A 72,089-nucleotide genomic window follows, 5' to 3' on the forward strand; every position below is an offset into this window, starting at 1 on the left:
ACGCCAAAACGCGTTATACGAAGATAGAGAAACTTTCTCTTGCTCTCCTTGTAGCGAACAGGACACCCCATCGGTAAAGCTCTTCAAAAGGGAACATCGACTCGCATGGCGATCTGGTCCCAAGAATTGAGCAAGTACGGAATCGAGTTCCACCCGAGACCGGCAATAAAGGCTCACGCCTGAGCTGATTTCGTGGCAGAATTCTCCTATACTCCAGACATGGGAAGAGCGGAAGAGTACTCAACCAAAGACTTGTCGGCTCGAAAGAGAAAGGTTGACCCTACAGGTCCCATATGGGAATTACACGTAGATGTAGCGTCCAACGCTCAAGGGGCCGGTACCGGCGTAATTCTGACCAATCCCGATCGGGAAAAGTTACGCTACGCCCTCCACTATGGATTCCAAGCCTCCAACAATGAGGCCGAGTATGAAGCCCTCATTGTGGGATTAGAGCTCGCTCAAAAGCTCAACGTACAAAATTTACGAATACACTGTGACTCGCAATTGATCGTAAATCAGGTCAAGGGCGATTACATCGCCAAAGAGCCTAACATGGTTGCCTACCTGGAAAAAACAAATGCCAATCTTGATGCCTTCTCCTGGTTTGAGATCATAGAGATCCCAAGAAAAGAGAACGTTGAGGCTAATGCTCTTGCCCGCCTAGGTTCTGGCATCTCCGAAGACGGGCTAGGAACTATCCCGGTCGAGTATCTCTCGTGACCATCCGTCTCACGAGTCGAGGTTGGAACGATCGAGATCACTGTTCATCCAACTTGGATGACCCCAGTTGCAAACTTCTTGCGAGGAGGGGTACACCCCGAAGACCGCAAGGAAGCAAAAAACTAAAGGCCTTGCATCTATGTGTTAAGAGGCCAAGTCCTATACAGGTGCGGGTGCTCGACTGCGCTGCTACGATGCCTCAATAGTGTTGAGTCGACTAAGGTCCTCCGTGAAATTCATGAGGGCATCTGTGGGAACCACTCCGCTGGGAGATCCCTCACGCTCAAAGCGCTCCGAAAAGGCTATTTCTGGCCCACGATGAAGAAAGACGCCTGCAACTGGGCGAGAAAGTACGATAAGTGTCAACGTTTCTCTAACGTTCCATGGCAACCTCCATCTCTCCTGGGCAGCATCGTCGTGCCACGTCGTCGTTATCGACTACTTCACTAAGTGGGTCGAAGCCGAGCCTCTAGCTAGAATCACCGAGGCCAATACAACAAACTTCATCTCGAAGTCTATCATATGCCGCCACAGTATCCCAGCGTCAATTGTGACCAACAATGGTGCACAATTCGACAATGCCCGGGTTAGAGAAATCTGCACCATGCACCCAACTAGGGATCACCAAGACATTCTCATCCCCGCGACATCCATAGGCGAATGGCCAAATGGAAGCTTTCAACAAGAAAATCAACAGCAACCTAAAAAAAAAGCTCGAAGCCAAGAAGGGCGCCTGGGCTGAAGAAATACTATTCATCCTATGGGCCTACTAGACAACTGTCCAAAAAGCCACCGGAGAGACCCCATTCTCCCTAGCTTATGGGATGGAGGCGGTGGTCCCCGTGGAAACCGAGGTCCCCAGTTACCGAGTCGACACTTTAGACGAGGAAGAAAACAACGAGGCCATGCGCCTTGAGCTGGATCTAATTGACGAGAAAAGATCTGAAGCTCTCACTCGGCTTGCCGCACAAAAGCACAAAGTCGAGAAATACTACAACACCAAAGTCAAAAGATGAATCTTCACCGTCGGCAGTCTTTTACTCAGACGCGTGTTCCGAAACAGCCAGGTGCAAGGCGCCGGTGTCCTTGGCCCGAATTGGGAAGGAACGTATAGAGTTCGCCATGTCATAGAGACGGAACCTATTACATCAAACACACGGACGGGATCCCGATCCGACATCCTTGGAACGCCAAACACTTGAGGCAGTACTACCATTGACAAACACTTCCCCCATTTATTGCTTTAATTTCCCTAATTCAATAAGGCCCACGCGCCAATGATTGAGGATGTTATTTCTTTGCAATAATAATAAAGTTTGAGGTTTTTCTCTTTTTTCAAAAACCCACTTTATCAAGTTTTTAGTCATCGAAGGCACGACCTGTACACTGAAAACTTGGGGGGCTAGTGATTCATACAACATACATTAAAAAATATATGGCCCAAGGAACAAAATTTTAAGTCCCCCGCACACAAACGGGAATAAGGACTTAAAAGAGCCAAAATCAGCATTCAAAAGCGTCGGGCCACTCCCGACGCAACGGCCAAATTTGAGCCACGCCTTCGGTCTGTTGTCAATGGTGCCCACAAGAAGAGTTGTAGTCTTTATTTTGTACATTTGATGTAATAAAGTCTCATGACGACTCTTGCTTGTAATTGCTTATTCATTAATAAAAAGTTGAAACGTTCATTCAATCTTCTTTGTTTGAAGCTTTATGATAAAACCTTAGTCTTTTAGTCCATAAACAAACTTAACAACTTACGAAGAGACAAATGTAGATTTGCATGAACAAACTCTTCGTAGTTTGCTTAAAACGATATATTCGCAATCTTAGGGTCAAAGGACTATTGACCTCAGTATGATTGTTAGAAGAATCTATGATGTCTGGTTATGAGGCATTGAGAGTTGGAGACTCTATAGTTCTTCTAGGTATCTTCCGAAGGTACTGAATTGACCAGTGTACTTCTAGAGACAATATAAGAACAAACCATTTAACCTCTTACCTTAATCCTGAAATGAGACATGCCATTTCACACCTTAGTATTCTCATTTGAGAAAGTCAAAGTTCGGACTCACTATGTGATTCCGAACAAGGCCTATTGGTGAAGTACTAAGTTGTGAGTCTGTCATGAGTAACTTTGTGAAGTTCTCATAGATATGGAATTCATGTACAAGATTGCTGAAATGCAATGTATGTCACCTCATGCTTTGTTCCTTGGAGTGTGAATAAATGAACTGGCCAGTGTCCAAATTGAGTCCTGACTCTTTTGGATGAAAGAATGTGACTTGTTAGCTCCTCGTCAATACATTGTTTCTAACTTATTCACAAGCGACAAAGGAGTTGAGGAAATAACAGCTAGAAGGGTAAAATGGTAATTTAGTAAATCCCGACTAGCTGATGACATTCATGAAGGGTAAACATAGATAATATTCAGTGGATCCGCTCATCATAATTAGGTCGAATTCTTGAGTAGAAAACAAATTCATTTGAACCGAGAGATTTTCAGTGTCAGCTCTTTAGTGGAGTCAGTTGGCATTAAGCTAAACTTGGAAAAGGTTTGTGAACTTTTGAGTCCAAGTGTTTAGCTCAAGCTTTGTTCATTTGGGTCCATGAGGTCATTGTCACGAATCACATCGATAGGAATAGTTAAACTAGAAGCTAAGTCAAAACAAGAACGAGACAGTTTTACGAAAATTGTCAAAAGGGTATTTTTGTCTTTTTGGACATAGGACGAAAAGAATGTCAATAATTTTTTTTTTTTACATTGTCATATGATGACAAATGAAATAAATATTACTCAGCCATATTAGTGTAATTGGGCCTTGAGGATTAATTTCATTTCATAGAATTTTACTTGAAAATTCTTAATGGGCTTTTCTTATGTTGTCATGAACAAATGAAGAAACATCTAGAAGCTCCTTCTAGAAGCTCAAATTTCGTCCAACCCAAGGAAAATAAGGCTGAATTTCGTTCATGCCATAGTGGGAAAGAGAGTTTATTTTGTGCATTGATGTATGAAGATACTTGCCAAAAGAAAAAGGGGAAACAAATTTCCTTAAGAAGGAAAGTGCATTTTCGGCCAACTAAGAGGAAATCAAATGAGGAAACAAATCCTAAGCCTTCATGAGGCATGTTGGACGTGCAAGGCAATAGGAAAAGAGGAAACTACCTTTTGAAGGTAATCCTCCTCCTATAAATAGGAGCCTCATTCCTCACATTTCAATCATCCAAGTTTAAGAGATTTGAGAGACTCTCTCTCTAGAACTTTGGCCGAACTCCTCTCTCTCTCTCTAGTTTATTTTCAATTTTGTTTTGGCACCTAGGTCCTCATTTGACCTAGAGTTTAGCTCTGCGACTTCAAGACTCGTTCTTAAGTCGTAGTGTTTAAAAGTGCCCACTCACTAATTCCTTTTCTCTCGAGTGATTTAGTGATAGAAACTTTCGTGGTTGCTCGAGGTGCCAAGGAAAGAAAGAGGGACGTGCTGCGAGGGGAGACGAGCGTTGCAACTTTTTAAAAGCTTCTTCAAAGTTCAAGCTTCAAGAAAGGTTAGTAAACTTCTAGCTCATATTGGTTTTAATTACATGTACTTGCACTTGTCTAGGTTAGTAAAAACTGTTTTACTTGTAAAAGAAAATTTTTAAAATTCCGCCGCTTATCGAAGCGTTAATTATTTTCTCAAACCCTAGATCGATTCCAACATGGTCGCCAATGGCACAAAGCAAAATCGCCACAACACTTAAGTCCCCTGCGCACACACGGGAATACGGGCTTAAAAAGCTCAAACCCCGACGGCCCTTCAAGCATACGGGTTTGACTAAAATCGTCGGCCTAACCCGGTGTGCCGTAAGTCGCATAAAGGCGTGGGTAAAAGTCGTTGGACCACTCCCGACGCATGTAAGTCACGTAAAGGCGCTGCCTCAAACCCCAACGGCCAAATCTGAGTCATACACATTCGGTCGCCAATGGCACGAAATACACGGGTTTGAGTAAAATCGTCGGCCTAACCCGGCATGCCGTAAGTCGCGTAAAGGTGTAGGTAAAGATGGCTAGGCCACTCCCACCGTCACAGCCAAATCTGAGCCACACCTTCAGTCGCCAATGGCACGAAGCAAAAGTCGTTGGGCCATACCCAACGCAACACATTCGGTCGCCAATGGCACGAAACAAAAGTCGCTGGGCCATACCCGGCGCAACACGTTCGGTCGCCAATGGCACGAAGCAAAAGTCGCTAGGCCATACCCAGCGCAACACATTCGGTCGCCAATGGCACAAAACAAAAGTTATTGGGCCATACCCGGCGCAACACCTTCGGTCGCCAAATGACACGAAGCAAAGTCGTTGGGCCACTCCCAATGCAATAGCCAAAATTTGGCACGTAAAACCGTCAGCCTAACCCGACGTACCGATATCGCCATTCAAAATGAGTCGGTTGACCACAAGTTGCCCCTAGCAACGAAAGCTAAGCAATGCCTAACCCGGCACGAAAGTTGCCCACCTCGAACGCTAAATGACGACGAGTCATAATGCTAAACGAGTGGAGATTGAATCCCGACTAGGGACACAAACTTGTCAAAACCATTGGCAAGGGTACAAGTCCTTTGTGTCATGCTATAGCAGCTCGCACAAGAGGCACGTACGAGCAAAATCGCTCAAACAATCAACAAAGAGATAGCATTCAACTTGAAGACAATAAATATCTCGTAAATAAAAGAGCGACCGCTCTAAACAAGTCTCACAAATATGCGTTAAATGCAAATGCGTTAAAAAGAGAAATCCTAAAGAAAGAAAATGCGCTAAACATACGTGCTATATAAATGAAAAAGCCATTGGGCTCACGACTCACCCTCATCAAGAGGGGGAACCAAAGTATCGAAAAAGTCGAAGGTAACCCCCCGAGCCTCGTTCTCGGCTGTGGTTGCCTCTCGGTGGGCCTCCTCGGTCTCGATGTCGTAGTCGTCCTACAAATCGGATGCTCGCCGCTCCGCCTCAGCTAGCGGAGAGGAAAGGCGGGCATTCTCCTCCGACAAAGAGTCGCGCTCGCGCTCTGCCCGAACACGCGCTGCTTCGCTCAAAGTAAGCTAGCTGTTGGAGGTCTCCATGGCATCTGACCGGGTGTCCAGCTGTCGGCAGAGTTCGGCAACCTCGGTCCGGAAAATCTCTGTCAATTGGGATGCCACCTCACAAGCACGATGTTCCTCAGTCAGCTCTCCCACCATCTTGGCTACCGACATCTGGGCTCTGTCGCAATGATCCCGAACGATCTGGAGCTCCACTTGAGCCTCTCGAAGTTGGTCCCGAAGCGTCTCGAGTTCCGCCCCCGAGTATGAATCGTGATCGACCTGGGCCAGCCTAGACTTCGCCCGAGCAAGCTCTTCTTGAGCGATTCCCAAGCGTCGGATGAAGTCGTGCCGGATCTTGTCGCTCCGTACGACTCTCGTATACGCCTATGGCAACAGGCAAAGGCAAAAGTCAAAAAACAAACCTACGCATATAGAAAGGTAAAGAAAGGTACTAACCCTCTGAGCGTCGGTAACCCTAGCCTGGAAGAAAGCAATGTCGCCCTTCAACACCACGGCCTTCCACCAAGATAATGGAGATTCCTCAAGATGTCGAAAGCATTCGGCTCGAGACTCCTTCGCCTCCAGTTCCACTGTGGAATTCACCATCTTGGACTCGGTACGCTCGATAGGGAGCACCAAGGCGGAGGCCTTCTTCAGCGAGGCACGGGGCTCTTGCTCGACAGAGTAGGTAGCTTCAGCACGATCCTCTCTCGTCTTGCGGTCAGCAACCCTGGAACGGATCTTCGCCATCCTCTCGGGGTTCCGGGAAGCAAAAGCCAGCCTCCGAGCCCTCTTTCTAGCAGCTTCACCTGCTAAACGACAAAGGTTAGGTTTCAACTAATAAATAAATCTTAAATAACAAGGGTACCTCGAGAAGCAAGGATAGCTGGCTGGGCCTCGGGACTAGGCGGCCTGACCGCCGGAGCGCCTCCTCAGAGCCTGGGGTAAAGGACGGGAACCACCCGGTTACCGCCATCAGCTCAGGAGAGCGGAATCGCTCGCCCACCTTACGAGCCTTAGACATTCCCGATATCTCCTTCACAAATTGGAGCTCCGTCGCCCCCTCATCTGTCGGAAAATCCACCATACGACCAAAGCGAAGGGGTGCCTCACCGAAAGCGTCTGTCGAGACCCACACCCATAACCTGCGACTAGGTGGGTCATTATCGTCGATCAACCTCATGTTGCCCCGAGCGCGGGCCATGTGAAATCCCGATTGCCCCCGCACCGGGAATACGGCAACCAAGTTACGGAAGTCGTCCACAGTCATGGCATGTTTAGTCTGGCAGTGCCACTCCATAAAACTCATCGACAGCAGGCGGTAGAATGCCGGACTCATCTGGCAGGCATGGACTCCTAGTCGAGCCAGAATCCGCTGAACGATAGGTGGAAAAGAGAGGCGTAACCCACAAGCAAGACTCCCTATCGTGACAACAGCAAACCCATTCCTCAGGCGGGATGACCGGTCCTCGAGGGCAGGTCGAAGTAGCCCCACTGAGGGAGGGATGCTGTACGTCTCCCGAAGCGTGCTGAAAACTCGGGTGGTGAGCGTGCTCGCAGCATCAACCCTCTTATAGTCTAATCCATTAGGGGCGACAGAATCGCCCACTTCGTACCAAAGGGTCCTCTCCAATGACTTCCCAAAAGCGTAGTCCGAGGACTCTACTGACATAAAGGCCGCCCTGGCCATCTCCAACACTTTCCCGCTACGCTCCACTCTCCCCACCTCCAGGGAAGCCTCCAGGTCCTCCCCAGGACCTTTCCGAGTCCGACCCAATGGGGTCATCGGAGTGAGTTTCGTCCAAGAAAGATTCAGACGGTACCATAGCAAGTTCCGCGCCCGAGGCTTCTAAGTCAGACGCCTGGGGAAGCTCTGCAGACTTGGCCACCTCCTCTCGCCGCTTGGGCGAGGGGGCGTCATAGAACGCTTCACGCGAGACCAAGTTTATCACCAAGCGCGACGTGCGCGTGTCACCAGGCCCCTCTTCCCCCCCTTCGGGGCCGTACCTAGTTGATGAGCCACTCCCAGGCTCCGCCAGCTCGGCTAGCGCCACGGGGTTAGTCTCCAATTCAGCGAGACATAGGTCCGCCACGCGAGAATCTTCCTCGACATAAATCGGAATCCCGTCGAGTTCCGCCAAGGGACTTTTTGCCGCCCTCCCAGAATCCTGAGAAGAGCAGGAAAGGTCGACCTCGGGACCGTCGACTTGGAAAAAGAATCCACTCCCCATCAAAGGGTGGAAAAAATAGGCAAGCCCCGAAAATTTCAACTCAAAAGAAGAATTATTCAATTCTTAAGGCTGCCAGGTGTGAAGAATGGGGGGAAGGACGTCTCCATTTATAGGAGAGGAAGGAGTACGAAACCTACTCCTACCCCCCCCCCCCCCCCCCCCCCCGCCCCTCCCATGCGCGCACGCAAGGCCCGGCCCGTGCGCCTGGCATGCCGCGCGCGGGTCTTGTGGTCCAACCGGTCGGCTGGGACCCGACCCGGTGTTGTCAATGGTACCCACAAGAAGAGTTGTAGTGTGTATTTATGTACATTTGATGTCATATAGTCTTACGAAGACTCTTGCTTGTAATTGCTTATTCATTAATTAAAAGTTGAAACGTTCATTCATTCTTCCATGTCTGTTTGAAGCTTTATGATAAAACATTGGTCTTTAGTCCATAACAAAACTAAACAACTTACGAAGAGACAAATGTAGATTTGCATGAACAAACTCTTCGTAGTTTGCTTAAAATGATATATTCGCAATCTAAGGGTCAAAGGACTATTGACCTCAGTACGATTGTTCGGAGAATCTATGATGTCTGGTTATGGGGCATTGAGAGTTGGAGACTCTATAGTTCTTCTAGGTATCTTCCGAATGTACTGAATTGACCAGTGCACTTCTAGAGACAAGATAAGAACAAACCATTTAACCTCTTATGTCTCGAAGTCACTACGTATGAATTGCATCGTGCTTACCTTAATCCTGAAATGAGACATGTCATTTCACACCTTAGTATTCTCATTTGAGAAAGTCAGAGTTCGGGCTCACCATGTGATTCCGAACAAGGCCTATTGGTGAAGTACTAAGTTGTGAGAATGTCATGAGTAACTTTGTGAAGTTCTCATAGATATGGAATTCATGTACAAGATTGCTGAAATGCAATATATATCACCTCATGCTTTGTTCCTTGGAGTGTGAATAAATGAACGGGCCAGTATCCAAATTGAGTCCTGACTCTTTTGGATGAAACAATGTGACTTGTTAGCTCCTCGTCAATACATTGTTTCTAACTTATTCACAAGCGACAAAGGAGTTGAGGGAATAACAGCTAGATGGGTAAAATGGTAATTTTGTAAATCCCGACTAGCTAATGATATTCATGAAGGGTAAACACTGATAATATTCTTTTGATCCACTCATTACAATTAGGGTTAATTCTTGAGTAGAAAATAAATTCATTTGAACCGAGAGATTTTCAGTGTCAACTCTTTAGTGGAGTCAGTTGACATTACGCTAAACTTGGAAAAGGTTTGTGAACTTTTGAGTTCAAGTATTTTAGCTCAATCTTTGTTCATTTGGATCCATGAGGTCACTGTCACGAATCACATCGAATAGGAATAGTTAAACTGGAAGCTAAGTCAAAACAAGAACGAAAATTGTCAAAAGGGTATTTTTGTCTTTTGAGACATAGCATGAAATGAATGTCAATAAATTTTTTGACAAGGTCATTTGATGACTTGGTAATACTCGGCCATGACTTGATCATTGGGCCTTGTGGATTAATTTCATTTCATAAGAATTTTATAGAAAATTCTTAATGGGCATTTTTCATGTTGTCATGAACAAATGAAGAAGCTTCTAGAAGCTCCTTCTAGAATTGAAATGGGCGCCTACTACCCAAGAGATAGAGAGAATATTTTGTGCATAAATATATCAAGATACTTGCCAAAAGAAAAAGAGGAAACAAATTTCCTCTATGAGGAAACAAGGAGAATCGGCCAAGGCAACCAAGAAGGGAACCAAAAGAGGAAACTAATCCCTTGGGGATTAGCATGAGGTGGGCGCATATTTGGATGGGAATGAGTAATAAAAGATTGCTCATAAAGGCTTGAAAAATAAGAGGAAACTACTTCTTTCCAAGGCCAACCCTTCTCCTATAAATAGGACCCTCATTCCTCTCATTCTATTCATTCCACATAAGTTAGAGATTGAGAGCCTCTCTCTCTAGAACTTGTGTTTGCCGCCCCTTCCTCTCTCTCTCTAGTTTATTTTCGATTTTTGTTTTGGCACCTAGGTCCTCATTTGACCTAGTGTTTAGCTCTGCGACTTCAAGACTCGTTCTTAAGTCGTAGTGTTTAAAAGTGTCCACTCACTAATTCCTTTTATTTCGAGTGATTTAGTGATAGAAACTTTCGTGGTTGCTCGAGGTGCCAAGAAAAGAAAGAGAGACGTGCTGCGAGGGAGACGAGCGTTGCAACTTTCCAAAAGCTTCTCAAAGTTCAAGCTTCAAGAAAGGTTAGTAAACTTCTTTGCTCATAATAGTTTTTATTTACATGTGCTTGCTCTTTGTCTAGGCTAGTAAAAACCGTTTTACTTGAAAAATAAAATTTTTAAAATTCCGCCGCTTAACGAAGCGTTAAACTATTTCTTAAACCCTAGATCAATTCCAACACCCGGTCCCGGTGGCCCGACCGCCATGGGTCCGGCCCATGCTAAAAAAAAGAGACCTCAAATGCCCATGGAAATTAAATTTCACGACTCGCGACCCACGAGCCATGAACTTGGGGGGCTAATGTTATCGGTCGTTTTCGGGAAACCGAAAAAACAAAAACACACGGCGCCGGCCGGATCGCTTGCTAGGCCCCGGCCCATGCACGTGTCGGCCCGTGCGCGCGCGACATTGCCGGGAGCACCTAGCGCCCCCTGCCCTCTGGCCCGCACGCGCCCTTCTCCCCGATCGCGCGCGCCCTGCACCCTCGCCCACGCACGATCGCCTGCGCGCGCCCTGCTCCCTCGTCCGCGCACGACCGGTCACGCACGGCGCTCCCTCAGCCATGCGCCCTACTCCCCTGACCGCCTACTCGCTCACGCCCCGTGCGCTCCAGTGCCGGCCGGACCTCCCTCCACGAGCGCCGGCGCATCCCTGCCGGGGTGACGGCCAGATCGCTTGCCAGGCCCCATGCCCGTGCACGCCCCGCGCTCAGCAGGGTCTCACGCCCAAGCGCGTCCCGCGCCTAGCCGGGCTTCATGCCCCACGTCCGACCATCCAATGGGCCCCTAAGGGGCCGGCACATGGCCTCCTCAAACTCTATAAATACCACCCCCCCTCTTCACTTGAGGGGGACCTTGAATTTTCTCTTTTTTTGAGAATTCTCTCTACTCTCACCACTCTCTTGTGACATTCCAAGAGTTCTCTCTCCGATCTTGGCTCAGAAATCCGAGAAACCCCCTTGACAACAGGGAGCGCGTTCTAATTCTGAGACTCGAGTTTTCATAACGCACAAGCTGCGCTCCCACTTCTTGACCCTTGAGTTAGAACACTGAGCTACGAGCCGAGCGGCTCCTCTAAAGCCTTCGATAGAAGCTACGGGCAGGGTACTCCTCTAAAGCGTCAGGTTCTCAACCTCCGAGTCCAAGATAGCAACAACCGCCATATTGTACTACGTTCTGACTTGATCCCGAACCACGGGTATGTAGGCAGCCAACATTTGGTACGGTCACACCCTCCAATACACACCTCCGGGTCAGGAGGGTGCAACTCAGCCTTCGAATTCCCACTTTGGCTCGGGCGCGATCACTTGGTCTGGCCTTGGATCGAACCGTCCGTAGTTTTAAATCGTTGTTCATTTTCATGCGACAACATCTATTTGTGTTTGTTGTGTGTCTAATGTGTTCGTGTGATGCATATGTGAAAGTGTGTGTATTTGTATTGTGAGGGTGTATGTGTGTGAATCCATGTATATGAGTGTATGACGGTGAGTACATTTGTTTAATTTTTTTTAATTCGTTTTCAGTGACGCCCGAGTCCGTCCTGCTGCACGACCCAACTGCGCGGGCACGACAAACTGCTTGTCCCGCGCTGCTCCTGCCAAGCTGCTGTCTCAGGTCTGTGTGTATGTGTTTGTGGTGATAGTAATGGATGCAGCAACAGGGCAGCCAACTGGGTATGTGAGATTATTAATAGATATCATTATTGAAAGAGACCAGTTACATTGTGTTCAGTGTTTGGCATTGACAGTGCGTTTAAAACAACACAACAGGTCTGCTTATGATGATTTCACGCGCAAAAAGGCGGCATATAATGCTTTATCTCTCGATGGTACCTCCTTCATGTCCCGCTTCCTCAAGGTTTGCTTATATTGTATTTGTAATTGTATGTATGATTATATATAAATACAAAAATAAAACAAAATTTGATTCTTATTAATGTGTCAATTAAACAGGTATTTGTATTATAGAAATGCTTATGTATTCGTTTGAGCGGTGGGGGATGTGTTTCACCTGGCATAGAAAGTCATTTAAATTACAAATAATTGGCCAAATAAGCCTTACAAACAGTGGCAATTGCGTTTTAGCCAACATTTGGTTAATTTTTTGTAAATAGTCATTGCGCTTACGTGGCAGGATATTAACTATTTTTTTGTTACTAATTTGCCCTTATTTACTCGTCGCGACTTATTATTTATTAGGCAGTTTTTTAAATTTTAAAAATAAACTTAATAGGAAGGTGGTTATTTTGGACGTGTGTGCTTTAATCTATTTAAGTCGCATTAATAAGTCACGACGGTTTTTAAAATTTGGTATAAACTGAATTGGATAGTAGTTATTATACTCCCGAAATATTTGGATCTTGTTTGAGAAAATTGTGCGATTAGTTATTGAGATTTAGTTTCTAAATCTGGCGGTTTAATATATGTGGCCGAGTAGAATATACACAATATCTGCAAAATTGTACTCATTTATTGATGATCTCAAATGGCCGCCTATTCCAATTCAAATATTAGAATACTCTGATGATTTTCGAACTGGTTTTTTTCAGAATTTTTCCAGTTTTATTTACATATTTACAGAATTTTTTCCAGTTTTATTTACAAGACTATAAATATGATTTACATTTACAATGAATATACTGTAAATATGCTTTGTATTTACACGAAGATTCTGTAAATCAGTTTTGTAATACACGAATAAATTGTAAATATGCTTTGTTTTTCACGCATATACTGTAAATCATTTTTGTTTTTACACGAAGATACTGAAAATCATCTTTGTTTTTACAATGCTTTAAGCTGAGTATACTGTAAATAACTGTTAATCAACATCATGCTGAATATACTGTAAATAACTGTTAATCAACATATACTGTAAATAACTGTTAATGAACATCGTATTAACAATTATTTTTGAAAAAAATAACCAGAGCCAAAATCTCAACAAATTCACAATAACTCTGCAAATCTCATACACCCAAAACCACCATCATTTTCGATGATGAAGAAGAAGAAGAAGAGAAAAAAAAAAAAAAAAAAAAAAAAAAAGATCATGATAATCCAAGAATTCCTCTAATCCCAATTCTTCATCTCTCTCGTCGAGCATGACCACGGTGGAGAACAACATGGCCGACATCATCAGAGTGGACAAATGAATATTTTCCTCATTTACACGAATTGTTTCTTCTTATGTCATCTTCTTTCTTCTCGTTGCCTCCCCGGAGAAGAATGAAGATGACAGAAGAAGAAAAGATTCGTGGTGGGCTTGTCGGCGAGGGTTCATCTCTGAGATTCTGTGGTGCGTTGTTTTGAAGGATTTTGTGGTGTTGGTCTTTTAATTTCGATTGTTAATTGATGGTCCCTTGATTTGTGCTAGTAATTATTGACCGTATATTTGGTTTATTTTTTTTTTTTTGGTGTGTATATGGGTGGGAATTATGTGGGGACATTTTGGTATTTTATTAGACCGTAAATAGATAGTTGTGGCTATTTACAGAAAATTAACAAAACGTTGGCCAAATCCAAAATCTCTATAGCCGCGTGGCTTATATAGCTACATAACCCTTTAAATTATTACTTTTCAATGCCTTGATCGCCTCTTCTACGTCTATATAATCTGGTTCATGTTTTTCTCAGCTATTTGATTGCATCGATGGGACTTCAAGTGTTGTGGAGCCTAGGACTCGCTTGTCTTGATACTTACGTTTTGAAGAGTACGACAGACTGTTAGCAATATTGTATTAATATTGATGGAAAAATAAGACAATTTGCATGGAAGGAAAAATACACATAAAAACAATTACATATAAACCGACTAAACCTTAGAACCGGAAAAACAAATCGGAAAAAATAGAGCTCCATAATGCTCAATAATTCGTGATAAAGGAGAGGTTACAAACCGTCCTTAATGCAGTCCATAATTCGTCAGCCTTTAATGCACGGTTACTCAACCATAATGCACATATTCAAACCGGCCATGTGTAATGCGCGGTTACAAGTTTTAATTTCCAAAATAAAACTTCCAGAAGTGAAATTCGTAGTAAAAAGAAAGCCCGAGACCGAGACAATTCCCGAAACCCGAACCCGGTCCGGCCCGGATCGGCTCGGCGGCGGCGCGCGCGTGTGTGTGTGTGCGCGCGCGCGAGGGGTTAAGAGATAACCCACCCACACTCTCCTCTTTGCACTTGCTTGACCACTAAAGAAAGAGGATAGTATTTAAAACTACCACACCACACATTCCCAACCAATGTGGGACTCTTGGTATTCACTTCCACAACACAACAACAAATGTGTTTCTTTAGCCTACTTTGAGCATCAATTTCTCATTCATCCTTGGTCCGATTTTTGGCAATAAATATTCAATTTTATAGCCCTCGTTACAAGGAATCCGAATCACTTGGAATTATTCAATTCCGATGAGTGGAACCCACTCAAATTGTTGCCACAAATCAGCCATCCACATGTTAATAAATAATATTTATTAACTTTATTCCAACAATCCCCCACATGAATGAAATTAAGACGAAAATTATAAAGACACGACTCGATGTGGTGATAGATTCTACGGTCAATACCAGTATAGGATAGGTAGGCAGAGCCTTTGAACCTTCCCTCGGAAAGATATGCCATCTTTACTGACTACTCAGTAGACACGTTGTCCTTGAACTGTTAGACGTTTTGCATAAACGATAAACATATCCCCCACTGATATCGCCCTGACACAGGTTCAGTTCTCATGGTTATGTTCATTTTGGCCCTGAACATCTGCCTGGTTCTGCAAGAGTTTCTAAAGAATTAAGCCCAATTAATTCTCTTTTCGAAACGGCCCCACTTCTCTCTCACATAGGTGATTCTTTTATCACGAGTAATCCCTCATTACTCATTCGGAATCTCAACAATCGTACGGGGGTCACTGTTTTAATATAGGAATAGGACTAGGGATTTCCCCCCACAGTGACCTCACATAGCCTTTGACAATTAGGTTGTCCCTTTGAACCAAGATCTTGGGATCTCCAGTCATCATGGTTGGGTTTCCTTTGCCTTGGCTTTATTTGCCATGGGATTTAGTCTCATTCCTTTAGATGCCTTCTCTACTTGGTCCCTATTTAACCCTTTGGTTAGCGGATCCGCAATATTTTCTTTGGACCTAACATAGTCAACACTAATGACTCCAGATGAGAGAAGTTGTCTAATGGTATTATGTCGTCGACGGATATGTCTAGACTTACCATTATACATAAAATTATGTGCCCTACCAATAGCAGATTGGTTATCACAATATACACATATTGCAGGCATAGGTTTTGTCCAATTAGGAATATCCTCCACAAAGTTCCTTAGCCATTCAGCTTCTTCTCCACATTTATCCAATGCAACAAACTCAGATTCCATCGTGGATCTCGTTATCACAGTTTTTTTTGGAGGATTTCCAAGATATGGCCTCACCTCCCAGAGTGAATACATATCCACTCGTCGCTTTCAAATCTTGAATATCAGATATCCAACTTGCATCAGTGTACCCTTCAATTACTTCAGGATATCTCGTGTAGTGTAGACCATAATCACGAGTGAATCGTAGATACCTCATTACTCTTACGATTGCTTTCCAGTGTTCAGCACTTGGATTACTCGTATATCGTGCTAGTCTACTCACGGTGTAGGCTAAATCCGGTCTCGTGCAACTCATCAAGTACATGAGACTGCCTATCCCTCTAGCATATTCAATTTGAGAAATGCTTTCACCTTTATTCTTAGACAAGTGTTGACTAATGTCTATGGGAGTTCTCGAGACTCCAGAATTGTCCTTTCCAAACTTGTCTAGAATTTTATCAACGAAGTGTGTTTGATCCAGTACAATCCCATTGGGTGTTCGGGTAATCTTGATCCCCAGAATTACATCAGCAATTCCCAGATCTTTCATATCGAACCTTGAGTTCAATATATCTTTTGTGGATTGGACCATACGATCATTACTCCCCACTATGAGCATGTCATCTACATATAAACACAAAATCACATATCCATGTTCAGTGGTTTTAATGTACACACATTTGTCACACTCGTTGATCTTAAATCCATTTGACATCATAACGTTGTCGAATTTCTCATGCCATTGCTTTGGGGCTTGTTTAAGGCCATAAAGCGACTTGACTAGTTTACAGACTTTCTTTTCTTGTCCAGGTGCAATACAACCCTCAGGTTGATTCATATAGATCTCTTCTTCGAGATCTCCATTAAGAAAGGCTGTTTTTACATCCATTTGATGAATTTCAAGATTGCGTAATGCAGCAACTGCAATTATCAATCTAATAGAAGTTATTCTCGTCACGGGAGAATAAGTATCAAAGTAATCAACACCCTCTTATTGTTTATACCTTTTGATTACTAGTCGTGCCTTATATTTATCAATTGAGCCATCGACTTTCATCTTCCTCGTAAAGATCCACTTAGATCCAAGTGTTTTACTTCCAGGAGGAAGATCAACCAACTCCCACGTGTGGTTTTGCATGATAGAGTCTATTTCACTTCTTATGGCTTCTTTCCATAAGTGACCCTCAACAGAGTTCACTGCCTCTTTATAATTTAGAGGTGGAGCCTCCAACATATAGGTGAAAAAATCAGAACCAAAAGATTTTTCTACCCTCGCTCGCTTGCTTCGTCTAAGTCTCTCAGACTATATTTCTTCTTCGGACTCTTCATCATTATCTTGAGATATTTCCTCAATATCCTCAAGAAATTGATTTGATGAACTCGGTTCGACTTCCTTAGACTTATAAGGAAATACATGTTCAAAGAACGAAGCATTTTTAGATTCCATAATCGAATCATTGTGTATATCGGGGTTTTTCGAGTCATACACAAGGAATCTATATGCATTACTATGGTGTGAGTACCCAATGAAGATACAATCTACAGTTTTTGGTCTTATCTTCATTTTCTTTGGAGCGGGAGCCATTACTTTGGCCAATCACCCCCACATTCGCAAGTATTTATAGGAAGGTCTATTTCCTATAAATAGCTCAGACGGAGACTTATCCTCCTTTTTTCGGGGTATCTTGTTCAGAAGGTAATTTGCAGACAAGATCGCTTCCCCCCACATTTCTTGGGGTAACCCAGAACTTAACAACATCGCATTCATCATCTCCTTGAGAGTGCGATTCTTACGTTCGGCAACGCCGTTTGATTGAGGAGAATAAGGTGGAGTGACTTCGTGAATAATTCCATGTTGTGCACAAAAGGCACCAAATGGTTCAACATATTCACCTCCTCGATCACTTCGCACTTTCTTAATCTTCTTGTTAAGTTGATTCTCAACTTCCAATTTGTATATGGCAAATTTCTCAATTGCTTCATCTTTGCTTTTAAGCAAATATACGTAACAATATTTTGTACAATCGTCAATAAAAGTCACAAAATATTTATTACCACCTCTCGTGGGCATGAACTTTAAATCACATAAATCGGTATGATTAAGTCGAGAGATTCATTACTTCTTTCAACACTATGAAAGGATGTTCTCGTTAATTTTGCTTCAACACAAATTTCACATTTATGATTTGAGTCAATATTAAACTTTGGAATACACTCCAAATTAATCAATTTTCTCAGTGTGTCATAATTTACATGACCTAGTCTACCATGCCATAAATTAGACGACTCAATCATATAAGCGGAAGAAGAAGTTTTATTCATTTCTTTTGCCTTGATGGCCATTACATTCATTTTGACCATGTCATTCTTGACATAGCCCTTGCCCACACACATACCGTTTTTAGACAATACAAGTTTTTGAGACTCTAAAACCATCCTAAATCCATGGTTATCCAGCACAGTCCCAGAGATAGGATTCTTCCGCATATCAGGCACGTAGAGAACTTTGGTGAGCTTCATCTCCTTCCCAAGGGTCATCTTCAAGAAGACTTCACCTTCCCCCTTGACTTCAGAGGTAGCAGAGTTGCCCATGAACAACTTTTCTCCATCTCCTAGTAACTCGAGGGTGGAGAAGGAGTTCTTGTCAGCGCAGATGTGGCGGGTTGCTCCAGTGTCCAGCCACCACTCCTTCGGGTTCGAGTCAATCATGTTGACCTCGGAGACCACAGCGACGAGGAGGTCATTATCATCCTCCACGACATTGGCCTCCTTCTTCTTCTTTAGCTTTCTACAATCAGCAGCTCGGTGACCAACTTTGTCGCAATTGTAGCATTTACCAACAATCTTTTGTTGGTACTTCTTCTTGAACGTCCCTCCCTTGACTCCAAGCTTGTGGGCGTGCTTCTTCCCCTTCGAGTTCTCGCCATGTTCGACGACATTGACTCGCTCGGAGACGGTTCTTAGTCTTTTATCGGAGTCACAGTTGTCTTCCTCGATTCGGAGGCGAACAACCAAGTCTTCAAGACTCATCTCCTTTCGCTTGTGCTTGAGGTAGTTCTTGAACTCCTTCCACCCCGGTGGCAATTTCTCAATTACGGAGGCAACTTGGAAAGACTCGCTAATGGTCATTCCCTCGGCTTGAACCTCATGGAAAATGAGTTGAATCTCTTGCACTTGACTCACAACGGTCTTCGTGTCCACCATTTTGTACTCTAGGAAGCGACCCACAATGTACTTCTTAGAGCCCGCATCCTCGGTTTTGTACTTTCGATCCAACGAATCCCAAAGCTCTTTAGACGAGGCTTTTGAGCTATACACGTTGTATAAAGAGTCGGCGAGACAATTTAACACGTGATTTCGACATAGGTAGTCAGATTCGTTCCACCCCACATAGGCCCGAAGCACTTGTGGGTCGGCTTCACCCTCTCGAGGAGTGGCCGGAGGATCTTTGGTCAAAAACCGAGCAAGTCCTATGGTCGTCAAGAAGAAGACCATCTTTTGTTGCCAACGTTTGAAGTTGAGCCCGTCAAACTTCCCCGGTCTCTCGGCCGGCATCACCGTGGGAGGCCCTCGAGCCACACCCATGTTTGGAGCATCTAGGCCCAAACCCGCCATCGGTTGAACGAGACCCGCGGGTCCGTTCCCGGCCGTAGCCGCCATCGAGCCTTGTCCCAAAGCCACGGGGATTTGGCCAACGTTGATCAAGTTCGTCGGGATGTTCACCAAGGAGGGATTTTCATTGACGTTCCCTTCAATATTCATGTTCATCGAGTCGTTCATGTTAGTCATATTTCTACAAAAAAATCCACAAATCAGTAATCTTCAAAAACAAATCCGGAAAAATAATGAAAAATCAATTATTTTTTCCTTCCTTGCAACCTGTCTAAAACTGGGTAAAAAGCTTCAAGATTGTCAGCAATATTGTATTAATATTGATGGAAAAATAAGACAATTTGCATGGAAGGAAAAATACACGCAAAAACAATTACATATAAACCGGCTAAACCTTATAATCGGAAAAACAAATCGGAAAAAATAGTCGAGGCCCGTTGGACGGTTTCCTTGAAGCTTTTTATCGCCCTCCCACGGATGCTGGACTAATTGAGCGAAAGCCTCCCAGGATACAACGACTACAGAGGCAAGCTTAGCACCAATAGGCTTGACTCTCGGCGAACTAGAACCTGTTCGAAAACTATCACCACGACAAAACAAAGAGAAAAATTTCTGGGAATGAGGGAGCTCGGGAACAGTGGGGAAACAATGGAATTCGTATTTTTGAAATGAGAGAGAGCTCAGCCTTTTATAGGCGCGGAAGCATTCTCTGAGCAACAGCTCTCAACGGATGAAATAAAGCTCCATAATGCTCAATAATTCGTGATAAAGGAGAGGTTACAAACCGTCCTTAATGCAGTCCATAACTCGTCAGCCTTAAATGCACGGTTACTCAACCATAATGCACATATTCAAACCGACCAGGTGTAATGCGCGGTTACAAGTTTTAATTTCCAAAATAAAACTTCCAGAAGTGAAATTCGTAGTAAAAAGAAAACCCGAGACCGAGACAATTCCCGAACCCGAGCCCGGCCCGGCCCGGCCCGGCGGCGGCGCGCGTGTGTGTGTGTGCGCGCGCGCGTGAGGGGTTAAGAGATAACCCACCCACACTCTCCTCTCTTGCACTTGCTTGACCACTAAAGAAAGAGGATAGTATTTAAACACTACCACACCACACATTCCCAACCAATGTGGGACTCTTGGTATTCACTTCCACAACACAACAACAAATGTGTTTCTTTAGCCTACTTTGAGCATCAATTTCTCATTCATCCTAGATCCGATTTTGGCAAATAAATATTCAATTTTATAGCCCTCGTTACGACGAATCCGAATCACTCGGAATTATTCAATTCCGATGAGTGGAACCCACTCAAATTGTTGCCACAAATCAGCCATCCACATGTTAATAAATAATATTTATTAACTTTATTCCAACACAGACATTCAAAACTCAGTCTTTGTTAGCATGTTTGTTGTTGGAGATTGGGTATCTTACTTGCTTCTTAAATCTTATTGCTTTTCTTTGACATAAAAATATATTTTGACCAGGGGATGTGACTTAAAAAAATATTTTCTTTGGTTATGAAACTGTTAAGATGTGAGTTCTAAACAGGGGAGCTTTGCCGGTCTTGTTCGAATTGAAGATCGATGTAAAACTTTTCATGAGTAGGACCGAAGCGTCCGCTCAAATGCTCGTCAACTATTTCATCCATAACTGACTTGTTTTTATTCTTTTGAATAGTTTCTGCGTTTTCATCTCATCTCGTACTTATGTAGGAAAACTCGGACATTTCTTGACATTTTTCTTCGAATCGTTTCCACTTAAGTGAAACTTCATCAGCGTGATTCCTCCGCACCTCGTTACATGTCCACAATAATTGCATCGAAAATGGTTCGAATTTGTTTCAGTCGGTATACAATGCTTACGAACTCCTTCGTCACTCATACTTTCATATACCTACATATTCATTTAAATATTTCAATCAATTTCATTTCAATTAATTTTAATTCCAACAATTTCATTTATAATAATTTCAATTCCCAACTATTTCAATTTCAAGTTTTCAATTGTATAAATTCCAACAAGTACTACTCAAATAATCATATAAACATAAACTTATTTAAGAAAAACACAATTTCTTGGTTTATAATCTATTTTTTGAGTCGCCGAAAAAGGTGGTAATTTGCCGAAAAAAGTAGTGGTTCGCCGGAAGTCTACAAAAAATCTAAAAAAAAAGTAAAATATAGATCGTTACATTATAAACAATATTAATGAATGGCATTATATAATAAACAAAATCAAATTACTCAGCAAAATCAATAAATAAAATTCTGGGTTTAGGTTAACAAAACGAAACCTGAAATCGGGAGGGATTTCGCCGATTGCCGCCGATTTTTTTGCTGATTTTGCACTCCGCCATGTCGAAACGGAAGGAAAAAGACCGATTTTCGCCGAAACTCTACGAGATTTAATTAATTTTGTTAATTAAAATGAACGAAAAGTGGCTGTCGTTTTTTGTTCAAACGGCGTGTCATTTTGTCAATATTTGAACAACATAATATGAAAAAAAAACCGACAAATATAGTCTTTTCCAGCCGTTTTTACTTCAGCAGTGGCGGCGTCGCCGAATTTTGCCGACTTTCGACGGCATATAGAATATTGGTGTCAACAATGTGTCATTTTTCAATTGGGACCTTGTTTATACTCTAGATCTATTGATGTTTGGTTAGTCAAAATATTTGATCATAGGTAATCGATTAAAGCTATGATCCTTAAGGTTAAATATATATAGCTCCATCTAATTGAACTTATTTTTACGGTTAATATTTGATTTATTGAAATTTATTAATTATTTAATTAAATAATAAATTATAACGGTTTCTTTTACATGATACATAAGTTTCATTTGTTATTTGTATAAGTAAAAGAAATAAATATTATAATTGTAACAAAAAATTAAAAAATAATTATAAATAATTTATTAATCGTTTTCACATCAATTCTCTCTTTATTTTTTATTATGCAATTCTTTTTAGTTTCTCTGTCTCTTCCTATAATTTGTAGTTGTGTGCGAAGTTGATTCTTAAAAATAATATTTTTAACAAAAAATTTCATTCAAACTTGCATTTAATTCAAATTTATAGGTTGGATGTAATTATAGTGTGAAAATAGTGCGTCGTAGAAGATGCTAGATATGATGTGATGTGTATACGATAAATGAGAAAAACACTACGAAGAGTTACAAATGTCGCGGAGTTATGACTAGTTCAAGAGTGTAGATGATTGTCGTCATGAATCCTATATATGTTTAGGATAGCTGCAAAAATAGGCTTGGTCCAATCACAAAGAGGCTCTACCCATGAAAGTCTATTTGGCGGCTCATCTCGAGTCGACCGATGGCTAAAGTGCATGTTTCGTGGAGGCCTGCTTGGGGGAAGGCCAACGCCACTATTCGAAATGGGCCTGTTTCGGGAAAGGCCCGAACAAACCTGGACGCTAGTATGGCAACAAGCCCAGACTCGGTTGACTCCGATCGTCCGTCTTTGTTATGGTTTATGTTAGTCGTACATTTTTTTTAAGTTTTAGCTGTCTTTAATTTTATAGGATGCCAAAAATTCATGTTTCTTTTGATCCATTTATTTTGAATCCAATAAAAAGGAAACTTAATAGCACACACAATCAAATCAGTACAAAGTTTATGATAAGTCAAACTCAATTATTAAGTTCTTGATATTCATTTCGATATTGTTGACGTAAGAAATCACACCAAAGCAATCCCGACAAATTTTATGAAAGAAAATGGGTCGATTTAGATCTATAAATGGGCCTCAATTCTCCGTACCAAGACCAAATAGAAACGCTAGACGAATTAAACAATGAACAAGAAGAAGAAAGAAAACGTAATGTAAGCTCGGGGCTGTTCGTATTATGATCGCTCAAAATAGTATAGAGATGTTAACTTGAAGACAAGAATCACAAGATTGCAGAGTAAAAATGAAAAGTAACGTGCCCGATATGGGCTTGATTGTCCTATATATATACTACGAGAGACGAGGCTGCGAGCTCCGGATTACAGGTGACATGTCGTTTGTCGGTTGGAACTCACTACTACGTCTTGAGACACTTGTCATTAGAGATCTATTCGTATGAGGGGTAGTTACGGATCGATCGGGCTGACGGACTTCACATATGCATGTCTTTGGGGAGCGATTATCTCGAGCTGGTGTTTGAATATTTTATCGGGCCGACGTAATTCCTGAACCTGTTAGAAACAAATACGTGGGTTTGGGCTCAACTACACCAAATCCCTCTCTTATTAGATTGAGGACGAAGTCCAAATATCTTTGGAGGTATTAGCTACCGAATATTTCATATTTATTTATAATATCATATTCATTTTACTAATCATACTTTACAAAGATACTGGTTACTGACCAGTATTTCCTAATATAATTTAATTAAAAATAATATTTATCAATATTCAATTAAAATTTATGCATTGATTATTAACTTTAACCAAAATCTAAATACAAATAGATATAGAAGAACTTATCAAGAGTCAAGGCCTATATTATTTTTTCTAACAAAATTAAAAATTAAAATTGAATATTGCTGACTTCGTTACAAAAATTAGTCTTCCGTTTTTCCTTTTACGGATTATAAGCGACGGACACGTTTCATGATATTATATGAGTCATCCTACGGCACACGGTAAGCAGAGGAGAGGGCGTGGACACGGTAACACTTTTCCCTTTCCCTCGTAACGCGTAATCTTAAAAATGACATCAAAACAAGGCAGACAGACAAACACAATCTAATTAGTCCTAAGATAACAAACAGCAAGAATAATAATAATAAAAAAAAAGATTCTATAGCTTAGTTGTTAGTTTCGATGTCGAGTCGTGTGATCACGGTGGCGAAGGACGGGTCCGGAGAGTACTGTACCGTACAGGAGGCAATCGACGCCGTACCGCTCTCCAACACGTGTCGCACTGTGATTCGTCTATCTCCGGGCATATACCGACAGCCCGTCTACGTCCCCAAGACCAAGAACTTCATCACCCTCGCCGGAATCTCCCCGGAAGACACCGTGCTTACCTGGAACAACACAGCCACAAAGATCGATCATCACCAGGTACGGCTTTTACTTCATGTATTTATTTATCTCTTCATTTATTAAAATATTTATTAATGTTTTGGTTGGGGTTTTTTTTTTGGAGTTTTTCAGGCGACACGGGTGATTGGGACCGGGACGTTTGGGTGTGGGACTGCGATTGTGGAAGGAGAGGATTTCATTGCTGAGAATATCACTTTTGAGAACTCTTCTCCTGAGGTAACCCAAAACAAAATTATAATTTATTTATGTTGCTTAGTTTGTCTGAGTGACTAAGAAGATTTTCTATCAGTTTGAAACTTGTAATGGGTGACTAGATTTTTTCATGACCGCCTTGATAATTTATTTGGGATTTTTTGCATTTTTATGGCTAATAAGATTGTGATATTGTCTTTGGTTTTATGGTATTTTCAAAGTGAAATGAGCTCTTTTTTTCTAAACAAATTTGGTATCTGAAATGTAGTGCAAAACACATGGATATAGCCATTTGTAGATTTTGAATTAAGATTAAAGAAGTTGAGAAAATACTTTTTTTTTTCTTCTGGAAAGGGTTCAGGCCAAGCTGTGGCAATTAGAGTAACAGCCGACCGGTGTGCCTTCTACAGTTGTAGGTTCCTCGGATGGCAGGTTCGTGAAATAAACTTGTGGGTTGGTCACACTGAATAACTTATTAGCATTTTTGTAATTAAATACTATTTGCTTTTTGCAGGACACTTTATACTTGCACTATGGGAAGCAGTATCTTAAAGATTGTTACATTGAAGGAAGTGTGGATTTCATATTTGGAAACAGCACAGCTGTTATGGAGCACTGCCATATCCACTGCAAGTCTTCCGGTTATATTACAGCGCAGAGTAGAAAATCTTCTCAGGAGACTACCGGCTATGTCTTCTTAAGGTATTTCTTTCTCCATAAATTGATATTTGCAGGTCATTACTGGCGTCTCCAGAAGAATATATCAATTGCGAATTTTAGCTATCGGTTGATTTTTTTTCTCTCTTCGATTAAGTACTTGTTAAGTGTATCGGTCAAGTATATCTCGAAGTCGTGAGTGAGGCTCTTCCTTATCCTCTTTTTGTCTTAGATTGGTGCCAATAAGATTGTTCAATGAGTGTTTTGTGTTCAATTAGTTTGATGTTATTATATGCTAGGCAATATTCACCACAATTTGGTCGGTGGTGCTTTGAATGTCAGAACACAAATATTCACCCAAGAGTCTTGGGAAGTTCCGGAAGGAAAATGGAATGGGGTCAAAAATGGATATTATTTTTTTTTCTTTCTTTCTTAAACGTGATCACAATGAGACCATGCCAAGTAGCGCATGCTCATTGGTTCCATATGTTTGAAGTTGCTCTTTAGGGCTCTTTCTTTAGATTGATGGCATTACAGTTGGATGAGTTTTTTTATCTTCAGTCAATTGTTGTTGATGGTGGAACATACAGGGACGAAGCTAGGAATTGAATTCTAATTTTCAAATGATGTATAACAATAAAGCAATAATTTTTTATTTTTAATTCATAATCTTTAATAATATTTAAAGAAAAAAGATAAATCAAGGTTTTGCATTGATTGGGTGAGTTTAATTTTTTTTAAAAATAGGGTTTTTAGTCAATTAAATATCTTATTTATCAAGAAATAGTCTTACAATTACATTTCAACTTCCCCCACGTAGGGTTTTTTTTTTTTTTTTTTTTCCCATTCATTTTAGCCCCCTTCGCCAGTACATGGTCTCTTGCCTGAACATATCAACATTGACAAGTCAGTTAACAGAAGTCCTTGAGCAGTCAACTTAAAGCATGCTCATCAGTTCATTATGATTGATTATTTTTCCGTCTCTGATTGTATATCTCGATTTAAACCGTTTTTCCTAGAGTATCGGTGACCATAATGGGCTTAGTGAGGCGTGCAGTCCGGAAATATTTTTTGATATTCAAAGGACCTTTACACCCTTTGGTACTTTCCCAAATTTAACCTTGGGTGTTGGTCTTTACGTGGATTTCTCTCCTCTGCTCTCTTGGGTTACAACGTATATTCGATTGTTCTTGATTTTTTTTATTCGCATTTTAACCGATGTTTGATTCTTTAACGATCGTAGATGCGTGATCACTGGCAATGGAGGGAGTGGGTACGCCTATCTGGGAAGGCCGTGGGGCCCGTTCGGAAGAGTGGTGTTTGCTTACACATACCTCGACGCCTGCATCAGGCACGTCGGGTGGCACAACTGGGGCAAACCCGAGAACGAAAGAAGTGCATGCTTTTATGAATACAGGTATAAATAAATTCAAACGATGATGATGACAATGACAAATAGTTTATTCATTTGAATTATAAATGATTTATTTGAATTGAATTGAAATGGGTAGGTGTTTTGGGCCCGGAAGTTGCCCCTCGAAACGAGTGACATGGTGCCGAGAGTTGATGGACGAAGAAGCGGAGCAGTTTCTGATGCACTCGTTCATCGACCCGAATGAGGACAGGCCTTGGCTTTCTCAGAGGATGGCTCTGAAGATACCTTTCTCTGCTTAACTACTTACTACCAAAAATAATGTTCCCTCTCTGCTATCTTTCGGGTAATAGATGTTTGCTACCAAAACCATCTTGGAATGTTGTTTGTTTTCAGTGTGTTTGAGGGTTATGTTGGTTGTTTCAGTGATAAAATTATAATTTATGTGTTGTGTTCTGGCAGCGTGCTTTTTTATGTTTTGAGCTCGATAATTAGTATGAAATAAATTAAAATTAAAACGTGGAGATGCGGGGGATCGAACCCCGTGCCTCTCGCATGCAAAGCGAGCGCTCTACCATTTGAGCTACATCCCCTTTGATTACGAGCTCTAATTAAGTATAAAGTACAACTTAAGATATGCTGACTAATTAAAAGACTTAAAAGCGCGGAAAAGAATAAAAATATGGAGAGGGAAAAAGTTGGAGATGCGGGGGATCGAACCCCGTGCCTCTCGCATGCAAAGCGAGCGCTCTACCATTTGAGCTACATCCCCGTATTTTGTTAAGTCATAAATATTTAATTAGTTAGCTCATAATATTCTGTTATTAATTATAAAAATAATGTAACATTTCAAAATATTCAGAACAGAATAAAATAAAATAATACTAAAATTCAATATTAAATCTATATATAAAATAAAATATCAAAGTACATATAACAGTTTTATGGGTAATGGTCACCAATAGGCATACGTTGAGCAAATAATCTAACCAAAACGTTTCTTAAGCAATGGACCTATAAATATTTAAAACTATAAACATGACTTATCGGCAATTCAAACATATACTAAGATTTTGGAAGATATTAGAGAGTTCTTTCTTTGGAATTCTTAATGTAAAAGATATATCTTATTATCTCAAGATGTTCTATGACGATAAATGATGCCAGAGCTTATCACCATCTCATTGATGACATGCATGACTAATGCTGAATAATGAATTCTTAACCTATCCTGAAAGAGAGAATCACAATTTCGGAAAATGTTTGTGTTAGTTAGTTAAGCCATCACATCCTCTTCTATACGTGGCAAGCATTTGAAGCGTCTGAAGCACAACCAAGAGGTAGATGGGACCGTTGGATCTTCAGTCTAGGTTGCTTAGCTGGCAAGCTTCTTAGGCGGGTATATGTCTAGGATAGCTTTTGGTTTTCTAATGTTGCTGTGATCATCTGTACTCTTTACTTTTAGGGAAAACACTGAAATTCTTGAGAGAGAAAGTTATGGGATTAGAACCTAGGTCAAGAAGGGTGTTTTCAGAGAATTGTATCGGGTGAGATATTGAGAGTTTTCTTCTTTGATAATTGATTGAGTTTGAATGCTGGATGTAAGTCTCTAGACCGAACCAGGATAAAAAAAATATTGTGCCTCCTTTTCTTTTCTTGCTCGAATTCACAAACAAAGATTGGTCGTAGAGATTACTTGCACAAGAAGCTATCGTGCGCGGAGTGAAAATTCAATTCAAATCGGGCATTTTCATAACAGCTTAGATTTTTTTTTTGGCATTTTAAGAGTTACATGTCATTTTTATTCCCTCCCTCTCTTATGTTGACATGACTGCATATTAATTCTACAAAAAATGATACATGGCCCATCTTTCTTTTCTCCTCTCCCTTACCTCTTTAGCGTAAAGAGGGAACCACAATTTCAAGAAACGTTTCGTAGGTTTTCTTTGGCATTTTGAGAGTAACTTGTCGTTTTCTTATCTCTTATGTTGACATGACATCATATTAATTCCACAAAAAAATGATACATGGTCCACCTTTATTTCTCCTCTCGCTTACCTCTTACGCGTAAAGAGAGAATCACAATTTCAGAAAACATTTCGTAAGGTTTTTTTTTTTCATTTTGAGAGCAACGTGTCATTTCTCTTCTCTCTCTTACGTAGATATGACAACATATTAATTCCGCACAAATATACACATGATCCACCTTTCTTTTCTCCTCCCTTTTACCTCTTACGTCTGGGTCTCACATTTTCTCTTTGAATGATTTTTCCATTTTCGTCTAATATATGTGTGAGACTCATTTCCCTCTCTCTGGTGTCGCATATGTGTGTGTCTATATATATATATATATATATATATATATATATATATATATATATATATATATTTTGTTGAAATTTGGTTTATATGTTTCACACTAACATATGTATATATATAATATTATATATAGACCATACTTTGTATGTATTTAATTCAATAGTGGAACACATGTTTTTAACTAATTTCAATGATATAACTAATGTAGTAAATTATTTTTGTTGTGCTGTGTTGATATAACAGGAAGATCGACGACGAAGATCAAGCCGTGAGGATCTTGAACGCTCTACCCAAATCTCACGCCAACTTCATTGAAACAATGAAGTACACTCAAAGAAGTTCAAGTAGCGCTCAAGTCAAAGGTGTTGGAGTCGAGATCGGAGAAGAAGACAATTAGAGAAGGTCTCAATGTCTGAGGAAGATCCAACAACCTGGAAAAACAAGTCCAAAGACACGCCAAAGTCTCAGAATGAAGAAGTTCAAGATTTCCCTTACAATTGCTATCATTGTCACAAGGAATGACACATGAAGAATGATTTTCCAGACAAAGACAAACAGTTCGATCGTCCAAAGAAAAACGGCATAGCAGCCATTGTAGAAGAAGACTACGACAACGCTGGAGCCCTTAACGTGACTGATGAAAGGTCTGAGAAAGAATGGGTCATGTGTTGGAATCGATCTAGGGTTTAAGAAAATAATTAACGCTTCGGTAAGCGGCGGAATTTTAAAAATTTTCTTTTACAAGTAAAACCAGTTTTTACTAACCTAGACAAAAGAGCAAGTACACGTAATTAAAAACTATTATGAGCTAAGAAGTTTACTAACCTTTCTTGAAGCTTGAACTTTGAGAAGCTTTTGGAAAGTTGCAACGCTCGTCTCCCCTCGCAGCACGTCTCTCTTCCTTCCTCGGCAACTCGAGCAACCACGATAGTTTCTATCACTAAATCACTCGAAATAAAAGGAATCAGTGAGTGGGCACTTTTAAACACTACGACTTAAGAACGAGTCTTGAAGTCACATAGCTAAACTCTAGGCCAAATGAGGACCTAGGTGCCAAAACAATAAAACGAAATTGAAGAGAGAGGGAGAGAGAGGATCGGCCAAGTCTAGAGAGAGAAGCTCTCAATCTCTAAAACTTTTGAATGAATAGAATGAGAGGAATGAGGGTCCTATTTATAGGAGAAGGGTTGGCCTTGGAAAGAAGTAGTTTCCTCTTATTTTCCAAGCCTTTTTTAGCAATCTTTTATTGCCCAAATCTCCTAAATGGGCGCCTACATCAAACACATCCCCAAGGGATTAGTTTCCTCTTTTATTCCATGCCTTGCCTTTGACTCTCTCTTGGCCGAAATTCTACTTTCCTCATAGAGGAAATTTGTTTCCTCTTTTTCTTTTGGCAAGTATCTACATACATTTATGCACAAAATAATCTCTCTTTCTCTTTGGGTGTGGGCGCCTATCACCTTCTAGAATGGGCTTCTAGAAGCTTTTCCATTTTTCATGACAACATGAAAAAGGCCCATTAAGAATTTTCAATAAAATTCTTATGAAATGTAATTAATCCACAAGGCCCAATTAATCATATTCTGGCCGAGTGTTACTTGTCATCAAATGACCTTGTCAAAAATTTTATTGACATTCATTTCATCATATGTCTCAAAAGACAAAAATACCCTTTTGACAATTTTCGTTCTTGTTTTGACTTAGCTTCCAGTTTAACTATTCCTACTCGATGTGATTCGTGACAGTGATCTCATGGACCCAAATGAACAAAGCTTGAGCTAAACACTTGGACTCAAAAGTTCACAAACCTTTTCCAAGTTTAGCTTAATGCCAACTGACTCCACTAAAGAGTTGACACTGAAAATCTCTCGGTTCAAATGAATTTATTTTCTACTCAAGAATTCAACCTAATTATGATGAGCGGATCCACTGAATATTATCTATGTTTACCCTTCATGAATGTCATCAGCTAGTCAGGATTTACTAAATTACCATTTTACCCTTCTAGCTGTTATTTCCTCAACTCCTTTGTCGCTTGTGAATAAGTTAGAAACAATGTATTGACGAGGAGCTAACAAGTCACATTGTTTCATCCAAAAGAGTCAGGACTCAATTTGGACACTGGCCAGTTCATTTATTCACACTCCAAGGAACAAAGCATGAGGTGACATACATTGCATTTCAGCAATCTTGTACATGAATTCCATATCTATGAGAACTTCACAAAGTTACTCATGACATTCTCACAACTTAGTACTTCACCAATAGGCCCTGTTCGGGATCACATAGTGAGTCCGAACTCTGACTTTCTCAAATGAGAATACGTAAGCTGTGAAATGGCATGTCTCATTTCAGGATTAAGGTAAGCATGATGCAATTCATACATAGTGACTTCGAGACATAAGAGGTTAAATGATTTGTTCTTATCTTGTCTCTAGAAGTGCACTGGTCAATTCAGTACCTTCGGAAGATACCTAGAAGAACTATAGAGTCTCCAACTCTCAATGCCTCATAACCAGACATCATAGATTCTTCTAACAATCGTACTGAGGTCAATAGTCCTTTGACCCTTAGATTGCGAATATATCGTTTTAAGCAAACTACGAAGAGTTTGTTCATGCAAATCTACATTTGTCTCTTCGTAAGTTGTTAAGTTTGTTTATGGACTAAAAGACTAAGGTTTTATCATAAAGCTTCAAACAAAGAAAGAATGAATGAACGTTTCAACTTTATATTAATGAATAAGCAATTACAAGCAAGAGTCTTCGTAAGACTATATGACATCAAATGTACATAAATAGACACTACTACTCTTCTTGTGGGCACCATTGACAACATCATGGTTAGTAGCTTTACGTACCATATGTCACCAACTGCAGGTTGGTTTGAAGATCTCGGCTATGGAGATTGTGGATCTGTTCTTCTTGGAAATGACAAGGCTTGCCGTGCAACTGGTAGAGGTAACATTTGTATCAAATCCTATGCTGGTAAAATCAAGATTCTTAAGAATGTTAGACTAGTTCCTGAATTGAAAAGAAATCTGATATCTCTAGGAACTCTTGAAAAATCTGGTTAAGATTTTGCTTCTAGGATTGGCTATCTGTTAGTGACTAAAGGAAGAAAGACTGTCTTGAAAGGATATAGAAAAAATGGTTTGTATTTTCTTGTTGGAGAAACTGTTATAGGTAATAAAAGTATCATATCAAGAACTGACATGGCTAAAACTTGACATTCGAAGCTTGATTTATGTGAGACGTGTGTGCTTGGAAAGTCTGCTTGCTTAAGATTTCCAAGTGCAGCATGTGGGAGTAAATATCTCTCCCCTCTATCTAGCGAACTAGATCGACCAGGCCCACAGCGAGTTCGGCCCAAAAGGAAAGATAATCGTCAGATCGGCCCAAAGCCCGGTTCGGCCTAATAAACCCAGAATGGTCCAAGACGTTATTTCGAATAGAAATTAGACTCGACCCGGGCCCATAGACGTTCCTAGACGGTCCCGCCAAGGAATTTGAAGTTAGAAGTCATCAAAGAAACGGTCAAATCGCCTAGAAGAGTGGAGATGTGCGCAAGAATAAAGGATCGAAGACCAGTTCTGCACGTACACGTGCATCGATCTGAAGACGAAGGAAAGTCAGCAAAGTGGTTATAAAAGCTCATTCCATCGTTGTTCAGAGGGACGGATTTTTGGAGAGAGATTGCGATATTGTCTTCTGAAGCTTATTTTATGTTCACTTCCATTCGGATTTTTCTTATTCTGAGAGAGCTTTATTCGATTATCAATAAAAAAGGAACATCCTTTCGCCCTATTTATATTGCTATTTATATCGTTTATTATTTTCTTTCGGATTCTAGTTCAGTCTTCATAAACGGATTCTGAGACCCTCTATTTATATAAATAAATATACTAGATAAATCGAAATAATCCAGTGTAGATTTTTTAGACGAGAAATCGGTTCAACAATTTGGCGCCGTCTGTGGGAAGCTTATCAAAAACCTAACGCCGAAGAACACAGACCGGATCTTAAAGAATGTCTTCTAACAGCGAGCACGAAATCCCGATCTCTGGAGCTGATCCAGAGACACGGGCTCTTCTGCTAAATCTCGTTGAAACTACCGCCGAATTCCAGAGATCAACCCGATCCCAGCTCGATAGCTTGACAGCTGCACAATCTTCGCTTCAAGAGCAGCTCGACGCTGAGCGAGCTATCCTGCTGAGTTCGACCGATCCGCCTACCGTAAACGGACGAAGGTTCGTCCCGCCCGGGAGGCGGTTAAGCTTCTCTGGGATCCACATGTCGCCCGACACGGCGGGCCCTAGCAATACGGTCGAAATGGGTCAGTTTGATGGGCAGGTCGAAGCCAGTGTTTGGCGAGCTCGACCGACTCAAGGTGACCTACCACCCCCACCTCCAGGAGGCCCTCCTCCTGGGTATGTTCCCCAAGTCATCAACCTCCCCCGCGAGGGAGGAGTTCCTGAGGAACCGAATCATTTCGAGCCGATAGCTCGCCCGAATGAAGGAAACCCTCAGAGAGAAGAAATCCGAACTAGGGGAGAGCAGTTCGCCGAAGGAACCCCGAGGGACGATCACCCCGCGTTCAATGCCTTCCGCCAGTTGGTGGAGGAGAAGTTCCGGGCTGTCGATTCCCGAATGCACTATGCCACGAGTTCGGCCCCTGAGATCGACCGGTTGGTGGCAGACACCGGTCGAACTCCTTTTGCTCCGTGCATCACCCAGGTCAGGATTGGGGACACCGGGAAAGTTAGGCTCCCCAAGTACTCCGATACTTCCAACCCGAAAACCTACGTAACAGCCTTTCGCATCGCGATGGGGCGAGCATGTCTGCGAGATAACGAGCGAGAAGCAGGGTTTTGCCAGTTATTCGCCGAAAATCTGTCAGGAAGTGCCCTAGATTGGTTTTCCCGTCTAGAGGAAGGGTCGATAAGCTCTTTTCAGCAGCTGTCGGCCGCGTTCATCAAGCACTATTCAATGTTAGTAGAAGATGAGGCAACCATGGCAGATCTATGGAACACTCAACAAGCCAGAGATGAAACCCTGAAAAGCTTCATGACAAGGTTCAAAACTGTCATGTCAAAAATCCCTTCTGTAGAAAGAGAATCGGCTCTGAACGCCCTCTAAAATGGACTGTGGCACAAGTCCAGATTCCGAGAAGAAATGACAGTAAACAGACCACCCACCATCGAAGATGCAATTCACCGCGCTTCGAACTACGCCAAAGCTGAGGAAGAAATGGCCCTCCTATCGAAGAAGCATAACCCATGGAAAATCCCCTCTATGACACCCGGGATGAGACCTTACCGAAACAATGAATGGAGGAAGCCTCCGAGTATCCCAGAGCACGCCTTTAACGTAAACGATGAAGGAGTTCCCGAAGGAAGCACCCCGAAATGGCCACGTGACAAGAAAAAATACTGCGACTTCCACAAAAACTACGGGCACGACACTCTGGACTGCGTCGTAGCCCGAAAGGTACTTATTGAGAAGTATAAAAATGGAGAGTTAAAGAACGTCGACCTGGGACCACCACCCCAGAAGAAAGAATTTAACAACAACAGAACCCAAGGAAATCCCTCCCCAAAAAGAGGAAGAGCAAAGGAGGATGACAACGACGTCTCCCAAGCAAAACCCCGGATCGACTACATCAAGGGAGGTTCAAAATTTTGCAGGGATAGCGTAAATTCGATTAAGGCACACCAGCGTCGACTTAAAGGTGCGCCGAGGTCACCTGGGTGCCAAGAGGAAGAAGATGCCACGATCTCATTTAGCGAAAACGATACCAAAAGGCTATACGGGCCCCACGACGACGCTTTAATTATCGAACTCGAAGTGGGTAACTGCGTAGTAGCCAGAATCTTGGTCGACGGAGGAAGCTCCGTAGATGTTATATTCAAAACCACTTTGGATAGAATGAACATCGAGGAGGCCGAAATCGAGCACAAACCCAACCAGCTATCAAGATTCAATGGAGAAGTGACACCTTCTCTAGGAGTCATTGAACTCCCTGTACGGGCTGGAGACGTAAACCGGATGGTCGAATTTACCGTTCTCGACTGCCCGTCCCCGTTCAATGCTATCCTAGGGAGACCTTGGATACATGGGATTAGGGCGGTGCCATCAACTTACCACCTGTGCGTGCGATTTCCGACTCCCAACGGGATACAAGAAATCAGAGGGAGCCAAGAGGCATCCCGAATTTGTTATATGAATAACCGCAAAAGGATCATCGAAAAGCACCAGCCAAAAGAAAGCAATTCGGAGGACCCAACTAGCAAAGAAACCGACGAAGGCCAATAGCAATTAATTGCCGTCGGGGATGAAACCATCCATTCGCCTCCGAAGAAAAGTTCAGGAGAGATAGATGAACCTAATACAGAGTCAATAACGCAGGTTCAGATAGACGGGACTGACCCCGAAAGATGTGTAGGCATCGGGGCCACGTTGAAAGGGAGTATACGCCGAGAACTGATAATGTTCCCGAAGAGGAACAAAAAGACGTTTGCATGGACGACAGAGGATATGCCGGGCATAGACCTCGAAATCGCCACGCACCAACTCAACGTCGATCCCAGTTACAAACCCGTAAAACAAAAACGTAGGAAGCTCGGTCCAGAGAGGGCTAAAGTGGTCAACGAAGAAGTAGATCGCCTCTTAAAATCTGGTTTAATACGTGAAGTAAAATACCCCGATTGGCTCGCCAATACCGCCGTCGTCAAGAAAAAGAACGGTAAATGGCACGTATGCGTCGATTATACCGATCTTAATAAAGCCTATCCTAAAGACAGCTTTCCTCTACCACACATAGAGTGCTTGGTAGAAGCCACCGCTGGTCATAAAGTCCTGTCATTCATGGATGCATTTTCAGGATACAACCAAATCCTGATGCATCCCAATGACCAGGAAAAAACCGCTTTCACAACCGACAAAGGTATCTATTGCTATAAGGTGATGCCCTTCGGGCTGAAAAACGCTGGAGCCACATATCAACGCCTAGTGAATAAAATGTTCGCCGACAAGATAGGAACAATGATGGAAGTTTACATCGACGACATGTTAGTAAAATCACTATGAGAGACGGACCACGTCTCACATTTAGAGGAGTGTTTCAAAGTCCTAAACAATTACCAAATGAAGCTAACCCCGTCTAAATGTACCTTCGGGGTTTCTTCCGGAAAATTCCTCGGGTACGTGGTAACCCAGAGGGGAATTGAAGCCAACCCAGACCAAATACAAGCACTCCGAAACTTACCTTCCCCCAGGAACAAAAGAGAAATCCAGAGATTAACGGGACACGTGGCAGCCCTGAGCCGATTCATCTCTCGATCGACCGATAAATGTCTGCCTTTTTATAAGCTCCTGAGAGGAAACAAGAAGTTCGAATGGACAGAAAAATGCGAGGAAGCGTTCGAACAGCTGAAACAATACCTAGCCGAACCTCCAATCTTAGCCAAACCAGAAGTAGGAGAACCACTCTACTTGTATATCGCCGTGTCGCACACCACAGTCAGCGGAGTACTCGTCAGAGAAGAACGAGGAGACCAAAAACCTGTGTTTTATATAAGTAGATCACTCGTTGATGCAGAAACAAGGTATCCGGCAATGGAAAAATTAGCCCTGGCCGTCGTCACCGCGGCCCGAAAGCTACGACCATATTCCCAATCTCACTCGATAGTCGTAATGACCACTCAACCTTTGCGATCATTCCTACATAGCCCCAATCAATCGGGAAGATTAACCAAGTGGGCCGTCGAGCTAAGCGAATACGACATCGAATATCGCATTAGAACATGCGCGTAATCACAAGTTCTAGCCGACTTCCTCATCGAGCTCCCCGCAAACGAAAGCAAAACCACAGCGAACAGCGTATGCTGGACCCTAAAAACCGACGGTTCATCCACAAAACAAGGGGCCGGGATTGGAATACATTTGGCGTCGCCACATGGAGAAGTGATCGAACAATCCTTCCGCCTGGATTTCACCGCCTCAAACAACGAAGCCGAGTACGAGGCACTAATCGCGGGATTACGCCTGGCAAAAGCTGTGGGAGCAAAATCCATATCCGCTTTTTGCGACTCGCAGCTCGTCGTAAATCAAATCAGCGGAGAATTCGAAACAAGAGACGAGCGCATGGAGGCGTACGCACAACTAGTAAAAGAAATGGCAAAACAATTTGAAAAATTTGAATTGACCCGAATTCCTAGGGGAGAAAATACCACAGCTGACGCCCTCGCCGCCTTGGCTTCAACATCAAATCCCGCAATAAGCCGAATCATACCGGTTGAAGCAATAAAACAATCTTCCATCACTACCAAAAGCGCGAGCATAATGGTAATAATAGAAGAGGGGGACTGGAGAAGGGATATAATCAGATATATCTCCGAAGGCCACACCCCAACAGATAAACAATTGCGCCAAAAACTAATCAGCCAAAGCGCAAGATTCTCCATAATAGACGGAGTGCTTTTCAAAAGAAGTTTCTCCGGAGTATATCTGCGGTGTATAGGAAAAGAAGAATCCAAACGCATCCTTTCCGTAATACACGAAGGAGAATACGGGAACCACGCGGCCGGAAGAGCCCTAGCCGTTAAAATAAAAAATCAAGGGTACTTTTGGCCAACCATGGTCGCCGACTGCGAACAACATTCACGGAAATGCGACCAATGCCAAAAGCATGCCCCAAATATCAAACAACCAGCCGAAGAACTATCCTTCATATCCGCTCCGTACCCATTTCTAAAATGGTCCATGGATATCGTCGGCCCCCTAGCCAAAGCACCTGGAAGACTGAAATTCCTCCTTATAACAACAGACTATTTTTCCAAATGGGTGGAAGCCGAAGCATTCGTCTCGATAAGGGACGTGGATGTAAAAAAATTTATTTGGAAAAACATAATTTGTCGACATGGAGCGCCGCAAGAAATAATCACTGATAACGGCGCACAATTCATATCAAAAGAATTCCGACGATTCTGCGCAGCGGAAGGAATCACTTTACGATTCTCGACGCCTCGATACCCGCAAGGGAACGGACACGCTGAGGCTACCAACAAAACAATCGTTAGTAACCTGAAAAAGAAACTACTAGCCAAGAAAGGACGATGGCCTGATGAACTCCCCGGAGTACTTTGGGCCTACCGCTCGAGTCCGCGAAGGCCTACTGGGGAAACCCCATACTCCCTGGTCTACGGTGTCGAAGCAATACTGCCCATTGAACACGAAATCCAAACAATTCGCACCATGTACGCGAACGATCACGAGGAAACTAACAATAAAATGCTATGCGACTCCCTCGATTTGACGGACGAAAGAAGAAATCGAGCCCTAACGCGCATGAGTTTATACCAACGATCAATCGCCCGATACTATAATAAAGGAGTCAACTTCTGAGAATTTCATACTGGAGATCTCGTATTGAGGAAGGTGTATCAAAACAGGGCCGAAGAAAATGCAGGAAAATTGGGAGCAAACTGGGAAGGACCATACCGAGTCTCAGAAATCCCACGAACGGGCGTCTACAAGCTTGAAACGCTCGACGGTATCCCAGTACTCAGATATTGGAATATCATGAACCTAAAGAAATATTACTGTTAGAAAGTAATGTCACAACAATCGAACTACGTAACGGCTTGATCCCAAACATGGGTACGTAGGCAGCCTTGAAACAAGGTTCAGCCCTCACCTAACATAAACAAGAACAACTTGAAACGAACAAGTTCGATTCAGATCAATTTGCCAGGCGCGGCGGATTCGACCTACACCCGCAAATGGACACGCCCAAGGCTTCGTTCACGCGTAGTGTACGATAAACCACTATGAACCTAACTCAATAGCAAAGAAAGGCTTAGAGTTTCGGTTCGGAAAAACATATTGTGTACAAGGCATAACCTGGTGGCACGCCGTATACATAATCCCGACACGACTAAGGGGTTCGACTGACGATGGCCGACACACATCATGCAAATAATTTGTCGACAATTAAACGCTATAGTAAATCAGTGCGTTCGTTCAAACACACGAACTCTAAGATATCGACAAAGGATAACTACGTATTGTCTATCAAGGCCGTTATTAGAGTAAAAACAAGCAAAGTATTAAACGAACATCAATAACATTTAACAAAATCGCGAAATATGTTCGAAACAAATGACAAGAGATAAAATAATAACGAAGAGAAATAAGTTCGACAAACTTGCCCAAATGTCAGGCCCAAAATGAATACGCCCACGCAGGGGCCCAAAACAAACTAATTATTTTGAAACTTGAAAAGAAAATGCGGGAGGCGAGGTGAATCTAGGCCGACTTGTCCTTGGCGAGCTCAGCTTCCTTTGAATTCTCCCCGGCCTCGTCGATCGACGTAAGTACGGCCTCCGAGCTGTCGAGCATCGAGCCGAACTGATCTGCGACCTCGGAGGGCCCGGGCGCAGGCGCATCAGGAGGAGAGCGATCGTCGTAAGGGGTGAATCGAGATCTTCGGCCCCGGCAAGAGAAGGCAAAGGAACGTTGTCGAGCTCGGTTTGAATCTTCGCCAGTTCATCCTTGGCCTCCTGCAATTCAGCAGGAGCGTCAGCGATCTCCTTGTTGACGACCTCCTGGAAGATCGACGATGCCGCCTTGGCTTGGTCGAGGTTCCGCAGGATGGTCGTCCTCTTCTTCCCGACCGTGACGAACTGGCGGTAGGCCGCCAGCGCCCCCTTGTACTTCGCCCCGGCAACCTTCCTGCCCGAGCGAATACCATCGTCCTTAGCCGAACGGTAAGCGCGGTACAAGGAATGATTTCCCGCCTTCTCCTTCGCCAGCTCGGCCTTCACCCGGTCCAGGTCGGACCCAAGGTTGCGATGGGAGGCCTTGGCCAAATCGAGCTCTCTCTTCAGATCGACCCGCGTCCTCTCGGAATCTTGAAGGCGATCTTCAAGATCCTTCACACGACGGGCGTATGTCTCCGCCTCGGCAATGAGGTGGTCCATCTGGCCAAGGGAACCTTGGCACTTCGTGAGCTTGTCCTCGGAAGCCTTTAGCTTAGTTCGCAGATCTTGGTTCGCGAGGGAGAGGCGGTCGTACATCACCTCGTAACCAAGAAAGCCCTTGTTCAGCTCGGCCATGAACTGCAAAGGAAAAGAGTTAGCCTTAAAACGAAAAAATATATATATGTAGTAATTCGAAACTTACCCGAGAGCCCGCCGCGCTGACAGAGCGGTAGTAGCTCGACCCGTGCATTCTGGAGACCATCGGGAGCCGGTATTCAGGGAAGTTGAACTGGCGCATGAGACACGCCGCCGCCGCCGGGTCGTCACAGACCGGCTTGTCGAGGTTCTAGTTGAACGCCAGCTTGCAGGAGCCCGGCGGAGACCGCTGCGGCTGATCGGAACCCTTCACGGCCTTCCCGTGATCGTCAGATCGCCCCTTTTTCGGGTCGTTCTGTTGAACGCCCTCTACCTCCTTCCTCTTGGCCTGAGAGGACGGAGTCGGCGTGGACTTGACCGCGGCCGTCGAGGCCTTCGTAACCTTGGCGGACGTAGCTTTGATGACCCCCGAAGAAGGGGTCTCAACAGATTTGGCGACCTCGGGCTCGCCGTCGAGCTCGATGAGCAGCGTGGCCGGGGGAACCACCATTGAAGGCTCCTGGAAGCTGGATATAGGAGCCGGCACTGTCGGAGCAGACAGGCTGGCCTCCTCGGCCGATCCGGATGTGGTCCCGGCATCACTGGCCGCCCTAAGAGCCTTCTTCTTGGCGCGCCAGTCTACGTCCTCGTTATTCATCTCGGACGAGGAGGAGAGTTCGTCTGAAGAATCGCCTAAGGAAAAATAAATTAAGTAATAAAACTAAAAACTGCGAAACAGGGTAAAGTTCGGAAATAAAGACTAACCTGAGGAAACAGCGGGCCAAAGATCGGCTGCTACAAACCGAGCTTCGGAGAAAGACTTCCAGGAGACTTCGCAAGCGCGCAGCTTCTGAACTTTTAGATTGAACGTGTCCGACGGAAACACAACGATCTTCTCTGCAAAGACGAAGACAACAAAATGTCAGTTCGCCCCAGGCATGTGACAGATAGCTCGCAGATCGCCCGAAAATCCCCCCCATTACCACAGTCCGTCTTCCATGGAACGGAAAAACAATCCTTCACCACCTCGACCGTCTTCTCGCAGATTTCGAAATAAAAGTATTTCGAACCCTAGTTCTTGTCCTTGCCAGGGACGTCAGTAACTATACCCTGGCGAGGTCGGTTCGCCAAATAGAAGCACACCGGATGGTGCTTTGAGTTGCGCTTCTCGACCAACAGACGACCGAGGTCATTAACGTCTAAAGAGACCCCAGCCTCTTTAGACAATAGCAACAGAGCCATCACCTGGCGAACAAAATTCGGACACATTTGGGCGAACTGAAGTCCCAAACGGTCACAGAATTCGATGAGCAGCCGAAGGATTGGAAAACGAAGTCCGCACTCCTCGAAAAATACCTGGTATGCACAAGCATATCCAGGGATGACTCGATCAGCGGACTTGCCTCCTACCTTCACCCGGAGTCCGTCGGGAAAGTTGTATCGCTTCCCCATGTTGCCAAGGTCGCGCTTCGTCAACAACGACGGCGACGACAACTCGCGATTGGGATCATCGCTCTTCCTGTCGGGTGCCGACATTTATCTTCACAAGGGCCGGTTCCAAAGAAGGAAAAGCAAGAACCTGGAATCGACCAAACCTAGAAGGCCCGACACCCACTAATATAACAGAAGGAAATCTCGAAAATTTTCACAGGCAAAAAGGGCGAATACAAAGAAATTCAAGAAACACAAAAGAAGAAAAAGAAGAAGAAGAAGAGAAAGTTGCGATTTTTTACCTATGGGATGTGAATGAATTGATATTAATGAGAAGAATCGAAGGGTCACAGCTTTATTTAAGCGTCAAATCGACGGTTGAGAATCCCGAGAAGATCGCTATGGTTTAAAAAATCTTTTGAGTTATCAAGGCACGGACGTAGCGACACGTGTCTATGGCGCCTGCTCAAAAGTAACCAAAAGGTAGAAATACCCGAATATTTCGTCAAATTTCAACCAAACTCCGAAAAAATCTCGGTTCGACAGAGTATATTCTATATTATTTTATATAATATAGAAGATACTGGGGGACTGATTGTGGGAGTAAATATCTCTCCCCTCTATCTAGCGAACTAGATCGACCAGGCCCACAACGAGTTCGGCCCAAAAGGAAAGATAATCGTCAGATCGGCCCATAGCCCAGTTCGGCCTAATAAACCCAGAATGGTCCAAGACGTTATTTCGAATAGAAATCAGACTCGACCCGGGCCCATAGACGTTCCTAGACGGTCCCGCCAAGGAATTTGAAGTTCGAAGTCATCAAAGAAACGGTCAAATCGCCTAGAAGAGTGGAGATGTGCGCAAGAATAAAGGATCGAAGACCAGTTCTGCATGTACACGTGCATCGATCTGAAGACGAAGGAAAGTCAGCAAAGTGGCTATAAAAGCTCATTCCATCCTCGTTCAGAGGGACGGATTTTTGGAGAGAGATTGCGATATTGTCTTCTGAAGCTTATTTTATGTTCATTTTCATTCGGATTTTTCTTATTCTGAGAGAGCTTTATTCGATTATCAATAAAAAAAGAACATCCTTTCGCCCTATTTATATCGTTTATTATTTTCTTTCGGATTCTAGTTCAGTCTTCATAAACGGATTCTGAGACCCTCTATTTATATAAATAAATATACTAGATAAATCGAAATAATCCAGTGTAGATTGTTGAGACGAGAAATCGGTTCAACACATCACTCAAAACAAATGCAGTTTTGGATTATGTGCTCTCTGATCTTTGGGGGGCAGCTAGAGTCTCATCCCATGGTTGCAATCGTTACTACATGTCCATCATAGATGATTACTCTAAAAGAGCTTGGTTCTACTTGATCAAGCACAAGAGTGATGCCTATGAGACCTTCAGAAACTAGAAGTCACTAGCTGAAAATCAAACTGGCAAGAAGATCAAGAAGTTGAGGACAGACAATGGGTTAGAATACTGCTATGAAGTTTTCAATGAAATGTGCAAACAAGCTGGCATCCAAAGGCATCACACAGTTGTTCACACACCTCAGCAAAATGGAATTGCTGAAGATGGAAAGAGCGAGGTGTATGTTACTCCATGCCAAGCTACCCATTCATTATAGGATGAGGCAGTTCGCACTACTTGCTATCTAATCAACCATTGTCCCTCCACCGCTATCAACCTAAAGACACTAAGCAAATGTGGTCAAGCCACAACACTGACTACTCTAAGCTAAGGGTCTTTGGGTGCACAACATATGCTCACATCAAACAAGGAAAACTTGATCCACACGCTTTGAAATGTATCTTCATTGGCTACCCAGAAGGTGTTAAAGGCTAGAGATTGTGGTGTCTAGAGCCTGGACAGAAGAAGTGCCTCATCAACAGAGTTGTTAGGTTCAACGAAGAAGACTTTCAAGGAAGAGCACAAACTGAAGATGATCTATCACCTTTAGAAGATCAAACACAAGATGGAGCCAAGTGGAGGTGGAGCTTCAACCAGAGACAATACAAGCCAACAGAGAAATGAATTAGGCACAAGATCAGCACCATGAAGCTGCACATGAACTAGATTAGAATGAGCAACATCAAGATCAAAATGAAGATGCAGATAATGATGTCAGAGACTACAACTTGACAAGAGACAGGCAAAGATGAGTCTCCAAGCCCACACATAGATTTGGCTATGATCTCCCAACCTATGTCTTTATGGCTGGTTCAGAGACACTTCAAGAAGAGCCTTATACCTATAAGCAAGCCAGCAAGCACCAACTTTAGAAGCAATGGAGAGAGACCATGTTGGAAGAGTTGAAGTCATTTAAGGACAACAAAACCTGGTCAATTGTTGACAGACCTCCAAACAAGAAGATAGTAGGATCAAGATGGATCTTCAAGCTAAAGGAAGGGATTGAAGGAGTAGAACAACCAAGGTTCAAGGCAAGATTAGTTGCAAAGGGTTTTTCACAACAAGAGGGAATAGATTACAATGAAATATATTCACCTGAAGTAAAACACATATTAATAAGAGCTATGCTTGCTCTTGTTGCTCACTTCAATTAGGAACTTGAACAAATGGATGTCAAAATAGCCTTCCTCTATGGAGACCTTGATGAGACTATCTACATGGAGCAACCAGAGGACTTTGTGGTAGGTGAAAACCAGTCTAAGGTTTGCTTGCTTCACAATTCTCTATATGGCTTAAAGCAATCCCCTAGACTTTGGTATTTCATGTTTGAATCTTTCATGATTAAGCATGGTTTTCATAGAAGCAAATATGATTGGTGTGTATATTTCAAATGTCTTAGAAATTCACTTATGATATATTTACTACTCTATGTTAATGATATGCTAATTGTGTGTCAAGATGCTTCTGAGATAGGCAGGTTGAAATCATGGTTGAAGAGTGAGTTTCTGATGAAGGACTTAGGTCATGCAAAGAAGATACTAGGCATGGAGATAGCGAGATTCAGAAACAGAAGAAGTTTGAAGCTTCATCAAAAACACTACCTGATCAAAGTACTTGATATGTTTGACATGATTAATGTCAAACCAGTATTTACTCATATACCTCAGCATTTTAAACTCTCTATGTCTCAATGCCCTATCAGTGAGAATGATGTAACTGAGATGTCTACAATACCATATGCTAGTGCTGTAGGGAGTTTGATGTACACTATGATATGTTCTAGGCCTCATCTCGCATATGTTATTAGTCTTGTTAGTCCTTTTATGTCAAATCCTGGAAAAGAACACTGGAATGCCGTGAAATGGATTTTTAGATATGTTAAAGGATCTTTAGATGATGGCATTGTCTATGGTCCTTGTGAGACTAACACTGTGCAGGTAAAAGGTTATGTGGATGCTGAATATGTTGGGAGAATAGACTTAAGAAGATCTCTGACTGGATACATATTCACAACTTGTGGTGGAGTTGTGAGTTAGAAGTCAAATCTTCAGCCTGTAGTTACCTTGTCAACTACTAAGGCAGAGTACATCGCAAACACTGAGGCTGTTAAAGAAGCCATCTGGCTAAAGGGTCTTGTTTCTGAGCTAGGATTCAAACAGAATCAAGTGCAGATTACGAGTGACAGTCAAAGTGCTCTACACCTCGCAAAGCACTAAGTCTTCCACGAGCGGTCAAAACATATTGATGTTAGGTTGCATTTTGTAAATGATATGGTGAGTGAAGGCACAGTGAAGATTGACAAGATTTCTACTGAATATAACCTGCATATATGTTGACAAAACCGTACCATGCAGTAAGTTCAGTCACTGCTTGGATTTGGTTCATGTTAAAAGTAACAAGGTAGAGAGGTCTTAGGGCCAAAGGACAAAGTAAATCAATTAAGTGATGAGAAGAAGATTCTCGACTTAGGTAGAGATTTGTTAGTTAGTTAAGCCATCGCATCCTCTTCTATACGTGGCAAGCATCTGAAGCGTCTGAAGCACAAATAGGAGGCAGACGGGACCACTTAGCTGGCAAGCTTCTTAGGCGGGTATATGTCTAGGATAGATTTTGGGTTTCTAATGTTGTTGTAATCATCTGTACTCTACTTTTGGGAAAAACACTGAAATTCTTGAGAGAGAAAGTTCTAGGATTAGAACCTAGGGCAAGAAGAGTGTTTTGAGAGAATTGTATCGGATGAGAGATTGAGAGTTTTCGTCTTTGATAGTTGAATGACTTTGAATACTGGATGTAGGTCTCTAGACCGAACTAAGGTAAAATATTGTGTCTCATTTTCTTTTCTTGCTCAAATTCACAAACAAAGCTAGGTCAAAGAGATTACTTGCACATGAAGCTATCTTGCGCGGAGTGAAAATTGAATTCAAATTGGGCATTTTCATAACAGTTTAGATTTTTTTTGGCATTTTAAGAGTTACGTGTTGTTTTTATTCCCTCTCTTACGTTGACATGACTGCATATTAATTCCACAAAAAATGATACATGACCCATCTTTTTTTTCTCCTCTCTTTTACCTCATAAGCGTAAAGAGGGAACCACAATTTCAAGAAACGTTTCGTAGGTTTTTCTTTGGCATTTTGAGAGTAACTTGTCGTTTTCTTATCACTTATGTTGACATGACATCATATTAATTCCACAAAAAATGATACATGTTCCACCTTTATTTCTCCTCTCGCTTACCTCTTACGCGTAAAGAATCACAATTTCAAAAAACATTTCGTAAAGGTTTTTTTTTTTTTTTTTTTTTTTGCATTTTGAGAGCAACGTGTCGTTTTTCTTCTCTCTCTTACGTAGACATGACAACATATTGATTCCACACAAAAATACACATGACCCATATTTCTTTTCTCCTCTCTTTTACCTCTTACATGTGGGTCCCACGTTTTCTCTTTTAATGATTTTTTTCATTTTCGTCTAATATATATGTGGGACTCATTTCCTCTCTCTGGTGTCACATATGTGTGTGTATATATATGTATATACTGTTGGAATTTTGTATATATGTTGCACAGTAACATATATATATATATATATATATATATATAATATTATACATAGACCATATTTTGTATGTATTTAATTCAATAGTGGAACCCGGGTTGATTAAACTAATTTCGATGATATAACGTTATGTCGTAAATTATTTTGTTGTGTTGTGTATCGTGTCTTTATAAATAATATATATATATATATATATATATATATATATATATATATATATATATATATATATATAAACTCCATAAAATACACGGGTGGCGTGGCATTAAAAATGCCAAAAAAAAAACCCACAAAAGGTTTTAGATTAATTATATGAATTTGAGTATATACTTATTTTCTCTTATATTTTAATATTGCTTAGCAAATACCAGAAGAAGAAGAAAAAATAGTAACCCTAAGAACTATAAAAATTATGTTTGGTATGTTTCGTATATAATTTTAATACACGTTAAACTTGTTGCTCGAGAAATTTTTTAGGAAATTTTATTAAGCATACTTTTAATTGCTTAGGCTTTATAGTTTAATAGTTACTTTCCATTTTTTTTTTCCCATTTTTGAAAAAAAAATACATCTTAAAGTAAGACATTAAATTTAGAATTTTAATCCTGCAAATCACAAAAAATTGATATAATTTAAAGTATAAATATTTATTTATTTTTAGCCAAAAATAAAAAATAAAAATTGGCCGTTCCCCGCATGGCCGAATTAACTAGTATCCCTAAAATATCAGATTATTATTGCGTGTTATACACTTGAGCAAGGAAAAATTTTAGACCACACAAAAACAATGGCAGCTCATTTACAAAACCAAAAAAAAAAAAAAAAAAAAAAATCATTCATCCTTTACCTATATGTTTATTAAAGGGAATGATCAATAAAGAATACTATTGAATTGCTTTACATACCTTTCCTGATATTAAGTATTTTTATATAATATTAGAGCTAGTTCCAGAAATGGCATAGTCACGTCTCGATGAAAACCAAGTTTTTAACTATGAACCCTGGCCTACGAAGCACATAAATAGCCATCCCATTACGATCAATAATCAACTCTAGAAATCAAGCTCTTATTGTACGTCTCTCAGAATCCAATTAATTACTTTAGAGATAACAAGTCACTACAATTACAAGGGACATGTTCTCACCGGTATTTTGAACAAATTAAACACCAAACACCTAAAAGACTTGACAACCTTCCAAATCCAGCTTCTGATCTCTGCTGGGATCGCCAAGACCACTAGTCTCTTGGCTCCTTGCTCAATTAGCAAGGTTGTTCTGGTCATCACTGTTGGCCTTAATACCTCCTACGAAGTCTTGAAAGCAATTGAACAGGCATTTTCCGGTAAAACCGTGGAAAAAGGTGTGATTATCTAACACCAATGAAATCATGTATGGATTTCTTAGCCTTTGCATATCACAAACTCACGGAAGAAGATCAGGTCCAACACATTCTGGCAAGCTTGGGCAGCGAGTATGACTCGGTGGTGGTCTCTATATCACCACAAGATCGGAGACTTTCACCACCAATGACGTCGGAGCTCTGCTCTTCAGTTTTGAGGCCAGACTAGAGATGAATCCACCCTTAGCTCAAAGACACTTCTCTGTAAAGTGTAAACCTAACCGCTTAGAGAATGCCAACGACAACTTCACCTTGAGCAGATGGGGTCTAGGCAACAACAGAGGAAGATGAGAGTTCAATCCCAAGAGAAGTGTACAGTGTTAGATTTGTGGAATACATGGCTATTTAGTTAAAAACATGCTACAACAGATTCAACAGCTCCCACGGCTACAACAATGATGACAATAACTATCAAAACAACAGCAATAGATGTTTTATGGTTTAAATTATTATCACACGAGTTCAAGTCGAGAAGACTCAAAACCCCATTATCTGGTGCAACAATCTCGGCACCGTTTTCTTCTCAGCAAATCGTATCCAAAATGCTCGGATTAACCATATGGACTTGGACCTCTAAAACGTGCGAGGAAAGGCCTCGTGAAGACTCTCCAAGTCCAGCATCTTGTAAGGTAAGATCGGATAGCGGATACTCTAACAAAGCCTCTTTCACAGAGCTTCTTCGACAAATTGAAGAACGAGCTTGGAGTAACTGCATAGGGACAACTCCAAGCAAAGGGGGTGTTAATATACCATCAAATGGCATCTCATTATCTCAAGATGTCGTCTAAGGATAAACGACATCAGTGCTTCTCACCAGCCCATTGATGCTAACTAACAGATATTCCCTAAAATACCCTGTTACCGTTGCTTGTCATGCCATTCAGAGATACGACATGGAGCAAGCAAACTAACAAATATTTCCTAAAATACTAGACCACACAAGGACAATGGCAGCTCATTTATAATTCATCTATAAACAAGAATGATCAATATATCGTATTATTGAGTTGCTTTACATACCTTTCCTGGCATCAAGTATTTCTATACTTAACATGACCTCTTACGTGCTGATTTTAAGATTGATTACTAAAGAATTGGTTGGATTTAATATCTGTGTGGACTTCTTGTGATTTCACATCAAATAAACTATCACAAGATCCATTTCAAAATCAATGAATAATGAAACAATAGTTCATATATACTTTGTCAAGTCCATTCGTCCTCTTAACTTATCACCCTTGGCGCACAAACTCTCCGGCAAAGAAATGTTGAACTTCTCCGTCGACTCGCACCGAGCTCGTCCCGGGTACTTTTCTCACGCCCCGGCGGAACGCGTTGGCTCGGTCGGCCTTCCCTAATCGTGCATACATGTTGGAGATCGACACATGGCAGTCGGCGTTCCCCGGGTTGACCCGGGTCATCTCGCGGACGACTCTCTCCCCGAGGTCAAGATCATCGCCGTGGACCCCACACGAGGCGAGGAGGGATCCGAGGACGACCTCGTTCGGCAGGACCCGCATCTGGGTCGCAAAGTGGGCAGCCTCCTTGACCCGACCGGCCCGCCCGAGAAGATCCACCACGCATGCGTAGTGCTCCACCATGGGGCCCACCAGACCCCGGAAGTGGGCAATGCCCGAATCCACCAGGCCCGAGTGGCTGCACGCGCTCAACAGAGAAGTGAAAGTTAGCTCGTCCGATTTGACTCCTTCCGTCGTCATCCGCCGGAAAAGATCCTCCGCGGCCTCGCCTCGCCCGTGCACCGCAAGCCCGCCAATCATCGCATTCCACGTCACCACGTTCTTCATCGGCATCCCGTCGAAGACTCTGATCGCGGACTCGATTCTCCCGCACTTGGCGTACATGTCGACCAGAGCAGTCTCGACCATGACGTCCGTCTCGCCGTTCTTGAGAGAGTAGGCGTGGATCCACTTCCCGGCGGCGAGATCGCCGGAGAGCGAAGCGGCGGAGAGAATCGAGCAGAGTGTGACTCGGTTAGGGCTCAATCCACGGTCGAAGATCATCTCGCGGAGGAGATTTAGGGCTTCAACGGTCGACCCGGCGGCGATATAACCGGCGACCATGACAGTCCATGCGACCTCGTTCCTCTCCGGCATAGCGTCGAACACAGCTCTCCCCTTCCGAACGCCTTCCAACCCAACCGTTCCGTCCAAAATCACAGTCCACGAAACAACGCTCTTCGTCGCCATTAAACCAAAAACCCTAACCGCCGAGCTCAACCTCCCACACTTGACGTACACGTCCATCACAGCGTTGCAGACTCTAACGCCGGATCCGAATCCCTCTTTCTCCGCCGCCGCGTGAATCGCCGCTCCGGCCGCGGCGTCACGGAGCCGAGAGCTCGCGTTCAGAGCGGAGACCAACGCCACGTCATCGACCTCCACGCGGCTGCTCCTCATCTCGGCGAAAAGACGAAGGCTATCTCCGGGATCGAGGCAGAGCATTAGCGCGGTCCAATCGGCGGCGTCTTTGTGCGAGGTCGGAATTTGGTCGAACAGTTTGCGGGCGTGGGAAGGGATTTTGGAGGCGGCGTAGAAGTGGAGGAGTGCGTTGCGGAGGAAGGCGTCAGGGGAGGCGAGAGCGCCGGTGGTGGTCAGGGCGGCGTGGAGATTTTTTCCGGCGGCGACGAGAGAGGTTCGGCGAGAGCATGATCTGACAAGAGACCGTAAGTTGTGGGGAGAGAGCGTAGCGATGACAAAGCTCACTGGCCATTTCATATGCTATTGTTGCCTACTCACTAGAGAACGCGAGCAATAATTTCGCTGTTCATTTCAGCGTATGAAAGTTTTTATTAGAATAAATGACACTCTTGCCCCCTGGAGTTTGCCACGTTTTTCAAGTTGGTGTACGTAGTCTGAAAACGATTTTTTTCATGTTTAAACTTTGTTTTTTAACGAGTTCAATCCTTCTGTCAACAATGCCGTCTAAAAGTCTGTTAGAGTTGCACGTACACGCCAGGTGTGGTCGAAATTGGGTGAAATTATGCAAATGCCCTTATACAAGAATAATATTCAATAATATATTATAAAAAGTTTTTTCTTGTATTTAATGTTGTTTGGGTTTATGTGAATGATTGAATCGATTCAATTTCTTATTCTCGAAACCCATCTCACAGACCTAACTCGTGTTTACCCATGGCGAGTGAGAGCTCCTCAACGTCGAATCGGAAGAAATCCAGATTCACAAATCCTGGTCACGACGAGCGAAGACGAGAGTCCGGTCGAGGGACGCCGACGTGCACTTGCGGCTTGAGCGGTGTCGAACGAACGTCCTGGACCCCCGATAACCCGGGTAGAAGATTTTTTGGCTGTCCAGAATACAAGGTTAGTTTCTATTTTAGAATTTTTTTAATGTATGAAGGTTTGGGTTCATTGGAAATTGTGATATTGTTTCAGAAAAACATTTCCAAATGTTGTGGCTTTTTGGAATGGATCGACCCTCCTATGTGTAAGAGATCCGTGCAAATAATTCCCGGGTTGCTTAATAAGATCAATATGTTTGAGGAGGATGTGGTTGCTGAGACGAAAAAAATGAAGAAAATAATGAAGTTGGTGGTGATGGGATCGACGCAGTTGATATGCGGTTTTCTGATAGCTAGTGAATTAAAAAAAATTAAGTTGTTTCTATTTGTTATCATAGTTGTATTATGCATGTTGTTGCTGAAGTAACAATGTAACGGTTGTGATGTCTATGACTGTATTTGTGGCTGTTGAACTTGTTGTGATTGTGAATGAAAATGTGATGAGAAAGACATGGTTGTTAGAAATCTGTTTATTGATATTGTAATTGTGGTGAATGCTGTGTACTTGGTATGTGCTAGTATGACCAAAATATAACATATAAAAACTTCATAGAATCATAGCCGAACTAGTTTTAAAAGAAAGAGTAAATACTCCATGATACATTCACAAAAATCAGTAGCCATAATAGTTTCAAAAGAAGGATTACAACTCTTAAAATGTCTATCCTGGAAATTGTTTCTAAAGAAGGAGTACATCTCCTAAAATCAGTAGACATAATTGTTTTTAAAGGAGTACAACTCCTAACATTCACATAATAATAGATAATTGTTCCAAAATAAGGAGTACATACTCCATAACACAAGTATGTAATACATAAAAGGTAGCTTCAAAATACATGTAACTTGCTTATCAATAGCTTGTAATTACTCCTTGAATAAACCTCTGGGGCGCATCGAGGGTTCACGCCTGGTGTTGCGGGTCCTAAACCTGGGGCTTCTCTGCATATCCAAGTGGTCATTAACGTTAAATGAAGTTTAATACTGCAAGTTGGATGGAGACACTACGACACGCAAGTTGCTTACCCTGAGCACGGCTGGTTGACTGGGTTGTGCACTTGTCTTTGTTGGCTGTGAAGATGTTTGAGCTTGAGTAGTTTGAGGTCCTTGCTGTGTTTGGCCTCTGCTTGCACGTTGTTGTCTCTATAAAAGTGCACACGTATACGCAAGTTTAATATACGTAACAAAATTGCACAAATACTTGAGTATAAAACAAAAGAGTAACATGTTCTTCTTGTTGTCTCCGGTAACAAGTCTTTGCATTGTGCCCAACTTTTCCACACTTTGAGCATTTAATAGACACATATTTCCGTGTCATGTGCGTACCCTTTTGAGGAACAACTTCGTCGTGTTCAAGACGCCTAAGCTTCTTAGGCCTACCGGGCTTAGCTCTATCCGGTGGCATCTCCATGGGAGTGAGTCGTGTTCTTGGCCATTGATCAGTTGGGTTAATCGGGTTTATCATGTTGGTGTACGTGTTTGTATAACATTCTTTCTTGTACCACGGAGAGACGTACTTGAGTGGATCGTCATGCTTGTGCCAAATACAACTTATTGCGTGAGCGCACGGTATTCCTGCCAAATATAGAGGTTGAAGTTCATTACAGATAAGTATGACATAATTCTGAAAATATTCAATTTAAATTTAGAAAATCCACGTACCCGACAAATCCCATCTTCGGCATGAACAAGTAGAACGTGCGAGATTAACGGCATACATGGAACCATACACATTTGAGACCTGGTAATTTGATTCTCCACACCAATATGCAATGTTCTCTGCACTAAGAACCTTATTTGTTTCCAGAATTTTGTATATCCTTGGTCCAATTTCGCAAAACCAAATTCCTGTTGAATTTCTTCAGTTTCATGGACTGGTTGTGTCTCATTGTCAACAGGATCATGGACTGGTTATGGCTCATTGTCAACAGGATCATGGACTGGTTGTGGCTCATTGTCAACAGGATCATGGACTGGTTGTGGCTCATTGTCAACAGGATCATGGACTGGTTGTGGCTCATCACCGTGTTGTTGCTCCTCATCCACACGTTCAGCAGCTACATTAGCCCAAGCCTCTTCAAACAGATCTGTCATGTCTAGATGTATTTTATCCTCTTGCTGTTGTTTTTGTTGCGCCAACTCATCTTGGTCTTCTTCTATCATGTCATCCCAAGCCTGCTCAAACATCGCATTTATGTCTACACCTTCTTGAACATGATCACCCTGTTGCTTGTCTTGATCATGCTCACCATCATGCATTTCTTCATCAGGTTGACCACAGTCTTGTTGTACTTGTTCAGGCTCTTCTACAGCAGGTTGTGTGTCGTCTTCACCTTGCTGGAATACATTGTGATCTTCCACATCAATTACGTCATGAGTTGCAACAACCAAGTCTTGGTCAGTCTCATCTACATGACATGTATTTGGTGATTGTACTGGGTGATCACAAAACATGTTAACCTCCCAAGATGTCTTAAGAACATCAGAAATAACTTCTAACAAAGTCTCGTCATCGTCCACATATTCCAGCTTTCTTTGCCTTTGAGGCTTAATGAAGTACAAAGCACCCGCCCAGTAACCAAGCTGATTCATCAGTATTCCATCCAACAATATAATTGACATCCGGTCTACGTCTGCGTTCTCAAATACTGTTATAGACCCACCAGCGTAAGATGCTGTGCCATTGCCGAATGCTATGGAACCCCCGTGATAAAGATTCAGTTTAAACTTGTTCAGCAACTCCTCTGAAAACAATATCGAAAATATTTAAGGTTAAACAATTTAGTAGTTACTTCTCAACAACACACAAAACACAATAAATATGAAACCCTAACCGCATGTCCCACAAAAACAAAGACTCAGTGGTCCCCAAATAAAGTAAAAAGGATTCAAAGGACAAAGACAAAGAATATTTACTCCTTTATAAACTGGACCCCCATATAGAACAACATCTTTTCGGCAAAAGAGAAATCCAGTAGAGATTTTGTCGTTTATTACTTACCATAACACCCAGTTTGAAGTGGGGTCTGATTTGATGCACGTGGGGTCCGATTTGATGCACATTGCCGCGTCGATGATGAATAACTTTCTTCTCTCCCACTTCTTGACTGAGGACTGACCTTCGAAGGCGATTGTTCTTTCTTTTTCCCCCGCGCCGGAGATTTTGACTTCGACGGAGTGGTCTTGTCCTTCATCGGCGATTGTGCTTTCTTTTTCCCCCGCGCCGGAGATTTTGACTTCGACGCCCTGGTCTTGTCCTTCATCGGCGATTTTCCTTTCTTTTTCCCCCGCCCCGGAGATTTTGACTTCGACGTACTGGGCTTGTCCTTCATCGGCGATTTTTCTTTTTTTTTCACCATCACGATTTAGGGTTTCTGTCTGTCGAATCGAATGGGTAACAAATAATTCTTCATATATCCAAAACGTTTGGTATTCTTTTTTTTTTTAATTATTTGTTATTTTAAGAAAACGTTTTATTAAACAATTTCCTTAAAACAATTCGAATTCATATGCATCATTACTATATTGCCCCTTGTTTCATTGTCACGTGATTAACATATGCCTATTTGACTGACAGAGTTATGAAAATATTGACGGAAGGACTACATGGGTCCAAAAACAAAGTTCAAATATGAATAAGATCGTTTTCAGAATTCGGGGACTAACTTGAAATATCTGCCATAATATAGGGGGCAAATATGTCATTTTTCCTTTTTATTAAAAGAATTCAATTTTTAACTTCTATTTAAAAAAAATACTATTAGTCGCCCCAAAAAAAAAAATAAGAGCTATATCCATCATGACACCGTTTGACATAACTTTATTTTAAAAAAAAAGAGCTTTTAGATATAATTTTTGAAAAAAAAACTTTTTTTTAAGTGACAGTGTTTAATAAACTATTTCTGGTAACAAAAACTGATTAGCGTTTGGTAAAATAAATTTATTATAGTAAAAAAACTAAAATAAAAATGTTCTAAAAAATTAAATAATAATTATGAATATACTTATTTATATGCATATATATGAATTATAATTATAAACTAGATAAATATGGACAACAAAAATTTATTTTATTATTAATATAAAATTATTTAAATTATTGACAAAAATTTAAACTACAAATTTATTATTTCTACTAAACTTGCAGCAATCTCATCTCTTAACTTGTCTATACTACTCGAAGAAATCTGACGCTCTTCATTTGGATCCTCAGTTGTGTCGTTTCATCCCCTTCGCCATCGCCCTCTGTCTCATCGAATATTTCAAAATTCATCTCTTGTCTTGCATGCATTCGAATATAGTTATGCAGTGCCATAGTTGCGATAACTATTTTTACTTGATTTTTGAATGGATAACTCGGCATGACTTCAAGATTCTCCATTTTTTTCACACTCCAAAGCTCTGCTCGTGACGCTTCTCAGAGAAGATTGCGTGTGATTTAAGAGTTCTTTGCTTATAGTAGGTTGAGTTCGCCTCGCACGAAAATGCTCTAGATGGTATATTTGACCTTTATACGGACCAAGATATCCAGGCAAAGTAGGATAGCCACCGTCTACCAGATAATACTTTCCAGTGACAGATCAAGTGGAATAAAATGATTTTAGTTTAAACTGTATACAAGACAAAGCAATAGAAAAAAAAATTATAGTCATACCTTCTTAAGGTGTTGGAAAGCTAATCTCAGTATCACGAAGAGCGGCGGAGAATACCCTTGAATCATGCGCACTACCTTCCCAACCAGCATACGCAAAAGTGAATTTCATAATGAAATCACATACAACCAGTACATTTTGTGATATGTGATAGGTGCGTTAATCACGCGGAAAACTCCTATTTTTTCCGACTAAATCCAAGCTTGTTCTCGAGTATTTGTGATGTTTTTTGTGTGTTTTTGAGAGACTTATAGGTTTTAGAGGCCAATGAGGTATAAAAGAGGTTAGTAGATCATCACGTGAAGTAACAGAGCAATTTTGAGAAGATTCTAAGACTTTTCGCCAAGTTAGAGCAAAGAAGAAATACAGCGTACTCTTGTGAACAATTCTGAGAGTTTGAAGTAAAGATTTTGGATAATCCAATTCCATTATTGGATAGAGCTCTCTCTTATCTTTCGAACGCATATTTATTTGCAAGAATTGGACATCGGAGCTAGGAGTTATGGCCGTTACAAAACTGGTGCGCACAGGAAGAAAAAGCGCGCGGCGCAACCCAATGACCTCGCGCCGTGAGGTTCCAAAAATCGCCGAAATCGATCTCCGAGCATGAGGCGCTGAACGCGAGGTCCGCCGAGATGTCAACCTCGCGACGCAGCCCTCAAACCACGCGCCGCGAGGTCCGCCGAGACAAAAAAAGAGGAAACGCGGATTTGGAGTCGATCTGAGCCGTTGGATCACTTTTAATTACCCAGTCTGCTCCGAAAATTAAGAGAAACCCAAGGATTTTGACCTAGGCCTATAAATACATCTCTCAGTCTCTTGTTTAGGGATCTTAGCACTTTTTTTTATTGTTTTCACTTTGTGTTTGAGAGAGATAGAGAAAAAGAGGAGAGTCGTTCTTCATCAATTCGCGCCAATTACAGTTTTATTCTTCTCCTTTACTCTTGAACTCCCGTATTTTTAATTTACAATTAAGTATTTAATTATGGTTTCTTCTTCTTCCTATTCTTTTATTTTATTTTTGTTTTCTCGCTACGCCATGAACTAATTCCATTAAGGACCATGGCGTAGCGGGTTTAAGATTCGGTTATGGATATGATTTAATATATTGAAGTTCAATTTTCATTCTCTACTACTTTGCTTAATTCAAATCTGTTTTTAATGCTTGATCAAGATTAGCTACCTTGTTCATGATTTTGTACTTCAACTTGATGCTTGAGAAAGATTAGGTTGTTAGCGTTTTGGTTTGAATTGCTATGATGCATGCCTAGGCTAGAGATAGTTAGGTTGCCATAGAATCACGTGAATACTCTTGATATTAATGCATGTTTTTGTTAGGGATTGAGATCGAGAGAAGATTTTCCTAATTTTGACATAGGTTGTTAGATGCTCGAGAGAGATTTAGCAATATGATTATGTGAGTATGGTTAGCAAAGAGTAGTGAGTTGATTATTGATTGTGCGTGAAATTCGTATATCCAAACCGTTGAATAAACCCGTGAAGCCTTGGTCCTTAGCCTCTATTTCTGCTTACAACTTTTATTTGAGTATTTTGTTATTTATTTGCGTTAGAACTTGTCAATAATTTGTGACATCTTTCCATCTCATCTTTAGTTCAATTCGTGCTAGTTGATTTATTTGTTAATTAAGCTTGTTCCTCGTGGGATCGACACTCGTACTTAAGTCACTATATTACTTGAGCGACACGTGCACTTGCGCGCGTAAAAACTGCAACAATCAGCAAGTTTTATGAAATCGAGTCCTATGAGACATAATATATCCAACGTCTCTTAAAAATATCAACTTATCGTCTCACAAGAATGTTGAAACATCTCTTGCACTAATCAGTTTCCTAGATCATGTCTTAGAATCAGTAGAGTCATATTCCTAAAATCTCTAATGCAGTCATATGTCTTGAACCTTTGAATTCGCGTAACTCATTTCCAAGTTATTGCATAAACTTATGAAAACCTCTTTTTCCATTATGAACATTCGTTGGCACCGAATTCTGTTTCCCCTCAACATCTCTTGAAGGAAAATATGCCCCCTTTTTTTTAATCCATACAAGGAACTTTATGTATGTATGTATGTATGTATGTATGTATCATAATAAATTTGCATCAAATGAGCAATTTTCCGCACAAGGACAATGCGTTCGTGATGTTCCTTTTTGAAAATAATGTTGAACTCGTCATCTGATGTGATATCCATTTGTTCCTGAAAATGATGATGTAATATCGTAAGACTAAATAACATTTGATGGAAACATTATTGATACTACAAAAGTATAAATAACTTAATGTGTAAAAAAAATAAGTAACCAAGGAATATAAACGAGACTAGCGTTCTCGTATTGTTTGATTATTATAGTAAAACAAAATAAACAACAAATGCAAAACAATGAATGTAGTTCTCATATAAGAACACTTATTTAATACAATTGATTATACTCGTAAGTGAGCCAACAACTTTGAGTATGTGTATCTTTCATCGTTGTAAACATATCTCTCTTCTTCCGACTCTGAAATAGTCTGGTCGCAAAAAGCCACATTGGATGTCCTACTTCAATACCAAGCAGCAATTACTTTAGCAATACTAATACCAGGCAAATCTTTGCGTACTACGTATATGGTGTCGCTTCGCTCTTCTGTTGCCTTCACAAGACGTTAAATTTGAGAAGATAATGTGGTCGCTCCACTAACTTTGCTCCTTCCACCAGCCTTTTTAAACTTTGGAAAATTATTGAGGTCTAGGGGATTTTTGTTGTTGTTGTTCACATTCTTTTGAGGATTCGGCTGAGATGTCAGCAGTAGGAAATGTCTCACTACCATATATCGTAATGACGAGGGTTAGTTGTAGATGAAAATGCATACACTCCAGTTGCAACTATACATTTGAACATCGTATCTAGTTTATCTTCGAAGTTGGGTGAAATGCCTTCTTTGCGAAATTTTCCGAATTTTTTATTCTCCTACAAAAAAAAGTGTTATCTTAGTTGTAATATAAATTTTAAACTTGTAAATTTATCGATACAAACCTTTATTTTACAACTCCACCACTCTTCACTTGCGGCAACGGTATTATTGTTATCATTCCATCCAAGGCTAGTTCTTTTCCGATCAATTGCTTCAAGAGTTTCCATTCACCTTTCAATAACTCCAACTTATTTTTCACCTGAGCTTTATCGTTTACTCTTTGTGTTTTATGAGAAATATTTTTCACCATATTCTCCCATCCTATTTTGGTGAAGCTTGTTCCCGGTCGATGTCCAGCTTCAATCTACGCAATACATACGTTGCATAAGATATCAACCGCATCATTATTCCATATTGCTTTCGTTCGTGATCGTGTATCTTGATTTTCAGTCATCTACAAGTATACATTTAATTCAAATAAATTTTTACTACATCAATAAAATAATATTTAAAAAATGAATTATTTGTACTATATAACATCAATTTTTGTAATGTTTTATAAAAAAATATAGACTCCCAAATTTTATTTGAAACAACCCCAGCACTATAAAAATTATAAAAAATTGATCTACTTCGTTGAGGGAAAACAAAAGCTCAGTAGAAGTCTATAAATAGATTGGAAATTATAACTTGGTATTTATAAATTGACATTTTTCAAGTGTTCAAACCCTTTTTTAAAAAAAAAATTCAACCTCCCACTGAAGCTCATAAAATTAATTTTAAAAATATAAAAAAGCTAATAAAAGCATAGTGAAAATATAAAATTCTGTCTTAAGTGAGTAAATGGATATTTTCTACTAGTATGTTATTAGCAAAATGTCATGTAAATATTTTCTATTGTCAAGTCGGATCACAAATATTTCTTAAACAACCCAAGGGGTGATATGCGTATGTTTATCACTTATTCCCTTTACTCTTATGTGAGTCTTCTCTCTCAACCCTTTCTCTTGCCGACAGACTCGTGAAATTTTTTTAGAGAGAGAGAGCGAGTGAGAGGCACATAACGTCGGGGAAACAAAATCGATGGTCAGAGCTCGCGATCGAGGTAAACTCTAGTATTTTCTTCAAATCTGTTGAGCTGATTTTTTTGTTTGTTGGGTTTTGAGCTCTAGGGTTTCTGGTTTGGGGGTTTTGAGCTGATTTTTTTTCAACCTTGAGATCGGCTACGAGATCGGTGTCGGAGTATCGGAAGAGGACATGGTTGACGTGGACAATGTTTGCCGATGTATGCTTTTTATTTTTATTTTTATTTTGTTTTCCCTGTAAATCTCAGATTTTTGTCATTTGACTCAAATTCCTGATTTAAATTTTTTTTTTTTTGGTATGACAAGGAATACAGAAATAAAGAACTTATATCATCCGCAAGATAAGAGAGAGGCTCTTTTTTATTACTGTAAGTGTTAATAATTCTCTAAAACTCCGTAGCCTATTATTGATTCTGGTGATTAATGGGTGTGGGTATTAGAAAAAGGCTTAGGGTTTTTCTGGATTTTCAAGGACACAATAATTATGATAAGTTATCTGACCTTGGTCCAATTTGATCTCTTTTAAGTTTTAGAATGTCATTCTCTTCTCATCCTTAGACAAGATTTTTTTTAAATGTAAAAGCCTTGAAGAACAACCTTGTTGAAATTCGTAGGCTCCGAAGAATTTAGAAATATGAGTATAAGAAATGTAGAAAATATTGGCTTGTGACATTTGGTCAACTAGGTCTAGAATTAGAAGCCAAAAATTGTACACGGCTTCTTTTGCAGCTTAGGATTAGTAAACTCTATTGAGTTTATTTAGAAACCCTAACCTTGGTTCTGTTCTTTTCGGGTTTCTTGGAAATATTCTGAGACTGATTAGGAGAGATAGCCACGCGTTGTGCATGTTTGATTTTGTAAATGAAATTCTGTATTTTATGAAGTCGCAATATGAGATGTGAATTCAAATTATTTATACACTTAATTTGTTGAGATTTCTGTTGAGAAATTTTAGGATATTTGTTTATGTTTTCTTCTTTGCGTCTGGGTTTCTATAACTCAGTGTACGATAGGTTAGAGAGATTCTAGGAGGAATAAATGATTTTTGAGGATACACTAGAACAAATATAAGCATCGGGTGCGACAGTGTCGCACCGAAAAGTAAATTCCACAGTGAAAAATATTCGGAGGGATTTAGGGCCCGCTTAAAATTTTGAAACCTTTAGGTGCCACAAAGTCGCACTAAAAAGTATTAGGTGCAACATGTCGCACCTAATACCCTCTTAGGTGCGACTTGTTGCACCTAATACCATTCCGCACCAGAAAACTAAATTTGTAGTAGTGATATATGAGGATAAAAACGTAATTGTGTATTAGGAGGCTTAAACGATTTTGAAAAATCTAGGATTCCTAGCTTTTAAGACTCACGTACGATTTTAGAAATCGTTTTTGAAATTTTTTCAACAAACTGTTTCACCAAACACCGAAAAATGGTTTAGTTTTTCGTAAAAACAAAAATAGCCTAAAATAAGATGTGCCGAACACACACAATAATGAGCTGTGCTCCTCCCAACTTTTACCTAGAGAGCGACACGTGGTCATTCTTACGAGCGACAACGATGATAAACTGTCGTATATCAGGAACAAATGATGTGATCAGATAAACATAAAAAAAGAATATGCTGAAGAGATACATTCAGGCAGCAAATAGAAGAAGGACATCCTATAGCACTGCAAGGACAAAAGCCATCTATTTTACAATACATTATTTATACACAAATTGTTGGAATTGATCTAGGGTTAAGAAAAGATTTAATGCTTCGAGCAAGCGGTAGAATTTAAAAATTTTCTTTAAAACAAGTAAAACGTTTTTACTAACCTAGACAAAGAGCAAGTACACATAAATCAAAACTATTAATGAGCATTATATGTTTACTAACCTTTGAGAAGCTTGAACGTTGAGAAGCCTTAGGATGGTTGAAACGTTCGTCTCTCCTCGCAGCACGTCTCTCTTCTTTCCTCGGAAACTCGAGCAACCACGAAAGTTTCTATCACAAGAATCACTCGAGAAAGAAAGGAATTAGTGTGTGGGAACTTTTAAACACGACGACTCAAGAACAAGTCTAAGAGTCGAAGAGCTAAAACACTAGGTCAAATGTGGACATAGGTGCCAAAAAAAACGAAAGAAAACTAGAGAGAGAGAGAGGGAGATGGGCGGGCCACCACAAGGTCTAGAGAGAGAAGCTCTCAATCTCTAACTTATGTGGGATGAGAAAAAATGAGAATGAGGCCTCTATTTATAGGGGAGGGATTACCTTCAATAAGGTAGTTTCCTCATCTATAGAATATCACATATTCATGAGCAAAATATTGGCTTCCCTTTTCTCATGTTGAACGTCCAAGTCATTTCTAAAAGCACTTGGATTTGGTTACTCTTTTGTTTGCTTCTCCCTTGCCTTGTATTGGCCGAAATCCACTTTCATTGTATAGGAAAGTTGTTTCCTCTTTTTCTTTTGGCAAGTATCTTCATACATCAATGCACAAAATAATTCCTCTTTTCTCTCCTTGGGTTGGACGGAATTTGAGCTTCTAGAAGGAGCTTCTAGATGTTTCTTCATTTGTTCATGACAACATAATAAAAGCCCATTAAGAATTTTCAAGTAAAATTCCATGAAATAAAATTAATCCTCAAGGCCCAATTAACTTAACTTGGCCGAGTGAAATTTATTTCATTTGTCATCATATGAGAATGTCAAAAAATTTATTGTCATTCATTTCATCCTATGTCTAAAAAAGACAAAAATACCATTTAGACAATTTTCATAAAACTTGTCTCGTTCTTGTTTTGACTTAGCTTCTAGTTTAACTATTCCTACTCGATATAATTTGTTACAGTGACCTCATGGATCCAAATGTACAAAGCTTGAGCTAAAATACTTAGACTCAAAAGTTCACAAACCTTTTCCAAGTTTAGCTTAATGTCAACTGACTCCACTAAAGAGTTGACACTGAGAATCTCTCGGTTCAAATGAATTTATTTTCTACTTAAGAATTTAACTAAATCGTGATGAGTGGATCCACTGAATATTATCTATGTTTACCCTTCATGAATATCATCAGCTAGTTGAGATTTACAAAATTACCATTTTACCCTTCTAGCTGTTATTTCCTCAACTCCTTTGTCGCTTGTGAATAAGTTAGAAACAATGTATTGACGAGGAGCTAACAAGTCACATTGTTTCATCCAAAAGAGTCATGACTCAATTTGGACACTGGCCAGTTCATTTATTCACATTCCATGGAACAAAGCATGAGGTGATATACATTGCATTTCAGCAATCTTGTACATGAATTCCATATCTATGAGATCTTCACAAAGTTACTCATGACATCTTCATAACTTAGTATTTCACCAATAGGTCCGGTTAAGAATCACATAGTGAATCCGAACTCTTACTTTCTCAAATGAGAATACGTAAGCTATGAAATGACATGTCTCATTTTAGGATTGAGGTAAGCATGATGCAATTCATACGTAGTGACTTCGAGACATAAAAGATTAAATGGTTTGTTTTTATCTTGTCTCTAGAAGTGCACTGGTCAATTCAGTACCTTCGGAAGATACCTAGAAGAACTATAGAGTCTCCAACTCTCAATGTCCCATTACCAGACATCATAGATTCTCCTAACAATCGTACTGAGATCAATAGTCCTTTGTTCCTTAGATTGCGAATATATTGTTTTAAGCAAACCATGAAGAGTTTGTTCATGTAAATCTATATTTGTCTCTTCATATGTTGTTATGTTTGTTTATGGACTAAAGACTAGGGTTTTATCATAAAGCTTCAGACAAGTAAGAATGAATGAACGTTTCAACTTTTATTGATTATTCAGCAGTTACATGCATGAGTCTTCGTAAGATTATATGACATCAAATGTACATAAATAGACACTATTACTCTTCTTGTAGGCACCATTGACAACACAAATTGCTGTAATGATCTAATTGCTTGTGTACAAACCCTAATGATTCATTACTTAATCTATAAATAAAAAGAACAGTGAGCAATAATTCAAGCTGCATTTTTTACCTTTTCTATTCATACCTTGTTTTCTTTTATGGTATCAGAGCTTACACGGTTTCAAAAATGACAGAAATACCAGATCTTGAAATCCTTTACCCTGCCCTACAAAACAAAACAACCCACAAATAGCCATACCAATCCAGCTTGTAATCAATCCAAGAAACCAAGTCCTCAATATTAGACTCTCAAACACAAATTACCTTCTTTGGAAACAACAAGTCACTGCTACTGTTAGAGGCCATAGTCTCACCGACTTCTTGATTGGAACAACCCAACCACCACCTCAAACCATCAACAACCTACCTAACCCAGCCTTTGACTTCTGGGAATGCCAAGATCAGCTTCTGGTCTCATGGCTGCTTGCCTCCATTAGCAAGGCTGTGTTTGACCACCACTGCTGGTCTCAACACCTTCTATGAGGTCTGGACAAATCTAGCATAGGCCTTTGCTGGTGAATCTAGAGCAAAGATCCTACAATACAAACTACATGTTCAGAACATGAAAAGGGGGCAAATGAGTATGCATGAATACCTCACCAAAATGAAATCGTTCATGGACTTCCTTGCTTTTGCAGGTTACAAGCTCAAAGAAGAAGATCAAATTCTTCACATCTTGGCTGGTTTGGGAAGCGAATATGACCCGGTAGTCGTTCCCATCACCACCAGATCCGAGCCCTTCACATCAAACGATGTAGGAGCACTTCTTATCAACTTCGAGGCCAGAATTGATAGAATTAATCCTACACTGGATCATGACACATCTCTTCCAAGTGTCAACCTCACCACTCATAGGATGCCAAACTACAACAGCAACTTCCATGGAAGCAACAACAACAACTTCTCTGCAAATCGAGGTGGTGGTTGAGGAAGCAGCTGAGGAAGAGGCAGGTTCAACTCCAACAGAAGCATCTAGTGCCAAATCTGCGGAAAACAAGGGCGCTCAGAAAGGCTACAATAGATTCAACAAAAATTTCAGCTACAATAATGAAGGCAACAACAACAACAACTACTACTCTCAAAACAACAACATCAACAACAATGAAGGCTTCCAGGCTCAAAACCCTTCCGACATGGCTGCTCTGTTCTCACCAAGTGACCAGATGAGAGATGAAGCTTGATACCTAGATTCAGGTGCAATCAATCATGTCACCAACGATCTCAACAACCTCAATGTGGGCACAGAATACAGAGGCAACAGTCGAGTTCAAGTTGAGAATGGTAAATGATTACTTATGTCACATATTGGTAGCTCATCTCTTGTCTCAAATAGTCATAAAATAAAAAAAAATTCATCTCAACAAACTGCTACATATGCCTGCCATAACAAAAAACCTGATTAAATCTTGTTCAGTTTTCGATTGATAATAATGTATTTTTTGAATTTCACCCTTATTATTGCAATGTGAAGGATCGAGCAACAGGGCAAGCACTTCTTCAAGGGCAGCTTAGGCAGGGACTGTATCAGCTTCACCTTTCACCCATCCAAACCCATAAGGCTCCGTTTGGAACCCGAAAAATATGAGGGAAAGGAAAAATAGAAATCCCCCATATTTTACTTAGGTTGTTTGGATTGAGGAAAATAGGGTGGAAAAAGATATGATGGAAAATGCGAGTGAAAGTGTAAAACTAATATGAGGATTTCATTTTCCTTCGAAAATCAAATGAAAAATGATGAGAATCTCTCCAAATTTGTCTATGAGGGGATCACACCATAAAAACTCAATAGGGGGCTTATTTGAAAAAAAATATTTAGAGGGGCTAATTAAAAAAAATTCATGGTAAAAATGATTTTTTTTTTTTTAAAAAAAAAGAGTCAAGTGTAAATTTTTAGGGTAAAAAATGTAAAACTTTTTAAAAATGGACAAAAAATGTAAATAAAAAATATTTGAGGGGGGCTAATTAAAAAAATTCACGGTAGAAATGATTTTTTTTTTAAAAATGGGTCAAAAGTGTAAATTTTTTAGGGTGAAAAATGTAAAACTTTTTAAAAATGGGAAAAAAATGTATATAAAAAAAATTTAGGGGTGGGCTAATTAAAAAAAATTCATGGTAAAAATGAAATTATTTTAAAAAATGGGTCAAAAGTGTAAATTTTTTAGGGTAAAAAATGTAAATTTTTATAAAAATGGGCAAAAAATGTAAATAAAAAAATTTGAGTGGGGGCTGAAGCCCACCCTGGACCTGAGTTAGCTTTATCCCTGGTCTCATCGTTACTTTCCCGTTAATTTTCTCTCATATTTTCCGTGACTTCCAAAAACAATTAGAATTTTGACTTTTTCTATTATTTTCTCTCATATTTTCATTTTCTCTCATATTTTCATTTTCCGGGTTCCAAACGGAGCCTAAGAGTCAATGGAGTAAACCAAACAGCCAAAGTAGTCAGCAATAGCAAAAAATTGTCTTTAAATTCCCTAAAAATCTCTAAACCATGTGTCAACTCGGTTCAGTAGATTAATGAGTCTTGTAGTTTAAATGAGTCTAGTGATGTAATCTCGTGACACCAAAAACTTGGCCATCCTACCATGAAATTAATAATAATAAAAAAGATTGCTTCTATTTCTCTATTATTTTCACTTTCACTCTTATTTTCCGGGTTCCAAACGGAGCCTAAGAGTCAATGGAGTAAACCAAACAGCCAAAGTAGTCAGCAATAGCAAAAAATTGTCTTTAAATTCCCTAAAAATCTCTAAACCATGTGTCAACTCGGTTCAGTAGATTAATGAGTCTTGTAGTTTAAATGAGTCTAGTGATGTAATCTCGTGACACCAAAAACTTGGCCATCCTACCATGAAATTAATAATAATAAAAAAGATTGCTTCTATTTCTCATTCCCTTTTTTCCAAAGAATTTTTTTTGTGCAGCTTGTGAGTAAGGAAAGTGTAACAGAGTTCCTTATTCTCAAAGTGAAACATTGTCTCAAATCCACTACATACTATTCACACTGATCTATGGGGATCATCACCAATAACATCAAGAAATATTTACAAATACTATGTTAGTTTTATCGATACCTACACGAGATACACGTGGATATACATCCTAAAAAATAAGTCTGAAATTCAAGAAATTTTCATAAAATTCAAGACTAAAGTTGAACTTCAGCTTGACCACAGAATAAAGAAAGTTCAATCTGACTGGGGAGGTGACTTTCAAGCTCTTACCTCTTTTTTCTCCAGCCATGGAATTGAACACTCTGTTTCTTGTCCTCACGCTCCTGAACAGAATGGAATGGCAGAACATAAGCCCCGTCGCAACATTGAGACGATGCCTTTTTCTCTAGAACATATCTCATCAATCGCTTACCCTCAACTGTCATAAACTTTCTCAACCCCTTCAAGAAGATGCAAAAAAGCAAATTACAGCTTCCTTAAATCTTTGGCTGCCAATGTTTTCCACACCTACGACCATATAACAAACACAAGTTAGAGTTTAAATCACAACCATGTACTATCATTGGGTATACTCCACAACACAATTGATATAAATGCTTAGCTCGTGATGGTAGAATCTATATCTCTAGAGATGTGTCTTTCAACAAATCTGTTTTCTCTTTTTTTTTTTGTCTCTTTCATCATCACATAATAGATCTGTAGCTGATACAGTCCCGTCACAACAGCCTTTGATCAAGCTAAGCTATCCTAATGTTGATCAGGTAAATCCTTTAATCTCTAACTCTTCACAAGATGTTCCAGCCATACCCTCTACTTTTGCTTCACCTACACTAGCATCATCACACACATCAATCCCCAATGATCAGCCACACACCATTACTACATACATCAGCCACAAATTCTCCACACTCACACCAAGGTGAGGAATCAATGTTAGAGATGAATTTACATTTACTTTCACAACAAACTGAACCTTTCAACCAACATTCTATGCGCAGAAGAGGAAAGGCAGGGATTAGAAAGCCTAAAGTGTATAATGTTGTGCACAATGATACCAACCTTTCAGAGTCGGAGCCACTGACAGTTGACTCAGCGCTTTTAGTCCCACATTGGAAAAATGCCATGTTATTTGAGCTAGGTGCACTCAACAACAACAACACTTGGTCTCTCACAACACCACCAGAAGGCAGAAAAATTGTTGGCTCTCACTGGATCTTCAAAGTCAAGCGTCACTCTGATGGTTCTGTGGCATGGTACAAAGTTTGATTAGTCGCCAAGGGATATGACCAGAGTCCCGACTTCGACTACAGTGACACCTTCTCACCTGTAGTAAAGCCAGTGACAATCCGAGTTATTCTCACCATCGATCTTGCACAAGGATGGACTGTACGACAACTGGACATCAACATTGCTTTCTTAAATGGGGCACTCACCGAAGAAGTCTTTATGGAGTAGTCACCGAGTTTTAAGGTCCAATCAATGCATCCACTAGTCTGTTTCCATCACAAAGCCTTTTACGGCTTAAAACAAGCCATTCACACCTGGTTCAACACTCACAGCAACACCCTCCTGAAATTTGGATTTATCGCATCAAAAGCAGACACATCGTTATTTGTGTACTTCATAACAACATCTACGATGTACTGTTGGTCTACGTTGATGGTATTATGATCACCAACAACAATGAAAAAGAAGTCCAACGCCTCATCCACCTGCTCAATTACGTTTTCTCAGATCTCATTGATCTAAGCTACTTCTTGGGAATCAAAGTTCAGTACTCAACAAGGGGATGCATTTATCTCATAAGAGATACATCACTGGACTTCTCCAGCGAACGAAAATGCTTGATGCAAATCCCCTTCCTACGCCCATGCTCAGTAATCTCAGGCTCTCTCGATTCACTAGTGATACGGTTGAAGATGTCACTCTCTATCAAAGTAGGATAGGAGCTCTTCAATACGCAATAATTACAAGACTTGAAATCAGATTCAGTGTCAATAAGGCCAGTCAATTCATGCACGCATCGCTACAACTACACTAGAAAGCTGTAAAAAGAATTCTCAGATACCTTCGAGGAACTCTGAATTTTGGCTAGTCTTCATCGGTCGTCGATGCTCAACATTATCGGATTCTTTGACTCAGATTGGGCGACAGTCGACAGATGCTCAACGAGTGGAATGTGTATTTACCTTGGAAAATATGGTGACTTAGTCTTCGAAGAAACAACCAACAGTCTCTAGGTCGTCGGCGGAGGCGGAGTATAGAAGCTTGGAAATGACAACAACAAAGATCGTTTGGCTCAAATCTCTGATTGGGGAACTCAGATTTGGTGGAAATCAAACTCTTACCATATGGTGCTACAATCTCAGTACAATGTTCCGTTCAAGGAATCTAATTCAAAATGCAAGGACCAAGCACATGGTGCTCGACTTGTACTTCGTTCATGAGAAGGTGATCGAGAAAATACTTCGAGTCTAACATCTTCCAAGCTAGGATCAAATCGCTCACATATACACCAAAATCCTGTCTCAAACCTTTTTTTAGCACACTGAGAAACAAGATTGGAGTCACGCCATGGGAGAGGATCGAAGAAAAGCGAAGTGTTAAGATAAACGATAGTGATGCTCAGAAGATTGTCATCTAATATTGAAATGACACAGTGTCATATATCTGGAACAAATGACGTGACCGGATAAACATCAAAAGAGAATATGCTGAAGAGATACATTACCATTGCAAATAGAGCAAGGACATCCTACAACACTGCAAGGACAAAAGCCAAATATTTTTTAATACATTCTTTATACACAAATTGTTGTAATTATCTAATTGGTTGTATACAAACAATAATAGTTTCCCTAAAAAAAGAACTGTAATAGTTCATTCCTTAGTCTACAAAAGGAAAAGAACGGTACCTTTTCTATTTGTACCTTTTCTCTTTTACCCACTTCTTCCTTTTTGCCTCTTTCCTCTTCTTTCTTCTCTTTCTCCCTTTCCAAATTCTTCTTCCTTTTTGTCTATTCCTATGCTATGGCTGACATACCCTCTGTTGTCGCTATTTTTCGGACAACTATTTAGGAGCCCAAAGTGGTTAGACCCAAGGCCAGACCAAGTGGTCTCACTTCGGCTCGAGCGTGTCGGACTTGGTATCCCAAGTCGTCCCTTAGCTGTAGATGAAGCTCACCTCGTCTCGGTACCTGAAAAGCAGCAGAGAGTGCATGAACTACAAAGGGGAAACAGAGGGGTTGCCTCTGTTTACCTCTCTGACGCTCAACATTAGTAGGATTGAGGTAGACTGAAGAGAGTTTAGGTGTTTAGAGGCCGAGACTTGAGAGAAACGAGCGAGGTACGAGTTCGACAGGATTTCAGTACTCAAATTCGGATTACCTGGACCAAGGGAGGGACCTCGGTATTTATATACGACCAAGGGGCGTTTTGGGCAACCCCTTGGCCGAGGATAGCCTTGGCTCGGCCATTGGCCGAGGCTGGCCCTTGGGCCGGCCAATGGCCGAAGCTATTTGGGCCGACCATTGGCCGAGGCTGGCCCTAGGGCCGGCCAATGGCCGGGGATAGCTTGGTTCGGCCATTAGCCGAGGTTGGCCCTTAGGCCTGCCAATGGCCGAAGCTATTTGGGCAGCCATTGGCCGAGGCTGGCCCTAGGGTTGGCCAATGGCCAGGGATAGTTTGGCTCGGCCATTGGCCGAGGCTGGCCCTTGGGCCGGCCAATGGCTGAAGCTATTTGGGCCGGCCATTGGCCGAGGCTGGCCCTAGGGCTGGCCAATGGCCGGGGATAGCTTGGCTCGGCCATTAGCCGAGGCTGGCCCTTGGGCCGGCCAATGGCCGAAGCTATTTGGGCCGGCCATTGGCCGAGGCTGGCCCTAGGGTCGGCCAATGGCTGGGGATAGCTTGGCTCGGCCATTGGCCGAGGCTGGCCCTTGGGCCGGCCAATGGCCGATGCTATTTGGGCCGGCCATTGGCCGAGGCTGGCCCTAGGGCCGGCCAATGGCCAGGGCAAGCTGCCGAGACGCGTTTGACGTCGCTTCACCTTCGTTCGGCCGCGATCGGGGTCGGGCCGATAACATTAGCCCCCCGAGTTTACTGCCGAGTGAAACTCGTCCGGTAAACTCAAGATTCTCGCCGTCGTTGGCCCATCGGAGTAGCCCGTCGTGAAAAGGTTTGGCTCGAACTCCTTTAATTATTATTTTCCTTTAGGTCGCATCACTTTCTGTACGTTTCGTCTCGGTGCACGTGTCAATGGACCCTACCAACCACCTGTCGGGGTGTAGCTCCATCGAAGATGACCTCTTCCCTTTGCTCGGGAATCAAGACGTAAACTTAGACGATTTTTGGGCGCAATTTTCATCCCCTTTGGTCACCCACAATGCGCCGCCTTCACTTTCTTCGAGCAACCGAGTGGCAGAGATGACCGGGGGTGATTTTTATTCGATCGAAGCATGGCTGGCCGACGAGGAGGAGGGCACGCGCACCGGGGACGGCCCCTGCCGTCAGGGGGACGCCGGCTCAGGAGCGCCGAGCGCCGGGGAGAGCCAGGCCGTCCAGTGCGGGGCCGGCCTGGTCGAGGGAAACGCCGCGGCCATCGCGCGTGAGGGTCTGCCGCCCAGGAGGCCGCTGGCGGGCCGTTCAGCACCGGGGGAGTCATCTTCGGCGAGTCCGGAGCCGGGGGGGATGAGCCGGCCACCAGTGGCGTCGCGCAGGCCGTCGCCGACGTCGGGGGGGCCGCGCCTGGCCGGGTCGACGCTGTCTGGGCCGACCCCGGCCTCGGGGGAGCATCTACTGGGCCGTGCGCGACCAGCCCAGCCGGGCGCACGCCGGAGGGGCCGAGAGGACCGACGCCGGCGTGGGGGGAGCTGCGCTCGGCCGGGTCGGCGCCGTCTTGGTCGATCCCAGCCCCGGAGGGGATCATCCCCAGCTAGGGGGAGTTCGGCCAACCGAGGGAGGCGCTGGAGAGGCGCACGGGCCAGGAGTCGTCGCGCTTGGCGGGGAGAGCGCCGGAGACGGCGCGCCGGCCTGGAGCGGCGCCGCCGGGAGCGATGCCAACGTTGGGAAGGACCCCACCCCCTCGGGTGGGGATGGTTTGCAGGTGGCCGGCGGTGCTGGAGGCCTGGGTCCGGCTGTGCCCGAGGGCGCGCGCGCGGGCGAGGGGTCGCCGGAGGCAGGTGGCGCCGCTGGTGGGAATGCCAGAGTTGGCGGCGACGATCGCCGGCCGGACGATGCCGGCCGGGGGGCTGCGGCCGAGGCGATGATTGTCCTAGCCCTAGGAGCCGGTGGGCTAGGGTTGCGCGAGGGCAGCCCACCTGGCGGGCCGGGCCGGGCGCGCGCGCCACTGGGCCGGGCGAGAGCCCGAGAGGCCTAGGCGACCTGGGTGCGCGAGGGAACTTCCCGCCTGGGCTGGGCGTTGGTGAGGCCAGCCCATTG

The 72,089-nt window shown here is 41.8% G+C and overlaps 4 protein-coding genes and 2 non-coding genes across 6 annotated transcripts in view; 3 read left to right on the top strand and 3 right to left on the bottom strand.

The window, feature by feature from the left end:
• LOC149407791 (uncharacterized) overlaps window positions 1–1,736 on the top strand; it is a 3,008-nt gene extending 1,272 nt beyond the window's left edge. Inside the window, exon 2 of the mRNA XM_089622111.1 lies at window positions 1,494–1,736. Coding sequence (XP_089478237.1) covers window positions 1,494–1,736 — 243 coding nt within the window. The remainder of the gene's footprint in view (window positions 1–1,493) is intronic.
• A 22,182-nt stretch (window positions 1,737–23,918) lies between these two features.
• PME31 (pectin methylesterase 31) lies at window positions 23,919–26,988 on the top strand. Its single transcript, XM_089615447.1, has 6 exons — window positions 23,919–24,324; window positions 24,418–24,522; window positions 24,853–24,930; window positions 25,013–25,200; window positions 26,399–26,572; window positions 26,667–26,988. The coding sequence occupies exons 1-6, from the start codon at window positions 24,082–24,084 to the stop codon at window positions 26,827–26,829; spliced, it is 951 nt and encodes a 316-aa protein (XP_089471573.1). The 5' UTR covers window positions 23,919–24,081; the 3' UTR covers window positions 26,830–26,988.
• A 59-nt stretch (window positions 26,989–27,047) lies between these two features.
• TRNAA-UGC (transfer RNA alanine (anticodon UGC)) lies at window positions 27,048–27,120 on the bottom strand. The gene has a single exon. It is a non-coding gene; the product is annotated as a tRNA-Ala (tRNA).
• A 106-nt stretch (window positions 27,121–27,226) lies between these two features.
• TRNAA-UGC (transfer RNA alanine (anticodon UGC)) lies at window positions 27,227–27,299 on the bottom strand. Its single transcript has one exon. It is a non-coding gene; the product is annotated as a tRNA-Ala (tRNA).
• A 6,721-nt stretch (window positions 27,300–34,020) lies between these two features.
• On the top strand, window positions 34,021–35,160 carry LOC149407795 (uncharacterized). The gene has a single exon (XM_089622119.1). The coding sequence runs from the start codon at window positions 34,021–34,023 to the stop codon at window positions 35,158–35,160; it is 1,140 nt and encodes a 379-aa protein (XP_089478245.1).
• Window positions 35,161–48,745: 13,585 nt separating this feature from the next.
• On the bottom strand, window positions 48,746–50,548 carry LOC149407796 (Pentatricopeptide repeat (PPR) superfamily protein). The gene has a single exon (XM_089615456.1). It carries the CDS (start codon window positions 50,504–50,506, stop codon window positions 49,004–49,006), a length of 1,503 nt encoding a protein of 500 aa, XP_089471582.1. The 5' UTR covers window positions 50,507–50,548; the 3' UTR covers window positions 48,746–49,003.
• Between the last annotated feature and the right edge of the window lie 21,541 nt (window positions 50,549–72,089).

Source organism: Urtica dioica, chromosome 1 (assembly GCF_054948205.1).
Source record: "Urtica dioica subsp. dioica isolate 48M chromosome 1, U.dioica_male_clone48M_v1_H2, whole genome shotgun sequence".
Lineage (NCBI taxonomy): Eukaryota > Viridiplantae > Streptophyta > Magnoliopsida > Rosales > Urticaceae > Urtica > Urtica dioica.

What these genes read in the sequence shown, in the direction of transcription:
- PME31 (XM_089615447.1), top strand. Translation starts at nt 24,082, where the DNA reads ATGTCGAGTCGTGTGATCACGGTGGCGAAGGACGGGTCCGGAGAGTAC. An exon ending in GTAGGTTCCTCGGATGGCAG is followed by an intron (nt 24,931 to 25,012) that starts GTTCGTGAAATA and finishes TGCTTTTTGCAG; the next exon opens with GACACTTTATACTTGCACTA. An exon ending in GCATGCTTTTATGAATACAG is followed by an intron (nt 26,573 to 26,666) that starts GTATAAATAAAT and finishes TGAAATGGGTAG; the next exon opens with GTGTTTTGGGCCCGGAAGTT.
- LOC149407795 (XM_089622119.1), top strand. Translation starts at nt 34,021, where the DNA reads ATGACAGTAAACAGACCACCCACCATCGAAGATGCAATTCACCGCGCT.
- LOC149407796 (XM_089615456.1), bottom strand. Translation starts at nt 50,506, where the DNA reads ATGAAATGGCCAGTGAGCTTTGTCATCGCTACGCTCTCTCCCCACAAC.